This window comes from Condylura cristata, unplaced genomic scaffold (assembly GCF_000260355.1).
Source record: "Condylura cristata isolate star-nosed mole 26May11 unplaced genomic scaffold, ConCri1.0 scaffold00004, whole genome shotgun sequence".
NCBI classification, from domain to species: domain Eukaryota; kingdom Metazoa; phylum Chordata; class Mammalia; order Eulipotyphla; family Talpidae; genus Condylura; species Condylura cristata.
In genome coordinates, this window is record NW_004567105.1 from 11090926 (window position 1) to 11163014 (window position 72089).

The 72089-nt window shown below is 35.6% G+C and overlaps 2 protein-coding genes across 4 annotated transcripts in view; both read left to right on the forward strand.

Moving 5' to 3' along the window:
- NUP37 (nucleoporin 37kDa) overlaps window positions 1-13829 on the forward strand; it is a 33850-nt gene extending 20021 nt beyond the window's left edge. For both annotated transcript variants that reach the window (XM_012735051.1, XM_004675751.2), the window contains exons 6-10: window positions 6660-6750; window positions 10737-10918; window positions 11369-11419; window positions 12999-13092; window positions 13575-13829. In XM_012735051.1, the coding sequence (XP_012590505.1) occupies window positions 6660-6750; window positions 10737-10918; window positions 11369-11419; window positions 12999-13092; window positions 13575-13688 (532 nt within the window). In that variant the 3' untranslated portion in view covers window positions 13689-13829. The remainder of the gene's footprint in view (window positions 1-6659; window positions 6751-10736; window positions 10919-11368; window positions 11420-12998; window positions 13093-13574) is intronic.
- A 7784-nt stretch (window positions 13830-21613) lies between these two features.
- CCDC53 (coiled-coil domain containing 53) lies at window positions 21614-59215 on the forward strand. Of its 2 annotated transcripts, none has more exons than XM_004675752.2 (7): window positions 21614-21727; window positions 22278-22376; window positions 29144-29209; window positions 30792-30899; window positions 34562-34672; window positions 48544-48608; window positions 58976-59215. In XM_004675752.2, exons 1-7 carry the CDS (start codon window positions 21677-21679, stop codon window positions 59058-59060), a joined length of 585 nt encoding a protein of 194 aa, XP_004675809.1. In that variant the 5' UTR covers window positions 21614-21676; the 3' UTR covers window positions 59061-59215. The 2 variants fall into 2 exon arrangements, with proteins under 2 accessions (XP_004675809.1, XP_012590661.1); XM_012735207.1 differs by having other exon boundaries at window positions 21652-21727; window positions 34565-34672.
- The last annotated feature ends 12874 nt before the right edge of the window (window positions 59216-72089 follow it).

Genomic DNA, 72089 nt, shown 5'->3' on the forward strand with positions numbered 1-72089 from the left:
CCTATTCAGATGCACACATATACATCTAGAGGTATATATATAACTATGTGTATATGTGTATGTGTGTATGTGCACTTGCACAAGACAGAGCAAATATTGGTGTCATAATTATGAACCAGCATCATCAAAACTATGTTAAAATGTATTATATTTGAGAGGTAAATAAATACATACTCATTTAGAAAGATTTATTATCCCCTGCCTCCAAAAGAAGGTAAAAATGTTGAGTATTTAATGGGTTAAACTTATTATTTTAAAAACTCAGTAATACAGAACATCTCATTCCCACTCAGTGCCAAATAACAGATGTTCTTGTATATTAGAAACAGTACTGTTCTGTAAGAACAAGTCAGATCAACAAGTATTTATTAAATACATTTAGTATAGCCAACATTTAGTACTTTGGGGGATACAAAGAAATAGAAGACCTAGTACTCACTGTAACTACAAAGGATGTCAGATATAAATCCCTTTCCTCTTCCTCCCAGCAATAACCTTTTAAAATATTAGATAAAAATTTATGGTGAAGGAAAATTGGCATCCACATACCAAGGAATTCTTAGTTTAAGACTAAAATAATAGAGGCATGTAATGTGCCATTCACTCTGTCTATAAAACATGGGATATTAGTAGCTGTCATGTTCTAGTTGTCATCATTTTTTAAAAGAATGGGAGAAGGGATGGAATATAGCACATAATTTTTTTTTTTAGAGATGTAACTAAATCACTGAATAGGGAACACTAAATTACCTAAAGGTATTCACTAAGCCAGTAGTATGGATTTTGAAAACTTTTACCAGAACAAAAAGAATGTGTATCAAATATTTTCTGTGTAGCTAGTGCTGTTATTTCCATATTAGCTCTGTTAATGTTCATTTGAAAGTCTTTAAGATCCATAATTAAGATGACTTCTTCTCCTAATCTCTCCTCCCAAATGTAATCACAAAAGAGGTGAGTTATTTAAAAAGAGTACTTGAGGAAAACAGAGAAAGGGTAAAATAAGTATTATGAAAATAGGGCAATGAAACATTCTTCTGGAGGTTAATCCCCATTTAGGAGCAAATAAACCATGCCTAAGTAATTCCAGGTACAAAGTGAAATCAGGGAATTTGTATTATTCACTACAAACAAATGATTAAATAATGCCAGAAAGTTTACTACTTGTCTTCTAAAATCCCTTCCAATTTCTTATAACATTTTGAATCAAGATGAGTGATTGCCTCGTTCTAACAAGAGCTTTCAGAGTAGGATAAAGTAGCATTCAGTTTGGCTAACATACCTGCAACAAATGGAACATAAGGAATCTGTGGCTTTTAAGAACTATTCAAAAATTCCACCAAAACTTGCTGATCACACTTGGAGACCTTTTTTAATTTAATGTAGTGAAAATAGTATGCTAATGAAAGATTTTAACACAGTAAAAGTTATGAGGTGATGAAAGAATTTCCTGAAATTTTGTAAGATTGTATACTGGTACCAGCATTCCAGTATTCAATTCTTTCTTCTCTTTCATATGCTCTTGTAGAGGAATTACAAAACCAGTGCTTCATGGCATGTATTTACCACATCCGTGACTGTCACAATTTAAGCTTGCTTCATGAGACTCTCGTGTGGTTACAGTAAGCAGATTTTATGAGAATCATATCCACAAAACATTTTTCAGATTTATTTTGGAAATCCATTTCTGTAACTGATAAAGAGTAATTTCCCTCATGTATAGCATATTGTCAAATTTTAAGTTGCAAATTGTAATGAATTTTTTCTTGGAAAAAGCAAATGCTAACATATCCTAGGTAGTTTTACTGGTATACGTGTTAACATTTATGTTAGTTAAAGGAATAATCCTTTTATTCTGACTTCTTGAAGATGAAATTATTGCATCTGATCTGTTTGAAAACTACCATATGGTATTTTCTTGCAGTTGAGAGTTTAATTTTGAGGTTTATTTTTAAATATGACAAAAATTCTCACAACTACTACCCTTCAGAAATCTACTTGACTATTAATGTCAGTGTGATATTAATTCTCTAGAATGGCCTCACGTTGTTTCTCACTCTGAATGATAAACTTGTACAGTAGGGCCTCACTTAAAGTCATGGATAGGTTCTTGGAAAACTGCTACTTTAAGCAAAATGACTAGCAAAAACAAACTTTATCAAAAGAAGCTGATTTGTTCACAAAAACATCACCAAACTTCTAAATACATAAAACACTTGTAATATTAAACAATAATTTGTATTTCTAACCTGCTTATTCCAGTTCAGGGTCATAGTTGCCACAGCCTAACCAGACCTTTCAGGGAACAAGACTGTTTAGACATGGTGCAGCAGACCTCTCCAGTCTCTGCTCTGCTGCCCACTCTTGTCTCTGGTGAATCCTCTTACCACACCACTCCCACACCTCTGGCCTGCAACTCAGCTCTTGTATGTATAGACAAATAAAGTAAATCTTTAAATAGATACACAAAAAAATAAATATATACACACACACACACATGCATATCTTTAAATATATATGTGTCTTTAAATAATATATATGTTTAAAGATATGTGTGTGTGCGTGTGTATATACATATATATGTATATGTATATGTATATCTGACATGTAGTTTCTCAGATAACCAGAAAGTCAGTAAATCATTTTAAGGGAATGTCTACCTACCTTATTTTAATATACAGCATGTATATTACAAGTCCCTTCCATGCACCTGACAACACTACAGAGTATCTTCTTATTCTTATAACTAACTGCATCTTGGAATACTTTGTTCTTGTTTTCATATTTAATCAACAGTACAGCGAATCATGTGATCCAGCCATGTCTTTCAGAAAGATTGTGGTTTGTGCTTTTTATTTTAACAGAGAGGGTGAAGTGGGTACAGATGTGTCATTTAGTGTCATCCATTCCATCTTTTGTCTGTGTCATCAGAAACATTTGGAAGCAGAAATTTCCTTCTACAGTAAACTCCCTAATAGGCAATGAATAGCCAATTAGAAGTAGAGAACAAATAAAAATAACAGTATATTACCCAGGAAATTTCCATTTGTGTTCTCTACTAATTGTAATTTTAAAGACCTTTGAAAATATCTAGGTTATCCCCAACATGCCAACACCCAAATTTATGGATCTTACTAATTAAAATTAAGTGGGGCGATTACCTTTAGATAGTATATGGTAGGGATACTTAATATTCTGAAAAGCACTTGAATTGAAATAAGGCAATAAAGAAATTTAGCAACAAACTACCAAAAGTTAAATATAATTAATAATCTCAGGTTTGACTACTTCTACAGCCATATAATCTACAAGTTACACTTAGGACCCCAAAGTTGGGGAAGAAGGGACATTGTTATATTAGTCAAATTGTGTCAAAGTTGTCATTTTGCTACTCTTAATGTGATGCTATCTACACCTCAGTGCTCTTTGATTTAGTCTGTATTAATTAGTTTCATAATGTGTGCACAGATCCACTTTACCTTAAAAGCAGTTTTGAAATTTCCCTTGCAAACAAAATATACACATACATATTTCATATAGCCTCTAATAACATTCATAAATTATAACATTTTTTCACCTTCCTGAATGTTCTATTATATTTCCATGTATTTGTTTATATGTATTGAGACTATAAACTCTACAACTTTCCTCTTTCAGTGATGTATGCCTCTATAGTAACTTTTGGTAATTTTATTTATTATGAGCATTTATTAGCAAAAACAGGATAATCATTTCCAAACTTAGAATTTTTTTTCCCGTTATGATAGAAGCTCTCTTATCTATCTTACATGTAGTTTCTCAGATAACAAAAAAAATCAGTAAATTATGTTAAGGGAGTGTCTACCCACCTTATTTTAATATACAGCATGTATATGAAAATTTATCATTTGATAATTGGCCAAATTTTTTTTTTTATTTTGAGTCCATTAGTTGGTGTGGAACCTCCTTTTTATATGTACTATATCTATATACAGTGTCTACAATGAAAACTCATTTGCTAAGCAGTCTTAAACATATCTAGAATTTTACAGGTTAATGGCTTAGTATTATGTAACTGTCACATGCCTAATTTAAGTGTTATTTTTTGTGTTTAGAAACTTACCTTGTTATTGCCATCAGCTTAGTTTCATTGAAACAGCTCTTTCACATTCATATTCATTCATTGAAACAGCTCTTTCACATTCATATTCATAATAATATGTAATATTAATTATGCAATTGCACTAATATGCATGGTTTTACATCACTTACAAATAGTGATTTGCTAAGCATCAATATTTTACCCTGTCAACTACACATATACATGTGAGCCTGCCTGTCAGAAAAAAACCCTTATTCTTATCTGAATGAAAAATGTCAGACCAAGAAAATAATATGCCATAATGCCTTATAATTCCATCTTTATAGTGTTCAAACAGACAAAAAAAAGTACTAGTTAGGATAATGGTTAAAAGGCAGGATAATTTCTTTTTGTCCAAAGACAAGAAAATAGAATTGGAAAGAAGCATAAGACAAGTTTTGGAGCTCTGGAAATATTATTTCTTAATTTAAGTGCTGTTCCATCTGAGTGTTTTCTCTTTAGTCTGTATGCTAATGATAACTGTATTTTATAATGTGTGGGACAAAAAATAAACTATCAAAAAGTAAAGGGGACTTTAGCTGACAGAACTGAAATTAACAAGATGAACCAAGATAAAATACAGATAAATAAGTTGAACACCACAAAAGATTTTGAGAACTTCATATGGAATCTAGCATAAAGGGGAAAAAAGGCTTAACAACTTAAAGTGTACCATCTGTAGCTAATTTAGTTATGAGAATTCATTTTAGCCAATTTGTATTTTGCATACTTAGTACTTGGATTATGTAACCACTGAGAACTATTTAATAAGCATATAATTATAAACCATGAATCATTTTATCCTATTCCTGTAAAGTAATCTGGATCACCCTCTCATGTTTAAGCCATTTTTTTAATTTTCAGGTTCAGTTCAAAATAAAATACTGTTTAAAATTTGACTAAAGTTTGATTCAATAGACAGAAATACACTTCATTAATTCATCCATTTTTATATAATAGCCATATTTTCTACCTCTTAAGTTTCCTCCATTTAAAATATGAAAATATTCTGATAAATATTTATTCAATTCAATTGACAGCTAACAAAAATCAAATCTATATTAGAATAAGGTCAAAAGATTAGCGCCTTTTAACTTTTTTCTCATGGAACTTCTATATTTCATGACAGATTCAATAGTGTTAATAAATATATGCTAGCCCAGCACTTTATTATGTAAAGGCAATAGAGAAAAGTGAAATACTCTGTTGCCATAATTAATAATCTTATTTATTGTGGGAAATGAAACAACTTCATAAGCCATTCACACATTCATAAATGTGATTCCCCCTTTCAGTTAAATTGTAATTATCTCCCTTATATTGAAGAGAATGTTGATTTGGCATAGAACAAGTATGCTTCCTCAAATAGATAATCATTTTGAAAAACATTTGTTAGTGTATGTGCAACTATGATACTTTAAAATTGTAGCACCTGTAATCTCTGCAGGGGAAACAATATTTGAAATAATATGATTTGATACAGAATTGTTGCGTGTGGTCTTCTTTTCACATTATTTGAAATAAATTTTTGCCTGAACTTCAAAAATATATTCCTTAAGTTTGTTGAAATTATTATATGGTCCCTAATGAGATACTATAAATCCTTAAACAAAAAGTCCAAAGCATTCTAATGCATAAATTCAGTTCATAAGTACTAGAACTTCCTGAGCATTTTTGCCAACCACTCACCAGCCATGCCAACACTGCTACATTGTCTGTGTGAAATATAATAGTGGCTGAGTGTAAAAATTGAGCTGGAAAATGAACAGTCTGGATGAGAAATAGTATTTTTCACAGCAGATTACCATTACTGAGATCCCTGAGTCTTAATCTCCACCCTAAGGATGGGAAAGAAATTGAGGTGGCAAACCAAGTGAATGAGTAACTTGGTCCCTCTTACTTTGGATTTGTAAGTATTGAGGAGAGAAAGCATGGTTGAGCCATGTCCCTGTTCCATCAACACACCTTAATTTGGTAGCTATCGATCCTGGCAATCTGGAGAAAAAGAATTGGAGGAGTCTGCCAGAACAGAAAAGGGAGAAGGTAGGAAGTAGCCATGGGAGGGAAACCCCAGGCAGAACAAGTGTGGAAAATAATTTTCTCCCAAAATTCACATCACCTCATTCTAGATTCATTATGTTGTTTGAAAATGGAAGCACTGATGTTTGAGTATGTGTGTACATGTTTGTTTAAATAACTCTGGTAGAAGTTTTAATTGAAATGATTACTGAAGTAGGCATGCATCCTGATTAGTGATCTAGATTCTTCCTACAAAGTAGAGTATTTAAATTGATTACTGTGTTATATTGTTGCCATGTTAAATTAATTAGAGAGAAAATGTAACTTTCTAACAGTATGGTAAAGTTTAAATTCTTCCTATTGTACATTTTCTAAAATAATTGTATTATTTTCTTTAAAAGATAGACTTAAGGAAAAATTTCTACTATATAGCCTTTGGTTAATAGCTGTGAATAAATTCATGGAAATCTCATTTTTAGTAGTGTTATATTAAAAATATTGAATATTGTGCTCCTTGTATTAGGATTTGGAACCTGGAAGGAATGCAGACAGCTCATTTTGTTCTTCATTCCCCTGGAATGAGTGTGTGCTGGCATCCTGAGGAAACGTTCAAGGTGGTTATTTGTAATTTAGCTTTCTTTTATCAAACTGAAAAGACATGTGTTTGTAATACCTACACTCATAGAGTAGAAAATCAATGGCTTTTTGCACCTCAGAGACTCTTAATTCACACAGATGAATTTGGATTAGCCTTATAATTTGTGCCTTAAATGTTTTCTATAATTAAAGTTATTATTTGATAACCATCATCCACAAATGACATTTATTTAGAGTATACATTTCCTCATTGTTATTTCTAGAAATGATGTTCAGTCCATTCTTATAAAGCATGGCATGTACCAGTGTAGCAGTGGCATAAAGCAAATTTATCCCAGCTGCAGTAGTTTTCAAATCCTATTCTGAGTAGAGCTTACTAAAATTCTAAAAGTACACTATGTGTTATCAATTCACCTTCGTTCTTATTCTATTGAGAAGATGCCTTTGGCCAGTTTCAACTTTTGACTATCATCTTCACTCAGCTGATCACTCGTAGCTTCTAGATTTAAAGTGAGAGACGAGTGGCCTTTTTTTCACTTGACTGTGCCATACTGTTCAGAAAATGATACCAACAGACCCTATCAGGGTAACCACAAACTTTTAGTTTTAAAAAGTGTAATTAGATCAGGCTGCCTGCACCTGTTAACTTAAGCTCATCTTCTCCTATCCTTTGATCTAAATCATCAGTGTCATTCAGTTTCCACTACTCTGAGTAGTCATCAGTGTTGTTTTTAATAACCGAAGAGGCTCTTCCAGTGTTGATCTCAAGGAAGCTTGACATGCTGTTGATCATTGTGTCTTGGAGCCCTGTTCACTTCAAACCCTAACCTTTAAGGCTGCATTATCCTGGTCCTCTTGAGCATATAGCCTGCATGTTTCTTTCTCCTCTCCAGCTTTTTTTTTTTCTTACCATGTACGTGTGAATTACTAAAGCATAGTTCTTACTTACCTGTATACTTTATTGTAGTACAGGGTAAAAGAATGAATAAAGTCCATGTCTGTTAGTTACACACTTTAAAAGAAAGAAAAACAGCACAGATTTTAAATGTTGGAATTTTTTTTTTTTTTTTAAGTAGAATGATGATGTAAGTAAGGATTATATAGCTTTTATAGAGGAGGTAATCTTGAGTTGAGATGCCTTTGTAAGAGTAATCCCTGAGGGATTCCATGGAAACTTGTCTCAGACCTGTTGGGTCTTTACTTTATGCCTAGATAATCTCCCTCATTGCAGTGAATCCAAGCATAATTAGGTATTCTATAAAAATGTTAATATTGCCATGTATAAATACATTAGGTTATTTTTTTTAAAACTGTGACCCAAATAAGAAATGAGAATTTATTACAACCTCTATCCCAGATAATTTATATTTACTTCAGATCCTTTTCTTCCATGTGCTTAATTTCTTTTTTTCACTATGTATCATTAAAATTTCACTCCTATCTCCCTTTTTATAGTTGCTTGTCTCCATTACTGCAGTGTTTGCAAGTCCTGCTCTAAATCACATATAGACAGAATTTTCCAGATCTTCTAATTTTTCCTTCATTTTCACTCAAGTACATTTTTTGTCATTAAGACTCTTTCTTCACTTTTCTCTTCATAGAAGTAACTTCCCAAGTCATCGCACCTTTCTGAAGGCTGGCATGTCTCTGAAATGTTTGTTCTTTCTTGTCTGCTTTAGTTAGAATAATCTTAAAATGGCAGTTTCATCATGTCTCTACTGAACTAAAAAACCTAAAATAAAAACAGTGGCACAGATGTGTTTGTTACCTGCCTGACATTAAATCCCAGTTCCACCACTCACTGGCTGTGTGATCTCTGACAAATTTCTTAAGCTCTCTCAATCATTGCCTTCAGGTCTCCCTCTTACAAAGTGGACATTATGAAGATTAAATCAAAAGATGTTGGTAATATCCTTTAAAAAGAACCTGACACATAATAAGCAAGTGCTCAGTCAATTTTAGCTACTTGTCATTTTTTATTCTATTTTACTACTGTAACAAGCTAGTGATTCTTATTGGTCAGCCATTTCAGATCAAACTCAGAATTTTTGTTTTAGCCTTTATAAAAATGAGATCACCGAAAAAAGAGTGGTGGGCCCATGATTACTATGTTATAGAATTCTGATGAAAATAATAAGAGATATAAACTAGGTTAAAGTATCATAATCTAGAAAGCACAAAGCAAATACTAGTCTTTGACAGTTAGTAAATGCAAAAATTAGAAGACATCCTGAAACTAAGCTCATAAATCAAATAAACCACAGTTGGAGCTGGGATCTCAAGTAGCAATAACAGAAGCAAGAGCTTAGGGTATCACTAACCCAGAGATTGGAACTGAGGAAATCTCAGTGCCAGCCCTAAGAGAAAAGAGTTTAAAAGGCCACTGAATGAAATGAGGTGTAACAACAGCATTTGTTAAATGATTTCTCAGTGCCCACAATGTGCTAAGTGTTTGACTTGTATTTTCTCATTCTCATAAAACACACTGAGCTTGATAACATTCTATTCATTTTGTAAATGAGAACGCTGAAATACAAAAACATTAAGTAATTATTTGCCCAAGGTCATGCAGACACAGATTTGAACTCAATCTGATTCAAGTACTCAATGTTCTCTGCTACTTAAGATATTTCCCCAATGGAATTCAGTGCATATTACTGATTATGGTTGAGAGACATCCTAAAGGAAAAAATCTCTCATAATGTTTTTAGATCCAGCAGTTCCAAATTTAGTTAGCTTTTTTTAGCTTCTACCTGCTCTTTGTGAAACAATAAAAATCTGTTATCACAATTGAGCATAGTTTTAGAAACCATAAATACCAACAAGAAAAAATTTTTGCTAGAATTGAGTTTCAATGTGACTTCAGCCTAACCAATTATACTAAAGGAATTTAAATGCTGTGTTTGTATTAACTCATATGATCCTCCCAACAGTCCTATGAGATGGGATTAGTCCCAATTTTACTGATGAGCTCCCACTCACCGAGTAATCAGTTGTGCAAGATCATATAGTAATAGCTCCTGAAGGCAGAGCCAGGACCTAGCTATGCCGTCTCAGTATAGATGCTGTACTCTTAACCCACTGGGTTATTCAGAACTGGGTTCCAGATAGACTTGGCCCTTCCATAGTCCATAAATTACAGTTAAGATCCCCAGGAATCTAGAGTCAGGTTCAAATCTCAAATATTTTTACTAGGTCCTAGTAAGTCTTCCTTTGCCTTCCCCCTTTTCGAAGCCTTTCCCACCCCAGCTACATGAAGTGCATTATCAGAACAGTCATTTATTTGTTCATACAGAACTGAGATACAGGCCAGAGGCTCAGGGGCGGAAAGAGGCCTCACCAGAGACAGTGGGGAGCAGATCAGGCAGATCTACGAAGTACACTGCTGAGGGGAACAGTGGGCGGGCCAGGAGAGGTCTGCCACGCCATGTGGTCACCTCCAGGGCAGGTGGGAATTGAACTCATGCGGAAGTGGCCTTAGCCTCTCAGTGCTGTGCTCTAACCCGCTGCGCCACCAGGGAGGGCCCATGTAGCTGTTCTTATCCTCACAATATCCACTTTTGAAAACCATTTTCCAGTCAAGCCTCATAAACTTTTAGCCTGTGGGAACTTGGACTTACCACTGTGGAGGTAGCAATCTTGTTCCCAAACCTGACTATACTCTCAGTACCTTGCTGCCTTCAATTCTGCAAACAATTACATTGTGTAAGGATCTGTAGCATGTCACTTTTTTATTTTTGAAAAAATAAACACTTAATCCTTTCTAGACAACGCTGTCTCTTTGCAGAAAAAAATCTAGGTTCTTTTTTTCCCTAGTTTGCTGTAAGATTTTTATATTTTATAGAATTTTACATAGGCTATGCTTCAATTTTCTTTACATTAGATCTCCCATTTGTGGTATCTGCAAATGTTTTCATTTTATCCTACAACCTGAGTCATTGCCTACTTCTCAGATTTGACTGATGAATTCAGTGGTTAAATTTTTCTTTTCTCTGATTTACAGCTTATGGTTGCAGAAAAGAATGGAACAATCCGGTTTTATGATCTTTTGGCCCAACAGGCTATTTTATCTCTTGAATCAGAACAGATGCCATTAATGTCAGCACACTGGTGCTTAAAAAACACCTTCAAGGTTGGAGCTGTCGCAGGGAATGATTGGTTAATTTGGGATATTACTCGATCCAGGTACTTCGTTACTGTATTTGTCTATTACTTTCCAAAATATCACCCACTGTTCCTAAATGACCCATTGAACCATCCTGGAATTATACCTGGGCTTTACTAGAGCAAAAACAAACCTTTCCTGTAGAAAGACAAGGGTAGTTTTTATATATAATAACATAGATGGGTACCCTTACATTGACGATTCAGAGTGTAACCCAGAAAGAATACTGCAAAGGAGGATTTGATCTGAGAAATGCCTTTTTATATTAAAAGAAGAAAAATACTGACCCTGCTGAATGATGGCATTCTGTAGTGGTTGTAAGTCATATTTATGTCATTACTGTGTTCCATCTATTTTGTTAAGGTTTAAGTACAGAGATGTTTTGTCGTTTAAGGAGAAAATTCCCTTTTAAACTTTAAGTCCTTTTACTGAGTTTAACAATCAATAAAATGCAAAATATTATTTTTTAGTTACCCTCAAGATAAGAGGCCAGTCCACACAGACCGAGCCTACTTATTCAGGTAATACACCATTTTTGTTGCAGTCACAATTTGATGTTTTGGGTTTGATTTCTTAGCTCATGATGTGCCAACAACTAAAATACTTTTCCTATCCTTTCCTTTGCACTAGGTTTAGTTTACTGATTGTTGGGCTGTCTTAAATAAGTATTTGCCTTTGTCTTTTGGTCTCAGCAAGGCAGTGATTTGCTTTCCATTATTTTCTTTTAGTTAACATGAAACACAAAACATGTTACTGCTGCACCAATCCCATTCCAATAATTTGGAACATACACTTGTTTATGTTTCCTGCTGATGAAGATGTTACTGTTGGTAGGCATGTGTTTATGCATATAATTGACACTGTTTTAATGTGTTTACTTAATGCTTTAAACGAGAACATAATACATGATATATAGATCTGCAATTTTTTTCCACTTCAGTTAACATAATTGTCTTTATTGTTGTTCATTCCGTTTTTTGCAATTGTAGAATACAGTCGTTAGATGGCTTTCAGCTTCAAGTAACAAGAAAACTTACAAAAAAGACTTAAGCCAGTAGAACATTTATTATATGTCGTATTTCATTAAATTTAAAATGGTTTCAGTAAAAATATAGTAGAACATGGGGACATCATTATCTATGTACTATTAAGAAAAAAGTATACTCAACTAAATGTATGAGCTCCATAGATTACATCCTGATTTCAGAAATAAGAGCAATATACATTTAAATTCTGGCAACCATGGTACTTTAAAGGAACCTGTAGAAAGGCTATCAGGGTTGCTCAAGTACTCATCCATGTTGTCAAGAATTTAGGCCTTGCCTTCTGCCGTCCTCAGTGGCATGACTTGGGATTTGCTTCTTCATAGTCACAAGGTGACCGCCAGAGTTCCAGGCATGATAGCCTCATAGCATATTGTCCAAAGTAAAAAAGAGTTAGAAGTTGCTCTCATTGTCTTAAACCAATTGGGTCTTTTCCCTGCAGTCAGACACATTGAACCAGAATACAATAGGAAAGGGCAGAATGGTTGTTGGACAAGCACTTGTATCTGCTACACATAAAAAAAATTAACTAGAATTTAGTCATTATATTTGCCAAAGAATTTTTTCTTTTATCTCCCCACTGCACATCTTAAATTCTAATCATGTCCCTGTAGCTTCATTAGCAATTGTATTCATCAGTAAGTACATTGGATTCCAATGTCAAGGATGCCTTGAAGCTTAAACATTTAAATATCTAAATATTCTAGTGTTTGTATCATACTGAAGAACTTAAACATATGAATTTATCACTAACTTGAAGTATTTTATGTCTTTCTGATACCAGATCTGTGTCTCCTACTGCATTGTACTACCACTTTCTTTATAAAAATGCACTGTGCTGACTAACCTGGTATGACTTTGAACCTTAATAGTGGACATGAGAAGCACTTAAGAAATATAGAGTGAGAAATTATTTGCAGCCAACTTTCCTGGGATTCCCAGGACCATATTAACAAATTTGGAGTTATAAAATTATTGCTTTTGTGCAAGAAGGAATAATCTGTTTAAAAAAACTGACAGTTACTTATAAGATGATATATTTATCGTCTTTTCTTAGGTGGTCCTCAATTAATGAAAACTTGTTTGCGACTACTGGATATCCTGGCAAAATGGCAAGCCAGTTTCAGATTCATCATTTAGGACATCCTCAGGTAATATGGAGTTGTTTATGCTATATATTTTTTTTAATATGTGTTTTCTACTTTTCTAGTCAGAGCCCCCAAATTTGTAATGTCTTTTACCTGCGTGAGTTGTGAAGAAAAGGCATTTCTTCATGTGTAAAATCATCAGTGGTGTAACACTTTTTGCCTGGGCTCATATAAGAAGTATTACATTTCTTTTTTATATATATCCTCCACCATTTAAATATATATATTACTTTTGTTTGTTTGGTTGGTTGATTCACACTGCAGAAAATTTGTGTCTGGATGTCCCAGTTTAATTTATAGACTATTGTATCCATCATTCCAGCCAGTTGCAAGCAATCATGTGCATTTCACCTGTGAGGGAACTTATTTATGACAAAGCTATGTAACCAAAGATAATTTGTCAAGGCAGTTCTTATTTTTGAAATATTTTTTATTCTTTAACTGAAAATTCATTGAGCTTCTTTAACTCTTCACATACTTTATAGCCCATCCTCACTGGTTCCGTAGCTGTTGGATCTGGCCTCTCCTGGCATAGGACTCTACCACTGTGTGTAATTGGAGGTGATCACAAGCTCTTGTTTTGGGTGACTGAAATGTAAAGTAAACTCACTGTTACCTTGGATCCATAAACATATTTTTAGGACATATTTTGGACAATTTCTTATTTTTACTTATTTTTATATCAAATATACTGTAAGTTCTAGAAATGTCTGGATTGTTTTGTTAAATAAAATATTGATATCTTGAAATATTAGCTTCTGACTCTTTTCTGTATGTGTGTGTGTGTGTGTATATATATATAGAGAGAGAGAGAGAGAGAGAGAGAGTTTTGAGGGGGTGTTGTGTATTAGTCATTTTGAGGTCACAGTTCAGCTCCAGAGGGGAGATGATTAGGGAAATATTTCATCACCGACTATTCAAAGTGCATCCTACCTTCTGTTCTTTAAAAATGTACTTTTTCCTAATTCTCAACATTTATAAAAGGTGAAAAAGCTCTCCCTCAGTTAATCTGGAAGTGGTTGAATGTATATACATTTTTTTAACAATATGTATGTATGGGGCATCCTGACTTCTTCCAGAATTATAAAGGATTATCCTTCAATTCAATATAAAAAATGATTTGCAGTTTCTTAAAAATGTGACTGATTATACTACTCAACCACATTTACTATATGCATGTTCCTTTTGATTGAGCATCTCAGTACTCATAGAACTCTTAGAATCTGTATAGTATAAAGGTTATCTTAAAAATATTTTTGAGATGTTCCAAAGAAAAGGAAAAATACTGGTTGGTTTCTCTCATAGCAGGAATATAACGGAACAGGCGAGAAAATAATGATGATGAACAGCTATATACCAGAGACATTTTGTGGGGGTGGAGTGGGGAATGAGATCAGAAACAGTGGAGGGAGGGAAATGCCCTGGATTAAGGTGATGGGAAGCCCAAGAGGATTGCAACTGAGATGGAAAAATGCACAAAATGATGTAAAGATAAACTATTATATTTTAAAAAATTAACCAAAAAAAATTTTTTCTGAGTTGCTACCTAGTAGCAATAGTTTTCATCCTCTCAAATACTAAAATCATCATTGTGTGAAGCATCCATATCATATCATGACATAGAATGATGTAATTAGAAGAGTATAAGATTATGGTTCTGCATATCAGTAAGAGATGAAGTTAAATAAATCTCTACAAAGTCTCTGTTCCCATAAGTTAATACTATATCTGAAGCTGAATTTCCTCGGGGAAGATTTTAATAGAAATCATTCTCACGGAGTTACTGTAAGAATTAAATTAAGGCGAATGAAAATACCTAGTTTTTAAGTCTGCCACACAAGTCAAGGATTTGTAGGTATTTATTTAGAGATGTCTGTCTCATTTTGGAGAACTTAGAGCTTAATAATGCCAATAGATATTTTTTATTCAAGTATTCTATTCGTAAGAGGCCTTATAAGAATCTTGTAGAGTCAAGAAAACTATCTTTAAAAGGAAATGTTGGTAGTTAAAGAATTCAGTAAAATTTTATGATTAGGTAGATGTTTGCTATAAATTGGTATATTTTCATCTGGTATAAATACAGATGAAAAATTACATTAACAATTATTTTCTGGTTACATACTTAATATAGTGAAATAAAATTACCGTATAATATAATTTCCTTTATCTTTCTTATGTAGATTTTGAACTTAACAAAAAAAGGGCAAAAGGCAAGTTTGATGTGGTTACCTTCAACAACAGTCTTTGTGATGAGAGACTGTTTTATTTCTCAATGTGTGACCAGGTCAAAGAATTTCTTTTCAGGATGTATCCAAAGAAGTGAGGTCATCATCCTTTGGGTCACTATATTTGACAATTGTTTAATACTCAAAAAAGTTGACTAGGAATTCAGTGGGTTATGGTTAGGGAATGAAGATTAGAAGATATGTTGGGCTGTGATGTTGGGCTATCTAGGAAGTAGTGTCTCTGAAATATGGGTTTCCTAAAATATAAAAGTTTTCTGATGAAATTAACCAATAGCACTGCTCTCTGTCAAGGAGAAGCCAATTCATGATGACTGTATATTTTTAATTATGCCAGAGGGACAAGTGTATCCTCAACAAAAGAAAAGGGTGATTCTACTTATAAATTAATATGGTAGTTACAAGATAAGAAAATCACAAGCAATGAGTGGGAGTTCTTTACCTCTTACTTTCAGTAGTGTACATGTTATTTTGAATAAGTATTGAGAACTCTAACCTTTTCTGTCTTTAGATCTAACAGACTATGGGACTATTTCCACCTTCTACTCTATTAGGAAATTTAGTGTGTTCAGTTACTTTCTTGTAATTATTTATCCTTACGTTTAAATTAGACTGAGACAAGAGGGGATGTTTAAACTATAATTCATTGTTGGTCCTCACTTTTAATTCTTGATAAATAACATGAGATCTGGTTGTGTGGTGTGTGTGTGTACCAGCTAAGTTTTAGGTTTTTTGTGTTTGTTTATAACTATGTCTAAGAGGGTTTTTCTTCTGTTGAAATTAAGTTTTCTTCAGGATTGCTTCACTTACAAACATTGTGGGAAAACCAAAAAAAAAAGTTGTATTTATGTTCTAAAACTTGTATTTTTTAAGACTGTTGAAGGAAAAGTCAGGGTATCACAAATCTGCAAGATGTCAGAACTAAATCCTACTTTTTCAAAATGATGGAATCATAAGTCTGATTTTATTTTTATGATCTGGCTTGTACATTGTGAATATTTAGTGCCTTTCCATGCCAAAACACAAAATCGCACACCCATGTACGCCAATTTGTTTCTTACTTTGGTAATTTGTTTCTACATATTGACACTGACCTAGAAATGTTCCTGTTACTGTTTTAAATCTCATGTCAGTGGAGAAAAAATTGAAATCTGGTTTACACATTTGTGTCTGGCTTTTTGTAATTGTCCAAAATCTGACATTATCCCAGAAATGCTGATTGGGAAGTTATGAGACAGTGTTGTGCCCAACTTAACTTCTGAGGAGAAAAAAAAAGTTGTTGCTCCAGATTAGACTCTCTGTTTTTCTGCAGCTCAAATTAAACTCAGTTTAACCCAGGTTTCTACCATCCTTAGTTCTGAGTGCAAATAAAATCTGCAAAGTAAAAAAAAAAAAAATGACCATTTGGTAGTCCTTTTCTACATATTCCTCATGAGACCTGGTCAAGTCTTCAAAAGTAGCGGTCTGTTCCCTTATGTCTTCATCAAGCTGTTGGTATGTTCAGTAAAAGGAACAGGAGAGAACACTGTTTCTTTAACACCTTGCTGTTTCAAAAACATTTATTTTAGCAGGAATTGGAAAAGAATTTCAAAACAGCTAACATTTGTTTCTAATTATACATTTAAAGAAATATGCCCTTCAAACATAGGTAGAATTTCTTGTATTACTAACATGACTTTAATTTATAGAAGCTGTTTATTAACTAAACACAACAGAGTAATTAGGCTATCAGCTTTAAGGATTTCATTTCTCCAAAGGAAAGATGTATACACATTTGATGACATATTCTTTACTCCAACCTCAACAGTTTCTTTTGCATGCATGGACACAGTCTTCATGGGAAATCAAAGGTATTAAGTCACTTTCTGACCTTTTCAGCTGTTCTTTGAACTACCTTAGTAAAAACAATCACTGCCCTTATGTAGCTTCAAGTTACATTTGTCTGGAAATTTCTTTGCAATCAGTTTATTGCGATTTAACTCATTATCTTTGTTATGTAGTTGTTCGCCTTCTCAACTCATTTTTAACAGAACACTCTACCTTGGGACTTACAACACTTATATAAGCTTTTAAAATCCTTATGAACAATAATAAGTAATAGGGGAGGGAACCAGGTTTCTCAACCTTTGCAGTTTGAGTAATTCAATGTAGATTTACAGATGTATGAAATGGGCATTTCTACCAATTGCATTTGTAGTGCTGTATTGAGTTAACAAATGCCTTTCTTTTCCTTTTGTGGCAAAAGACAATAAATGCTGCTGGTATCTTTCTTTCTTATGATGGTTAAAAACAAAACTTTGATCTTGCTTATAAACACAGCTGTTGTCCCATCACTAAGCCAAAATCAGACAAGATTAGACTTTGGCCAAAATTAAGGTTACTCTTTGCAACCACCTCAAATTAAAGCTTTCTTAATACTGTTTTAGGAAGTCTCTATTGTTGAGACAGTGTATAAAATTAAAAGGCCCCAGACAACTAACCCCTAAGATAAGCCACAGGCAATTAGTGACAAGTTATACCACCATTTAAAGAAGGAGGTTATAAACAGCTAGTTCATTTAGCCTCATTTTTACTAAATTATCACTGTAAGAAAAGACTTTCTTAGTTGACAATAAGTTTAAATCAGACCAAATGTAAATTAACTATTTTTTAATAATATAGTTTATTTTTACATCATTTTATGATGCCTTTTTCCATCTCAGTTGTACTCCCTGTGGGCTCCCCATCACCAAACCACCCTGTGCCATCACCATAGTCAGTTCACTTCCCTCCCCCCCACTGTTTTTGATCCCATTCCCACTCCACCCCCATAAAATGTATCTGGTGTATAGCTGTTCATTATTATTATTATTTTCTTGCCTGGTCCTTTATACTCCTGCTCTGAGTAAAATCATCTGGTATTTTTCCTTCTCTTTCTGGCTTATCTCGCTAAGCATGATCTTTTCCAGCTCCATCCATGTTGCCGCAAAAGGCATGTGTTTCTTTTTTTTTGGTTGCTGAGTAATATTCCTTTGTGTATATGTACCACATCTTTTTAATCCATTCATCTACTTTTGGGCATTTGGGTTGTTTCCATGTCGTTCCAATTGTAAATAAAGCAGCAATAAACATGGGGGTAAAGGTGTATTTTTGAATCAGTGTTTTTGTGTCTTTTGGGTAGATACCTAGGAGTGGGATTGCTGGGTCATATGGAAGCTCCATATTACCAATTTGAGGAACCTCCAAACAGTTTTCCATAGTGGTTATACTAGGTTGCATTCCCACCAGCAGAGCAGGAGAGTTCGTTTTTCTACACATCCTCGCCAACATTTGTTGTTGCTAGTTGTTTGAAGATGTGCCATTCTCACTGGGGTGAGGTGGGATCTCATTGTGGTTTTAATTGTCATCTCCCTTATTACGATTGATGAACATTTTTTCATATGCTTGTTGGCCATCTGCATTTCCTCTTTGGAGAAGTGTCTTTTTAGCTCTTCTGCCTATTTTTTGATGGAGTTGTTTATTTTTGAGTTTCATCAGTTCTTTGTATATCTTTGTGATCAATCCTTTATTGCTAGTTTTGTATGAGAAATTTTTTTCCCAATTAGTGACTGTCTGTTTGTTTTTTGTAATGTCTCTTTTGCTGTACAGGAGCTCTTTAACTTAATGTAGTCCCATCTATTTATCTTTTCCTTCACTATCTTGGGTGCTGTATCATCAAAGATGTTACTGAAGTGTCTTGTAGTGTTTCACCCATCTTCTCTTCCAGGTATTTTATGGTTTCCATTCTTATGTCTAGGTCTTTAATCCACTTCTAGTTGATTTTTGTGTATGGTGTGAGGTAGTGATCTAGTTTCATTTTTTTGCATGTAGCTTCTCAGTTTTCCCATCACCATTTGTTGAACAAGTAAGTTAACTTTTTAAAGAACATTTTGCATTAATGTTTATTTGGTTAATTACTGATTCTCCCACTAATACTAATAAAAATAAAGTGCTTCTCACAGGTAGACATATTTTATTGTAATTATTATATAACTCATTTTGGTTTCCAGTCTACTGAAAATATTTTTTTTAAGTCTTAGACTCTGAAGTTTTAAATACTTTGCCAAATGTTCTGGATAGCTGATTCTCTGAGAGTCGGATACCAGTTCCTCAAGCTATGTTATGAGCGGCTAATAGTGTCTTTCTACCCAAATTTCCTGTACCAAGTGTAGCATCTCTGGAAATATCCCTTTGGTTGAAATCCATAAAGCTCCAGTAAGTTTTCCCTGGAACTTGTTTTTGAGCAATTACAGGACCTAGTCATATATAAGTGACATATATATCTCACCCCACCTTGGGGTGAGATAAGCTACAGAATCATTAAGTCACAGATACATTAAACCTCTGGCCATGGCAGTTACGGAATTCTGTTGGTGTTTTTAACCTATTTGTTCTCCCCATAATTCTACTTTGCTGCCACAGTTGCTAAAATGTGTTGACATATGTACATAATCTCTCCAAAACCATAGTCATTGCTTCACAACCTATTAGTGACAACAATAATAGGAAATTCTGCAAGCACTTTTCAATATTCATGTTATCAAAATCCTTTTTCCTTTGAAGCTGTTGTCTCTCAGGGTCCTAAGAAAATACTGACAGTCCCAAAATCAGTTCTAGCAGATGTTGAATCCAAGTGGCCAGTTAGCTGCCTCTTCTTCCCACAAACACCACTAACTGTAAAAGGAATAAGCCTGCAAATGAACCTTTACCGCTCATTCAAAGAGAGTGACTTTTGAAGATCTCATTCAGAAGTCTTGAGAGGATTAAAATTTCACAGATATATCAAGGTAAGCCTGTCTTCTTGATAACTGTTATGTGACCCAAGGTTCAGCTATGGAATTCAGATGAAAAGCAGAATCCTTTAACCATTTCTTTCTTTGTGATATGCAAGAGATAAGATGTTTAATAAGTAGACTAATAGCCTGGAGAATAAAAGGGAGCAAAATACTATCTTTGAATGAAAATGTGGAAATTTAAGATGGACTTTCCATTAGAAATCACCCATTTGCATTTAACATGCCTGTTTTAATTCTCAACAATTTTTGTTCAGCATATATGAACTATCCAACCACAATCATCTGGGGTTCCTCAAAAAAAAATTATTAAAAAGGTCTCATACAGAAATTATTGTAGGCCACTTTCCTAGGGTGAATGGCTCACACTTTCTGGATCAGCAATTTTTAAGGGGCAATACAGAAAGTTCTAATATGACCATTTTGTACTCTAGAAAAAGCTACAGGAAGAAATGTTGACGTTGAACTTCCAGAGTAGTGTTAAGAGATTTTATGTGGTTCAAAATAACATGTCAGCATTAGGAAATTCAGGTACTGAGTCACTGAAACAGCCAGAGGAAGTTAATTAGAGGCAGCTGATAATAGCTTCTTTCACTACTTTAAAAAATAATAAATGGAAAGGAGCATTCTACAGAGAAGTTTTAGTGAATTCATGTACTTTCATGCTATAAAAATGATAATAGTTTCACCCCTAAATCTCTGCCCAGCTAACTCTAATATAGTTCCTGCTTAAAAGCTAACTTCTCTGATTTTCTCAGAGGATTTAGAGGCAACTTTTATCTCTGGCACATTGCAGCTTGTGTGGATGTGTCTACCCTGAGCTATAACCTCCTGGAAGGTGGACTCTGTTCTCTGCTACTGGACATCTTGTTGGGCCCATGGCAGAGAGCTGCAACTCTTGATGATTTGTATACTGCAGTCACAAACTGAACCAAGTTCTTCAAATCCCAATGCAAAGTTCTTTCTGTGTTTCTGTGGTGCCTTTTTCTTTATCTAGTGGGTATCATCTCCAGTGGTTGTTTTTTTTGTTTGTTTGTTTGTTTTTGTTTTTTTGCCTCTTCTGTAGCACTTGACATTTTATTTCATGTTTTAAAGTCCTTTGGAAACAAATTCTCCCTCTCCAGAGGCAAATGGCTTAGCGGAACTCAATCATCATAGTCCTCACAGGATCTAGCCGACCATCTGGACCTTAGGATACAACGTAAACTTTTTGATTAACAAATGATTTAGGAATGAGATACGGGGTGGGCATTAGAAGGGATGACCTTAAACGGTCGCAATTGTTTACTCTTTATTTGTTAAGATAGGATCAATAGAACCACCGCTTTACTCCAGCCGCTATACCCGGGAAGGACGTCACAATTCGGAACTCGAACTACCAATCCCAGAATGCCGTGCGACGGGGACGTAGACTTCCGCCAGGAAGGGGCTAGGGGCGGGGACTTGGGGAGGCGTTTCAACACTATTACCGGGTTGGGCGGACCCCAAGGGGAGGGCTTGTGGGTGAGTCTGGGTTCCCCGCCCGCTGAGGACATGGATGAGGACGGGCTTCCTCTCATGGGGTCAGGCATAGACCTGACCAAGGTTTGTAAAAGACCGAACAGAACTTCCGGCGAGCTGGGAGGAGGATGGGGAAGGGATGCTGGGCTCCCAGGGCGACCCCCGTCTCCAAGTCCACCCTGACCCTGGCTGGGGCCTCCGTAGTGTCGGCTTTGGCAGGCAGAGGCCCACAATGGAGTTTTAAGGGGGCGCCTCCCAAGATGTTGAAGGGGTTAGTGTGCCTCTCCCAATCTCTGCTCCCCATGTCACGAGTCTGGGCTAGAGGGTGGCCCGCCGGCCAAGCGGCCAGTCACTTCTTCCGCCTGCAAGTTTTTTGTGTGCTTTTTGTGGTTGTTGCTTTTAGCTGCAAAATCCATACTTATAAATCCAGAGTCCACTCTCAAAAACTTTTCCGCAGCTTCTGTCGTTCTGGGACACCCCACCCTCACGGTGAGGAAAACAAGTTAATTACTATACACAGTATTTCAAGAAACTCATATTACACAGCAAAACACCCCTTTAATACTGACATCAAAGGATCTTCATGGTGTACGATCCTCCTGGTTCAAATCATCTTTGTTTTTACATAACACAGGTGCCAGCTATTCAACAGAAAAGAACGGTGGCATTTCTAAACCAATTTGTGGTGCACACTGTACAGTTCCTCAACCGCTTTTCTACAGTTTGTGAGGAGGTAGGTCCTATAATACTGGTTTAATGAGCAATTTAGAAATCCCCTTGCACTTCAGAAGGTGGCAGATGAGCACAACCTGAATCAAGGCCTTAGGTAAAATATGCAGATATCATAATCACATGTCACCCAATTGTTTTGTTAAATTTTAAATCTTCACTGATTCTGCTGCCCGCAATCCTAGTACTTCTAATGGTGTCTGTGAAATACTGTTGTCCAGTAAGGCTTATTGTGATTAACGAGAAAAAAAGGAACTCCAGAATTTCAGTTGAAAACATTTTACTTTGTAACTATGTTTCTCTTATCCCAAAGGTTTACATTGTTAAGTACACATTGTTTCACGTTATATTAAAATTATTATACTTGACTTGTGAAGGATTAAGTATCCAGTTATGGATGAGTTACTAGACCCAGGGATCCCTGCCTTTTTTTTTTTTTTTTAAGGCAGAAAAAGAGAATTAGGTGGAAACTGGGAAACATGGCTTGAAAATGAGTATAAGAAAGACTTCACCTTGTACCACTGCTGGGGTATACATACAATGGACAGACTAAAAGGCAATAAGCCGAGGAGTTAGTCCTTCACGTTTTATATTACAGTAGGAAAAGTACCTAGAGAGAAACTATTCCAGGCTTGTTAGCAGAGAGGAGCAACTGCCTGAGGAGTAGAGTGCTGTTTACTGCTTAACTGTTTACTGATGAGCAGATCAAGTATAATAATTGTTTTTCTCACCCACTTACTGCTGATGAATTCTCAGAACCTCTTGACTCCATCTTTTCCCCTCTTCTTTCCCTCTCAACTTTCCCCCTAATTGTTCTGACTGCATCACTACTAGGTCCCTATTGTTATTCTTGAAGAGAAAGGTGGGGGACCAGAAACCCGTGAAGTTGGAAGATTGTGTATTAAATTTTTCTCCTTAATAGGAATCTGTTTTGACCATAATTCACTGGTTGCAAATAGTATTTTATTGGATATTAATGTCAGTTGTAGCCTTTTCGCTTGGTCTCAGTGGTATATTAAGTGATTCACATACATTTAATTTTCACAGTCCAGGCTTTTGAAGACAGTCTAGCTATCTCTCTTTTACATACATACAATAACTGAAATGCAGAGAAGTTTAAATCATTGGCTTAGTAATTCATTTATCCAGTATATACTGAGTGTATAATATTTAAGCTGCAGTCACTGCTCTAACTTTTTCATACACAACTAAAAGTAACAGCTGGGATTCCAACTCTGATTTGTTAACTGAAAGTGGGAAAATGTCTCACTGCACTTTATGATCTGAAAACTATTTCTGTCATTTACAACTGAGACATTGCAGTGTCTTTTTTTTTTTTTTTTTTAAGATTTATTTGATGGTGCAGGATCTGTGAGAGGATTCACAAGAAACAGAGCCAGGGGCAGAACAGGCAGATGGACAAAGTACACTGCTGAGGGGAGCAGTGGGCAAAACAGGAGAGGTCTTCTGTGCCATATGGGTCACCTCACTGAGGGGATCGAACTCACTGAGGTGGCTATTGCCAGCTTCGCAGTGCTGTGCATTGACCCGTTGTGCCACTAGGGAGGGCCCTTTTTTTTTTTTTTTTAAGATTTATGAATTTATGCATGCAAGAACTGGGGTGTAAGCCAGAGGTGTGGGGGCAGGGAGTAAGAGGTGAGAGGACTCACCAGCAACAGAGTGGGGCACACAGAACAAGCAGATCTACTGAAATACACTGCTGAGGGGAGCAGCAGGCAAGACAGGAGAGGTCTTGGAGGCTTCCTTGTGGATCAGCTCCCTGGTTGCGATCCAGTTCATGCTGCAGTGGCTGATGATAGCTTGAGAGCGCTGTGACTTAACCCCTGGGCCACCAAGGAGGCCCAGCAATGACTTATTTATAGCTATTGCAAGATTTTTTTTAGATTAGGATTCTCTTTTTTGCTAAGCATGTGCATTTGATGTAATATTTTTGTTTTGATATGAAAAATTTCAGGGATCTAATTTACGTACATGGACATAAGATGTCATTTTCTCCCCATGAAGGTCAGTGTGGTTTCTGAAATGGGTTGTAATTTATTAATAACACCTCATACATCTGTAATCCTTATTTGGTTAAAGCTTTAAATGAGAACCAAAACGATGTTTTCCTAAAAAAAAAAAAAGAGCCTCTGCTGTTATTTCTTGACCTGGAAGTGAATTAGAGGGGAAAACAAATCTATTTTTTGGGGTTTTGTTTTATGTATGTTTGTTTTTCATAATCCTCGTTTTAACTGAATCCAAACTGTAATGACTTCAGTCCCAACTAAATCCGGAAATGCATTTGAAACAAATTGCTGACACTCTTCATCACTAATAGTGCCTTCAGAGTTCTCTAATAAAAAACTGCAAGTGTATTCTGTGAAGAATTTCACTTTTTAAAAACTGTTTTTTGGATAATAGGTTACTTTTTAACTCTTCTAGTAACTGGAACCAGGACTAGATAAAAGAAAGTAGATGAATTGGACCAAAATTATAAAGTACTAGGAGCACTTCTTCCTTTCCTTCACAAGTCCTTAGTAAGCATTTGTATTATGGCCTTGCTCAGCAAAATCTTAGATGATCCAGTGGGAATGCAAATTTAAAAGGAAGTGGGTAGAGGGACCACAGTGCAAGTTCTATGCATATAACAGATAAATTGAGTTGTAGTTTTATCTTATAGTGAAACTTAACACCAGGGGTATTCTGTAAACAGGGCTATCAGAAGTGTTGTTTTTACTTTGACTTGTAAGTAGCTAAATTTTAACTGGGTTAATTTTTTTTAACATTCTAAACTATTTCTTTTTTTATTCCTAAAATCTTGTGTTGTTGTTGTTGTTTTTTTTTTAAAGATTTATTTATTTATTCATATAGAACTGGGGTACAGGCCAGAGGTACAGGGGCAGTGAGAGGACTCACCAGAGACAGAGTAGGGAGAGAACAGGCAGATCGAAGAAGTACACTGCTGAGGGGAGCAGCGGGAAGGTCAGGAGAGGTCTGCTGCTCTATGTGGGTCACCTCCCTGGCAGGATCAAACTCCCACTGAAGCGGCTGTGGCTAGCTTTCAGTACTGCGTCCTACCACTTTGTGCCACTAAAATCTTTAAATATAGAAAAAATGCCGCTTATTTATGTTCTCCATTCAATTTTTAAGTCCACTATTGGACTTAAACTGCAACCAGGTAATGTGTTGCTTAAAACCCTATTTATTGCTGTAACTTTTACAATAGCGCTTGCAGTTTTTATGATTGCCAGGCTTAAATGTCAGGTGAAGTTTAATAAAACCATTGATTGTTTCCCTTTCTGGCTTCAAGGGAATACAAAACCCAATGTGATATAGCAGGAGCACCATTATTTTAAAATACAGTTACTCTTAGAGAATTGGATATACAAACTATTTCATGTACAACCTTGAAAAACCACAATATTTTATTTTTGTTTCCATGTTTTACCATTAACTCCACCTTTCTTCCTTTTGTCTTCACTTGCACTTTGATAAAACTCACTACGTTGGACATAGGTGAGTGATGAACCAATATATTTTCAGCTTATCTGACAAATTACAGATACCTTATCAATGTGCCTATTGTCCCAAACCAAATTTTTCAGGTTTGTTTTAAGTCCTTATAGAGGATGGTTAAGTGTATGTGAGAGACTACTACCTTTCCACTGCCTCTCTGCCAAAACTTTCAGCGGAAGGGACAGTTATTCATGTAACTTTATCCATAGTCATAATTTAGAACAGTAGTTCTCAAACCAGGGGACATTTGGCAATGTATAGAGAGATTTTTTTAGTTGACTCAAGTGGGGAGTACTAGTCCTATTTAGTGTGTAGAAGTCAGCGTCTGTTCTGCATTCTATATAGAATAGACTCAAAAACATTTATTGTTCTAAGTTATCATTGTAAAGCAGGTCTTAATTGTGCCATAGACTTTTTGGCATTCTAGTGAAACAAATGTGTTTTTAACTGCATAAAATGCATAGAATTAAAGGAAACTAACTAAATGCTTTAGGAAAACTGAAAATTTCGATACAAGAGTATGTCCTTTATCAAAACTTTGTTAGATGACACAGGTAACACATGTAGTATTTTAGGATAATAAAAACCAACTCCAGAAAAGACAATACTTCCATGGATACTAAAAGTTATTCACAATAAAAATCTTCCCTAGCCCAGAGGAAAACTGTTGATCAGATTTTGAAACAAACAAAAAAAATTATAATTACTCTGATCTTAGAATACATCAACTTGAGCAGAAAAACCTTTTTATCTGCCACTTACCTTAAATTGTACGTATTCTTTGTGAATTTAATAAATGAAAATCAGGTTTTTGAACCCATGACTTGGTTACCAGTAGAAGTAGCAAGTCTTTATTATTAAATTACAATTGTTTTAGATTTCATTATGCTTTGTATTAATTGAAATATCAAGGCTATTCAAATAAATTATCATAAGTTAAAATATATTGATGTTTATGTCAGTATCCTTCCTGTCTTGCATGAATAAATTACTCATGTAATCTTTAAAAGACATTTCATGTTAGTGAAGCTTTGATTGCAGTAGATGAGATGGTTAAAATTAGTGCCAGAGCAAAAGATTGACATATCAAACTAATCAGATCCAGAGAGAACGAATAACTGCTCTAGGAAGCATAACTTATTTCCTCTAAGCCTCTTTAATCTTCCCTCTCAACAAGTAGTTTTCCAAATAAACATTTTCATCTTTAATCCCTTATTTACTAAGATTTGTACTTTGGTACTTGGCCTATCCTGTATGAATCATTGAGGCCCCATTTAAGGACAATTTAGTCTTATGATCTAACCATGTAAACATTTTAATACCAATTTTTAAAATAATTCCAGATAAACAGCATCTATTTTAGGAAATTTGATCAGAAAAATTGGATTCCTAGTATTTTAGAATAGTATCTTAGTGAGAAATGGATTATCATTTAATCCCTTTGAATAGCAAAAATTTTATCTATGTAATACCTGAGAATTTTCGGTCACTTAAAAAAAAATTAACAAGCATAATTTTGTAGAACACTTTTACGTTCAGAGCAAAATTGGGCAGAAAGCTCAGAGTTTCCCTAACTCCCCACCTTTCCTGCTGTGGTATCTTTGTTACAATTGATATGCTGCATTGGCACACATCATCATAACCAAGAGTCCCTGGCATCATGTTTTAACAATGTAAAATTCTTTCAGAACAATATAGAATCACTTCAAAAATAGTATCTGGGGTTAGAGTTCTTTGAGTTCATATTATTTTATTCGTATGAAGACTCAGTTTTCTCATCTTTAAAAATAGTGTAATAATAGTTCCTACCTCATAGATTTGATGTGGTATTTCAGTTAATATGTTGCATATACAGTGTAGCATAGTAAAATAAATGCTCAGCTTTATGATAAAATGTACTTTTATATAAGTATATTAAAACAAGTTAATTTTTAATTTGCCTTTCTGTTTCTTTTTCCATGTTCACTTAATCAAACCAGTGTATCCCTTTTTTAAATTAAGTTAGGAATTATTCACTTAAAATTAATTTTCTGTAGGGTTTCTGCAATTTAGCTTCTTTGGTGAGTTGAAAGACTGATTATATTTAATAAAATTTAATTTCCATATTCAGAAAACTACTATAATTTGGAGAGGAATTCATCCCTGTTTTTATAAACCTATATTTACATTTACATAAAAGCTTTATGTGCACAAATCCTAAAAGTCAAGGTTAAGCTTAGCTTTGTGTGCCATTAAATACTTTATTTCAAAATCTTTGAAATATTAAGTTACGCTATTATGTTGCCCATCTTAAAAATAAGTGTCTTGTGAAGAAGTGCTAATTACTCTGCAGTGGCTCAGTTTTTTCCCTCCAAATCTGGGCAGAACAACAGTTTCTTGACTTGTGAAAAATTCTGCTTGTGAGTTATTCAGCATTGTGATAATATCCCAGCAAGCAGAGTACTGCAATTCTGCCGCTAGTAAACTGCTCTCAGATTCTGGCTCAGAGAGTAATATTGGTTAGAGTTAGAGAGTTTCAAACAAGTGTTCTCATAGACCGTACTTTATAATGTTACTTATCTCTGTGTGTATATATATATGGATAACTCAATTCTGTAGAATAACTAGAGCATAGCAAACTCTTGGTGGTTCTGGTTTATCTTGGATTTTGATAGGTTGGTTCCTTCTGCTTTTTAAATACTCTTAACTTTTTCCCTATGTTTTATTTCTTGTCAACATGAACTACTTTTCATCTAATTTCATCTCTTTTTACTTCTCATGCTTGAAAACTTTGAATTTGGACTAATTGTGTTCAAGTCATTTATAAAATGATCCTGTTCCAGGCAGTCTGGGATGACTTTTATTATTGTTTTCTACAAAGAATTACTTATTCATCAACAAACAATTAAGTTCCATTAAGTATTAAGTACTGTTCTGGGCACTGCAGATATGGCAACTCTGGGAAAAGTTTACATTTCTTGTTCCTATGATTGATTATGGCTCTAACAATAAATTTGATGAGGCTGGAAATGTAACTTATCTATAGATATAATTTGTCCAATTGATACATAAGACAATAGTGATACAAAAATAATCACAAAGCAGCCAAGTGAAGGCAATAACATACCTTAGTTCCTATTCTTAGTCCTTAAATAAGGGAATAATATATTAGAAAATTACAAATATTCAAACCACTTCTTATTTTCAAATCTGTCCTTTGTTATCCTTGTTAGCTGATTGTTTTAATCATCATTTGTTTTAATCTTTCTTTTCCAGAAACTAGCAGAACTTTCTCTTCGTATCCAACAAATTGAAACAACTCTCAATATTTTAGATGCAAAGGTTTGTATTTAGAATAATTTATAGTGCAGACTTTGTTTTACATTTATCAACTTTCTCAGCCATACTTAACTTTGTAGGAATAAAATCATTTTAGCTTTCCCACCCATGAAGGGGGTACAGTGCTTTTTTAAAAATTCATTACCATTACAGAGGACATAATGTTCATTATAACTGTTAAGTAAGTCTATTTAATGCCTATGAATTTAATTTGTTTCACTGTACTAGTCAGAAGCATAATGTGACATGTTAAAATATTGAACTACTATAGACTTTACTTCATTTGATGAAAATTTCATAATTATCTTGATAACATAGTAAAGAATTATGTAACACTTTAGATGTCTCCAGAGAAAAATTTGGAGAAAATGTTGACTATTTTTCATTTGCAAATATTTTAAATGCTAATGAAGAAATACCAGTTGTGATGTCAGAAATTACAAATGATAACTAGGAAAAATAGAAAGGTATTTTATTTGAAAGCTTGCAGATCTGTATATTTGCTACTTGTAAAATAATGGAAACACTTTTTTTTTACTATGTTTATATCAAAAATACTATGAGGAAGTAACATAAATGTCTAGCCTCAGAAAGTTTATACCTCTTCTTGTAGACCTGAGTCACTATAATTCTTGCAGAATATTTCTCAAACTTAGCAATTTTAGGGTCCTGGCTTTGAACATTTTCAGAATAACCCATAGAAGCCATACTCACTTGAAACTATTTGGGCCATAGCCACTGTGCTAAGTACTGTATTCACTCAACAGTTCTCAGTGAGTATCTCTGCCTCAGCTGTTATTATCATTGGTTTTTTTCATTATTTTTTGTTATGAGCATTTCTTATTTTAATGTCTAGGTAATCCAAGGTCACAAATTAAGTTACAATATGAACAAGTTTACTTTAAATTACTTCCATGGCCATAGAGTTAATCCCCAATGTTAGCCAAACATTCAACAAATATGTATCATTGATGTCAGAATGAAATCAGAAAGGAAGGTTTGCATGGTTCTTGCAAATCTATCCTGAAATTCTTAGCCACTAGCAATATGCCCATTTTTTTATGTATTAAAATAAAACATTTTAGTAACAGTGATATATATTAAAAAAAAAAAAAGGAATGGGCTAGATATACGAAGTTGTAAAGAAGCTTTGTTATTTCTCAGATAATTCAAAATATGCTATAAAGCATATTTTTTTTACAAAGAATTTTTAATATCCTGCTTTACAGGTAAGAAAACTAAAAGGCTTGGGGAGATTTATATAAATTCACATAGTTCATAACTTTAACCTGCAGAACTGACTCTGAAGCTTATCCTTTACATTAGGATCCTTATCTTTTAAAAATTTCTGGGCAAAGAATGGGTGTAGGCTAACTTAATAAGTTCTTCAAAAAATACTTTATTTATACATGCCTGTCACTTTGAATAGTTTATGGCATGGAGAATTCCAAATTATAAAGGTGAAATGTTATAAACCTATTTCTACAGACTTTATTAAAGCTATTTAAAATACACCTGGAAACTTGTCATGTTTAAGCAACTAATACTATCTTCATATGCCAAAATTAACACTTTCTTTTCTTAGTTGTCATCTATTCCAGGCCTTGATGATGTCACATTTGAAGTATCTCCTATAAGTGCCCCCAGTATGGCAAATGATTCACATTCTGAAACCTCATTAGAGCAATCACAGGTAAGTATTTAAGTTCCAAGAAATGAGTAAATCTTGTTTGGACAAATAGATTAAGCAGCAGATTTGAAGAAAAAAGTTAAATAAAAATGTAAAACTTTGAATAATAATATTTTAAAAACTTAACATAGAAAATGAGGTTTGAAAAAAAATGTTGCTTGTTTGATATTTTTTGAGAAACTTTTTGAAGTTAATATTTTCTTTGTTATAAAAAGGGAAATTGTCCTACATGGCAGTAAGAAAAATCTTTGAGCATAATTATTTTCTTCAAGTGACTATGGAAATTTTTATAAACTCTTACGAGAAATTTACTTTTTAAAGTTTTACTATGAAAACCTCAAACTACACCAAAATAAAATAGTACACTAAATATTCCAATGCCTGAATTTACTAGTTAAGATTCTGTTGCAATTTCATTAACTATCTTTTTGTCACATACCGAAGTGAATGACGGAGCCTCATTTCATTTCACCCCTGTTATTCCTTGAGCTTTCTGAAAAAAGATTCACATTTTCTTGTACAGCCACAATGCCTGTATCACATACAGTAAATTAATACTGATTCCCTCAATCTTCTAACCTCATGTTACTCAAAATAGGCTCCAGGAGCCAGCAACATGGGCATCACCTGTGGCTTGTTAGAAATGAAGACTCAGGCTCTGCTCCAGAGCTATTGAGTCAGAATGTGCAATTTACCAAGATCCAAAGGTGATTTCTAGGCTCTTAAAATTTGAAAGATACTAATCTAAGAATTCTAGTTGCCTAAAAAATATGTTTTGGGAGTTGATTTGTTCAAGTCAGCATCCTAATAAAGGCTACACTTTCCATTTGGCTTTATTTGGTTCTTATGTCTTAATATTCACTTATACTCTTTATAAATTAAATTTAAATTTTCTATTTTATTTTTAAAAGTCTTCCTTATTTGAGAAAAGTCTCTTTTGTTCCTCAATAAGTTAAAATTCAGAATAAAATAATTATTAAAATGGTTGTCTACCAGACAATACTGAACAAGTAGACTCCCTGTCTGTATGGAACCTGCATTTCTACCTGGAGGACTTTACACAGGATATTTTTTAGATCCTGACCATGGTGGTGATGATGATGGTGATGGTGCTGATGATATGTCTAAAACCTACAGGGTTCCTATTTTGTGCAAGGCATTTAAGTGCTTTTCATAAGTTGACTCATTTAATCCTCATATGGGCCTATGAAATAAATACTACATTATCAACTCCACTTTACATTTTATCAGATGAGGTACATACAAGTTTTAATATCTTGTGGAAAGTAAGACAACATTCTGAGAGCTGGAATTTTAACACAGGTCATCTGAAGCCAAGAATCGTGGCTGTTACTACTCTCCACTGTCTTATGCACCTGTGTCAAATTTATTAAGCATATTGAACTGGTATGGGGCAATGCATTATGGGAGGAGCTGTATATTTAAATAGCATGTGTTTGGAGATTGAATTAGATGACCATTGACTAAACAACAAGATATTAGAAAACAATTTTCACTAATATAGCAAGTTCCATTCTGATGATGACTGGGATGAATATACAGAAAAACATCCAAATGTAATAGAAGAGTTGAACTTTATAAATTTCAGTTCAATACGGACCACCCCTTTTCTGAAGCAATTATGTGTAAGAAATATTAAAGTGTTCCACTCTACTAGTTATGAATCAATGTATACTAGCTGCAGTATTTCTTTGGACTTTTAAAGTACTACCAGTCTAGCTGAATATTGATTTTATTTTGTTAAATGTGTATAGTTGTGTTACTTCTGCCTATTTAGAGTTTCAAGAAGTTAATTAAGAATAATCATAGCTAAATTTTCTAAAATTCAGAATGACCTGCTATATATGTCACTATCTTTTGTTTAAAATTGTACATTAATTCATTTGGAGAATTTTTGAAATTTCATCTTTCTGAATTAAAAAAATTGTGGGTAAAGTGTGATAATTAGTTAAAAATTAATGTTCTTAATATTCAAATTATCTTATTTCTTCTCTATTGTTGCTGTTATATTTTGTGTAAATGTTTTGAAATGGACTTAAGTGTTGCTCAACACAGAATTTGCATTGACTTACAATCAACTTATCAGATAAAGGATAATCATATCCTTTTTAAAAATCATCTGTTCATTGTAGTCTCTAATATATAGATGAGTCAAAGACCCAGGTTTGCATATTGACTTTTCTGCAATTTTTATTTTGTGGCTTAGATCTTATCATTACTCACAGTAGAACAATAGTGAGTAATCTGCAGATTAAGATTAATTTGAGAATACAATGAAAGCCATTTGAGAAATATGATAGAGAATTCAAATAGCAAAAATGTGTAAGACCTAACATAATTAAACCTTGTTGAGGTCTTCATCACTATGCAAAAATTAATGGCTGTCTTTGAGTTACATTGGACCTGTATGTAATTATCATTTGCTTGATTGTGTTATTGTATGAGTTTACTATACATATATTTTTTTAATATATGCTTGGGTCTTTCTTGAATTTTTTTATTTAAGTATTTTGGACTTTTTGTATTTTACAGATGAATATATGTATGTTTACTCCCTTTTGTAGCTTAAGAGTGTCTTATATAATCCTAGGAAACCAAAAGGATTTTTGGATGCTTTATTTGCTTCAGAGTTTTAAAAGGTTTAATTTACGTTTGAATTATCTGAGGAAAACCCTTAACATATAATTCACATTTATATTTTTTAAAATATGAATATTTAAAGATTTTTCTTGATTTTATCTATAGTACAGCATAGAATATAGACATCCAACTGATGTCATTCTGTTAAGGAAATTCCTCTTAAATGCTAGTATACAGATAATGAATGAGAATTCACACACAAAAAAAGCCCTCCAAAAGATCAGGTTCATAGAAAAATCAAGAACTGTATACAGACAGTCTTAGCTTTGCACTTTAGAATAAGAATTCCCAAACAGACAAGTTTTAGTTAACATGTGACTACCATGCAGAATGAGAACTCCATGTGGAATCAGAACTATATATATGATAAAGCCTTTTTTTTCTAGGTATTCTTTTTTATATGTAATATTTAACATTTAATCTTACTCTACAGAAAATGTTACCAATAATGGTACAAACAGTAATGAAATATATAAAAGCACATAATTTTCTGTGAGAAATAGGCTTCTCTTCCAGTTTCTTCGGACATTGCTTTCTAAGATGTTAGAATAATAATATCCACTTAAAATAAGACTATTTGATAAGAAAGTCACAGTTGTATAGATGGTGTAAACCTAGAAAATTAATTCACAATTAATTGGAATTGAGCAATTGACAAACTAAGTAATTTTATAAGTACTGTTAAAAGTTCTAATATAACATGTCTACCTATAATTCATATTTTATATTAATACTCTGGAGATAAGTAAAGCAAAATCGTAATATTTTTAATGCTATGAATAGATTGCATTTTTAAAGGAACAATATATAGTGATACTGTTAAGTGTAGCCTTTAAGTATTTGTAAATATATATCCCATAATTAAATTATTGGTATTTAAATTTAGAATATTCTTTTTTCTGTATTTACTGCTTTAGAATTATAAAAAGAAACATCCCTTTTAAGTAACATGATAGACCCCTTTTGTGAATTGTCTAAAGATTTACACATAATACTCTCTACAGCAGAACAGTTTACAAGACCATGGACTACAGGAAAGTGAAGTAACAGCAGAAAATATCTTAACTGTAGCCAAGGATCCAAGATATGCCAGATATCTCAAAATGGTTCAAGTGGTAAGCTAATTTGGTCTGTCTTCTCTGTCTAGCAGCCATTTGAAATTCTTAACCCTGGAGATTTCTTTGTTATTTTTTCAATCTGCGAAAACTGCTAGAGTGACCAAGTTTTCTACTTTTCATTCCCATGTTTAATTAATACCCTGATTTAAAAAAAAAAAAAACAGAAGTCAAATATTTCTAATTAAAATTTATCTCTCAGACTTCACACTAACATGCCTTTAATGTAGATTTACACAAAAGTTTTTTGCTTTACACAGTCATCATTGCAAATATCAAAAATGAAATATGCTAAATCATATGGCTTTAGTTTAATTCTCATATGCTAGCACAAATAGTGATTTTTTTTTGGTGTATTTTAATTTTGAATTTCATCTGTCAATAATTAGGTTCATAGAAAATAGCATAAGTTTCTTAGCCATGTAAGGCAATGCTTTTAGAACTGTATGACTTCAGAATTCATATTTTTTCTAAGAAATAATTGCATGCTATAATACCAGAAGTATTTTCAGTTGCCTATAACATCAGAAGTTGATTTCTTTTCATTCCAATAGGAAGTCCTGTTGCAGTGATTGAAGAAACTAGCTGCCTATCATTTCATCCAAAAATTAATGTTCTTGTGCAGTTTTATCAGGCAGAAAATGTACTAATATTAAAGAAGAACCATTAAGGTTTGCTGCCCCTAGCATTATTTAATCACGGAAATAATTTTAAAACCAGGACTGCCTGGCAATCAGAAAGAGTGGATTGGCTCAGTTAGAAACTACTGTGGTAACAATGAAGACAAAGAAAGTACTTTTTTTAGCTGTCAGAGAAGTGTATTTGTCACTTTCAAAATTAAAATTCTTCATTTACAGTCAAAGCCCTGGGCTCTAGGTTTTAGGCAAAATTAAACCAGACTTTGAGATGAAAATATATAAAGTATTTTAATTAGTAAAAATAAATTAAAGCTAGTTTGAATATGAATTATAATCAATATGTTTTTAAAACTAGAACCCAGGAAAATTTAAACTAAGCTTAATATATATAGACTATCAAATGTGTATGTTTCAAACAAAAGTTTCAGAATGACTTTAGAAGGTTTGTTTATGTTAATTTTTTTCTGCCTGACTTACATAATATTAGAAAGTAGGAAAATTAACTTGGTAATACCTCTAAGGATGCCCTGAAATATTAGAAAAAAGACATCTTAGGATAACTTATTACATTCTTGATACATTATCTCTAATTTTCTAACTCAGCGCAAGTGTCTTCCCTGGTGGCACAAGGGGGTAAGTGTCACACAATGATGGGGCAGGCAGTCACTGCAGCATGAGTTCAGTCCCCAGCAAGGGAGCTGCACCACGTGGTGCAGCAGGTCTCTCCTGTCTCACCCACTGCTCCCACACCTCTGGCCTTTGCTACCCAGTTCTTCTATACAGAAATAAATAAATAAAAATAAAACCTCCATTTGGCCAGGTGACCAAAAATTATGCTACATCTGATAATACAAACTATTTCCTTTTAGCCTCACTTAGGATTCCTTTACCAAACTCAAGAATATCCATATATATATATATATATGGTTATGTAGATTTCTAGGTGGTTTCTGTTGTAAAACATCCCTTTCAGATCAGTTTCCATTCATGGTTCCATCCCAACAGTGTTAGTAATCTTCAAGTTTTACTGTTTTGAAATTTCAGGGTGGTTCTGTGCAGATATACTTACAAGTGTATGGATACATTCACATGTGCACACACTGTTTTTTGATGATTGGATTTAATCTCCATTGGTTTATATTTCTCTTCTTAATAATTACCTTCCAGTTCTTCCATTGTCCTTTTTTTGCCAGCATGTCATTCTTACTCATAGGCTTGTAGTTTTTTTTGTTTGTTTAAAGATTTATTTATTTTTGTATACATAACTGGGGTATAGGCCAGAGGTGCAGGGGCTACAAGAATTCACCAGAGACAGAGTGGAGCAGAACAGGCAAATAGATGAAGTACACTGCTAAAGGGAGCAGCAAGCAAGACAGGAGAGGTCTGCTGTGCCATGTGGGTCACCTCCGGGGCCAGGGATTGAACTGGCACTGAAGCAGCAGCAGCCAACTTGCAATACTGCATCCTAACCAATTGTGCCACCAAGGAGGGCCAGGCCCTCCTTTTTTTAAAAAAAAATTATTTTTTTTTTAAACCCTTTGATCAGGCATATGGACCTGTGCGTGTGTGCATGGTATGGAACTGGGGTATACACCAGAAGTGTAGGGAGAGGTGGTGAGAGGATTGACCAGAGAAGAGTGGGGAGCGGAGCAAGCAGATCTACTGAAATACACTGCTGAGGGACGCAGTGTGTGAAACAGGAAAGGTCTGCTGCGCCATGTGAATCAGCTTGTTGGCTGGGGATTGAATATAGGCCATAGAGGTAATAGCTCTAGACTTCACCCCTAGGCCACCAGGGACACACCCCAAGTGAACCTTTCTAAGAATAACTTTTTGGTGCTGATGGCCCACTTGGAATTTTGCCATATGTACAATTATTCTAGTGTCATCATAGTTATCACTTAAAAAACTTCTTTGGGGTCCTCCCTGGTGGCGCAGCAGGTTAGGACACAGCACTGTAAGCCAGCTCAGCTGCTTCAGTGCGAGTTCAATCCCCGGCCCCGGAGGTGACCACATGGTGCCACAGACCTCTCCTGACCCGCCCACTGCTCCCCTCAGCAGTGTACTTCCCCAGTCTGCCTGTTCTGCTCCCCACTCTGTCTCTTGTGAAGCACCACCCCTGCTCCTCTGGCTTGTGCCCCAGTTCTGTCTGAATAAGATAAAGAAATCTCCTTAGTGGTGCAACAGTTTAAAACACAGCACTGTGATGCTAGCCGTAGCCTCTTCAGCTTGAGTTCCATCCCTGGCCAGAGAGCTGAGCCACATGGCAAGCAGACCTCTGCTCCTTTCGCAGTGTACTTCATCCATCTGCCTGTTCTGCTCCCACTCTGTCTCTGGTGAATTCTGAAACCACCCCTGCACCTCTGGCCTGTACCCCAGTTCTATATGCATAAATAAACCTTAAAAAAAGACCAAACCTATAGTCTTAAAAAAACCTGTTCTTCATCAACATCTGTATAGTTAATTGTGTTTCCCATACATATCTTTATAAAACTAGAACTTTAAATAGAAGAATAGATGACATACCACATGCTTTAGAAAATGCCTGGGGGTAGTTGAGGTGGTGGGGGGAGAGGGGCCTTCCTGGTGGCACAAGGGGTTAAGACATAGCACTATGAAGCTATCCACAGCCTCTGCAGCACAAGTTCTATCCCTGGCCAGGGAGCTGACCCACATGGTGCAGTAGCTCTCTCCTGTCTCTCCCACTACGCTCCCCTCAACACTGTATTAAGGTGGATCTGGCTGTTATGCTCCCCACTCTCTCTAGTGAATCCAGAAACCCATCCCTCACTCCCCACACCTCTGGCCTGAATCCCAGCTCTTGTATGCATAAATAAATAAATATATCTTTTAAAAAAAAAAGCCTCACAGAAGTGAGAAGTCATTAGAGAAATCCTTCAATTTCCATCTTTTCTATGGGAAGAATCTAGATAGTTTGGTATGTCTTTACACCAGGATGGTGAAATGCCTTCCTATTTTCTGTTAGTCTTCATTCTGCTAAGGTAGTTCAGTTTCTTGAGTAACTAAGAATAGTTTTCAAAGGCATAAAGATAGAAAAACAAAATTGACTACTTCCTGTGAAGAATCTCATCCCAGCTAAATAGAGGGTAGCTTCTGAGGAATTACTTCATCAGTACTGGAAAGTATTTCCTTTTCCCAAAATTGTAGATTTTCACTAAAATATCCATTTTTCTCAACTTCAGAGGATGACTAAGGTGTCTCATGTTTACCCACTATTCAAAATTTCATTTTATTTATTAATGTAGAGAACGACCAGCAATATTCATCAAATGAGCCCTTTGTTAGTACTTTAAGTAATTTGTCATCCATTGTACACATTGTTGCATGTTATTAAAGCTGTTTTAGAATCCTATATTCCATAATTAGGGAAGTGTATTAACAAAAAGAAGACTGTATGATCTCAAAAATTGCTTTTTCTAAAAGATGACTAAACTTACAACAGTATAAAATCCTTCTTAAGATCTCCAAATAACCATTTCTGTACCCTTAAAAGGGAATTAACAGTACCAGAAGTTCTCTCACCTCCTAAAGATAAGATTTTTCTTTCAATTGCCTTTAGATTTTTTTTTTATTTAATAATATGAGTGACTGTTCCATATGCTGTGACTCCTGCCTACAGTATAATCACACTTATGTGGAGTGTCTTGTCTTTTCCAAAGCATATTATTGTATGTAGCTTCCTAATACTTACTGGATCTTCAACCCTCTCATAATCTCACAATCTTTTCTCCCTAAGTATTGTTTAGAACCGTTTTATTTTCTCAGTAAAATTGAGAGTACACAAGTGTTTCTCAAACCCTTACAGCTTCTTCAGTAGTATAAAAGCCTTTAATTTGGTTACTACTCATGTAGTGGGTCCAGCAGATTATATATGCAGATTTTTTATCTTCCTGAATATCTAGATAAACTATAATTTTTATTTTCCCCAATAGCCTTCATGAAAATTTCTTCTTCTGAGTCCTGTCTCCTAGTGCATACTGCTTTTGTATTTGCCCTTCCTCGCTTATCACATACCTTGAAATCTATCCTAAAGTCAGGGTAATTAGAACTGCTTCAATAATATAAAATCCTTTGAACTGAAGCAGACAAAATCTTTCAAGTGTCACAAGTACCACTTTGAAGAGAAATAAGCTTGTTAGTTTCTATATTATTTTCTGTCATTCCTGGATACGACCCTCTGTAAAATAGAAGAATGATTATAGTTCTAGAAAATTAGTTGATCCTCTGTGTGACAGTTGAGTGCCTAGCCGGAGTACACCCAGATCTTTACTCTGTACTTCTGGGATGCAACACAGTACAGTTGCTTAGCTTTGTCATACATTCTTGTGACCTTGTTCAGGTCATGTCACCACTTGAGTCCTCGTTTTTCCTGAGTTTTGAAGTTCTCATTATATTTATGATCTATTAATTGATCCCCAAATTTGGATCTCATTCTTAATGAATGTTCCTGGAACACCTGCTGGCATTTTCTAACTTTTTTCCCTTTTTAAGCAAGTTTTATACAAGGTTTTTCAGTGAGTAATACTGTTGTGTTCCAAATGTGGCAGATAATTGATTCTGATTTAATGTTTGTTGTCATAATAGTGTAGCACAAGCCTTTACTAAATTACATATTGCTTTTATAACTTAACTGGAATTGTGTACATAGATCACTTTTCCAACAATTCTCCCCCTTTTATTGGCAGAATTTGGTGACTCCTCTGCCAGTAATAAATTGTGCATTGGGAAAGTCCGACTTCCACATTAAGAAGCTAATGACTTGTATTTTTTGAAACCATATTTGCCAAAACAGTCTCTTTGGACATTTAGACATTTTTAAAGCTCTATTTTCTTTGGCTGACTTAAGATGCGAATTGAATAATCTTCTTGGTTCTGGTGGTTCTGATGCATCTGTTGCCAACAGTGGATGTTGGCCTGGGGAAATGTGACTTCCATTACCTAAGGATAAAGATCTCCACCTGATTATTAAAGATGTTCATTAAGAATTTATACACCTTGTACGCAGTAAGACCAATCAATCATGAGTAAAATGCTTTTTAGATGAGGTGCAGTTTTTAAGTAATTAATGGCAATAAAATCATGTTTGGCATATGACCCCAGTGTGACTTTCCATGATTTAGAAAATTCCAGCATAGGTTCCTCATCACTGGTCAACAGTGTAGGCAAAAGATGGTTCATATGATGCTGGTTCACATGTACCGGACTGGAAGACATTGGTAAGAGTTCAGTGTAATAACTATGTTATTTTATTCATTACATTTTTAAAGATCTTTTTAGGTATTATAATAGTAGTATGTGTCCTGCTTCCTTTATAATACCTAAAGTTTACTAATCAATATCAAGGTATTTTTAAGTACATAAAAGTTTAAGGGAGATAACTTCTGTGGTGTTTTAACCTTTCACTGTTCATTGAAGGTAAAAGATGCATGTATAAGGATTGATTTCCCACATATATGAGTGTGGGTAAAGCTGCAAATGAATATTTGTATGTTTAATCAATTACAGAATTTAGCCAACTGCAAAAAAATCAAAGGACAAACTCTCTGTGGCCATACCAGAATGTGCCCAATCTCATCTGAGAGAGGAAAATACTTTATCTTTCCCATCAACTAAATGGTCAGCCAGGTCCATTTGACTAAAACTAAAAGAAAGGAGCAAAACGTAAAAGAATGGTTGATCTTAGAGTAGTAACTGAGTCATAATATATGGAACTCAAGTGACCATAGTTAGCTTCCTTCCTCCACATTTTATCTCCTATCAAATGAGTAGAGATACCCCTTAAAGTAGAAAGCAACAACAGCCACTAATTTGTAGCTCTGAAGTATTACCTATCTTTGTTATGGCCTCAGTCTCTGGACAATCAAGAAGCAGTTCAGTTTTGTTGTATTTTTGTCAAAAGCTACCAAAAGTACTTATTTTCTGCTCAAGTCAGTAAACTAGCCTCTAAGGAAAACTTGTATGAAGAATTCTTATGCCAGCTTTACAAATAATGATTTTTTAACCTTGTGGCTGCTTTCTGAACTCTTCCCAAATAGCCTTGAAAGTGTAGGGAGCTCAGAACTAGTCATACTCTGTACACATTTAAAGTTTTGCTTTTAAATAATGTATTTGCTCTTCTTTGTTTATTTTTTACTATATTGATCTCTATAAAGACTTTTTTGTTAGAGCACACTAAATGATATTGCTAAAAAGCAAGATTTAAACTTCTTGCTTTTTCCTGATAGAGTTGAAACACTGGAAGAAATACTTAGTGTGGGCTACTGCTAAATTGGAAGTTGTACATCACCTACCTTGATTCCTATATATTCCTCCTGTTTTCTTGGTTAATAACTACTGTGGGCATAATCATACAGCTCAGAATATTTTAGTGCTGATGTCACATATTTTTCATTATGTCTGTCCTTGGATGACATGTACTTGCCATGAAAGTGTTCATTTGTGAATAATTCATTTTCAGGAACAGTTGTTTAACCATAACTTTTTAGCTATGGTGCTTTTATTGTCTGGAAAATCTGTTTTGATCAGTAATCCTCAGGAGGTTTTAGAAATATCAGCCACGTTAAAGAATAACTACATCATTGATGGCAATCTCCTTAGAATTGTAGGTTATTTGACTACTGTAAACTTGAGTTCTTGCCCCAAAAGTAATTAATTGTTAATTAATAGGGGGAAAGATAAAGCCAAGAGGGGCAAATGAACTATATTAAGGAAATGGCTCACCTCAAGTGGGAGAAAAGCATCATGTAAGTTTTAGAAACCATCAATTTGAAGAAAGCATTTTAGCACCAGATTCTGACAAGGATCTCAGATAGTATAAGCTTTCATAATGGGGTGGACAGCCCTGGTGCAGAAGATAATTTGTCTTGCACAGATGTAAGATGCGATAATATACATCACTTATAAGTTAATTGTTTGGGAAGGAGTATTTTATAACTTGGAGAAAAAGCTAATATATTATGTTTTTAAAGGAAATAAAGTAGATTTCAAAATATTGACTTTTACTCAGACAAGTGAAAAATGATGTATTTCTATAGTTGAAGATATCTATGTATTTTGTATTTATCTTAATAACTGCAATTAAAAATATCTCCAGACATAACTACAAAACATCGTAGTTTTTCATAATATAATATAGCATCCCAACTTTTCCTTTCTTAACCCAAGTTCACAAATGAATTTTATTCACTTCATTGGTTAGACCATGTACTGATAACAGATTCAGGGACTTCATTGTGGTCTATATCCACGTGGAATGCCTAGTCGTGGCCATCTCTCTTTACATGGTATAGTTGGCTCTTGTAGCTTATTGAATGAGAAACTCCTAATATACCAGTTCAAACTCATTACCACTATTGGTTTGAAAGTGAATATTCTGTAATTGTAATCTGCAGAATTATCTTCACAGCTAAGATTTCTGTTCTCCATAACTTATTTGAAGATACTTCTTTAAATTCTCTTGAATAGGTACATATTAGTAATATATTTTCAAAAGCTCAACAGGAGGCCATCTGAACTTATTACATAACTATGCTTTTCATTTAAGTAATGAATTCCAAAATGATTTACTATAAAAATTATTTTAATTAAAAGTTTTTATTTCTAGAAAATAAAAGCATAATTTAGAAAATTCTAATCAATACATTTCAAAGAACAAATACTATTTTAGTGAAATAAAGTATAGCAAAGCAGCAGCATAGCTAAAGTATTCACAATGAGGTCCAGCATTAAAGTTCATCAAAATGAGTTTTTAAATTTTAGATATTGTTTTGCATTATCATAAAGGGAGGAAAATGAGTCTTCCACAACACCAAATTATTCTTTATGATCAACAAATACTTGATAAGCTACAAATTGCTAGAAACTTCCCCACATTTGTTTGGTCTTTAACACCTAATACCTATCACTGTAAAAGAATATCCAGAGGGAAAAATCAACCCCGTTGTAACTCCATTATGAATTATAACAATGGATATCTAGCTTTTTTAAATGATTTTCAAAGGTTTTTCATGATAGACATAACCAAGCCTTAGTTCCCATTCCTAAAAGTCATGGGCAGAACTGCTAATGGAAGCTACTTTGTATTTAAAAAAAAAAAAGTAATCACTGTCTGGCCAACTTCCTGATCACAACTATTGTCTTGTTTGTGCATTTCTTCACGTGATTTGCGCCATCATTTGTTTTTAAATATTGCATGGGCTGTCAGTGAAAAATATTTTGTCACTATGAAACTGTTATCTTGAGAAAATCCTTGAAAAAGGAATGATTGAATGTTAGCAACATAGAACCCACTGTGTATAGGGCTATTAAAATCTGTGGGGCACTTTGTTGTCCACATATTTAGGTTCAAATTAATAACTTTTGGTGAGACAACAGTGCTAGAATGAGTATCTTACATAGATTAGTTTATCTGATGGTTTTATCCTGATAAGTACCCTACTAATATATTTCATAAATTGCAGTGTAGGTATTTTAAAGGTAGCATTATTGAAAAGCAGAAGACAGAGAAATGGTTGTATCCATTTCACTAAGTTAAAATTTAAAAAGAGCCTGAGTAGAGGGCTGGTTGCCTTTCTTTTTCTAGCTCAAAGCTTCATTTATTTCCTCTCCCTGGAAATAATAATAATGATAATAATAACTATTCACCTATTAACTCAATAGATCTTTTTCTTTATTGTTGATCTAAGAAAAAAACAGCTTCATATTTTCCATCTCTTCTGATTGTTGTGACTCAAGCTTTGTAAACTGAGAGGAAAGACTCTAAAATATAAGGAGCACTTTTGTTATTTTATAAAAGAAAGTCATTTATCTTTATTAAAGTGAATAAGATGGTTTTCTCTCCTAATCTAAAACCTTAGAAAACTTGCAACATGCTTTGTAAAGAAATTTTACTAGCTTGACTCTCATAGTACAATAACAAATGTAAATATTGGCAATCCTGTTACCCTCCAAAAAGTTTTTGTGATAGAAGAAACTAGTCTTTAACTATTAGTGTTGCCATCATAATTTCATTACTGTGGCTTCTTTACACACTTTCTCCAGTGACGCAAATACAGACGTGATTTTTTGGAACCTCACACTTATGGCTGCCTTCTCTCTTCTTCATTACTTATGTTGGACAAACTGCCATTCCCGCTTGCCAAAAATAATCCCACAGTCAGTAGACTTCAGTTTTGAGGTCTCTCATGTCCTCCTTAGACCACCAGTAGCTTTCTCTCTTAGAGATCAAAAATTGGACATTTCTTTTTGATATTTAACAAACCAGGCTGTGTTCCTTAAACCCTAAGGAAGAATATAGCAAAAAAAAATATTCTAAGCACCATCATTGGAAACATAGCAGCAAATACCCTTGAAATGAAATCTTTTGGAGCACAGAGGAAATTATTTTTGCATTAACCTTTATGAGATTTTTGTATTAAGGTGACGATAGTAGTAAAGTTCTCAAATAGGGTATGAGATTATATTATATATTTTATTATAATATAATTTTGTTAATATCTAACTATTTTCGAGAAACTAAGAGTAAAGTATGGAACTTATAAATTCAGGTTTCTGTTATTCTTAAATTATAACCAAATCCATGAAACTAATGTTAAACTAGGGAGTTTATCTAATTCCATCAACTTCTCTGTCCCCCACTCCTCCCTTCCCACACACTGCTTCCTCTCACCTCCACACCCCACCCCACATGTACTTTCCTTCCTATATTTTAGGAAACATTTTTGTCACCCTCATTTCTCCTCCCTTCTGTTTTCTCCACTTTGTAACTTATTTCAACTTATTTGTATAACCTTTCCAATGTTACCTGTGGATTATGCTAAGGTATAATAAATAAACAGCATAGTTGAGTTTGTTGAAAGACCTCATACCATCAAGTCATAGTTAATGGAAGCAGAGTTCTGTTCTTTTTCCTATTCCTTCTTAGTACTTCATTGGTTTTTGTTTTGTTTGTTTGGTTTTGTTTTTAGGAAATGTTTAAAGTTCCTAAATTTTCCCTATTACACTAGTTAAATGGCATTGAATTGTCAAGTAAAATTCCTAATCTTGTCATTCAAGTAGTTAGCTTTCCTCCTTTACTATTAAAATCAAATAATTTTATTATTAAATAATTAAGTAAATTTTATTTTAAAAGCATTCTCTCAAGTCTCAGTTCCAGTTAGTGTATTTTGAAAGAGTTACTGCTCTTATTTTGCTTGCTTTCTTCTAAATCTGAGTCTGTTCACATTGCATACCCCTACGCAAGTTAACTGCTCCCCCCACCGTGTTTATTATTAAATTTAATAAATTAGAAAAAGTTCTGAAGTTTTATTTTCTACCTTCTTTGTCTTTCAAACCTATCATATTTACCTTTTGAGAATGCCTTAAAGATTGTGTCATGAAATAATATTGCTGTCAGGAGTGTGGTTTTGAAGAAAGTTCTGTAATAGTGCTATTAATTTTCATCCATCTACTATTTAGGATGCATATAACTATATGAGTCTCTCCTTATTTTTTCTTTGTAATAAGTGGAAGTATTTTCTTTCTTTTTGGGGGGGGAGGTTCTCATATCTCCATAAGTACACATTTAACTCATCTTCCAGACTCGAAAATTCCCATACCTATTCCCACTCTTTCCCTATCTTCTCCTTCTCTCCTCCCCCTTCCCTCTATTAAAAAGGATATTTTTCAGAGTCTAAGAATCATTTGTGCTTTGTCAGTTTGGGTTTTGTTTTGATTTGGTTTGGTTATTTATATACCACAAATAATTGAAACCATCCAGCATCAATCTTTCACTTTCTAACTTTTTCACTAACATAATCACTTCCAGGCCCATCCATTTTTATCTGAAAAGGTACAATTTCATCTTTTTAAATAACTGAGTAGTATTCCATTGAGTGTATATCGCAGATTTATTATGAATGGGCTAGGTTGCTTTACAACTTAGCTGTTGTGAATAATGCTGCTGTGATCATCGGAGTGCGTAAATCTCTTCACATTAGTGTTTTCACTGAATCTTTGGATAAATATCTAGCAGTGCTATTGCTGATCATATGGTATTTCCATTTTTATCTTGTTCTGGTATCTCCATTCTGTTTGCCATAGGCACTGCATCAAATTACATTCTCACCAACAGTGGATGAGTATTTTCATTACATCCTCACCAACATTTGTTGTTTGTTACTTGTTATTCTTTAAGTACCTGAATCTTAACAGGTTACATTTTGCTGTTTTTAATACATTTAATAGTTATAATAATAAATATGTAAATGGGCTTATAAATGACTATCTAGTTTGCTACTTCTCCTGAGACAGTGTCTTCCAGGGAATCTATAAATGTTAAATAAAAGTCTTTCACAACCTCTTTCAATCTTGCGAACTGCAGAGAATGTAAATCTTTTCTCCTCCATAGTCAAAAGATAATGGTAAGGTATATTAGGACATTTTCTATAACTGGAAATTTTTCAAGGTAAAAATTAAAAATTGTATTTTCTGACTAAAAGATAAGGATTACAGATAATGATGGTCTGAATTTAATTTGGCAAGATCATTTCTATGAAACATACATGGTCATTAACTTTAAAAACTTTATATTGGGTTTATAACACACATGCTTGCCTGGACTTAATGGCAGGTTTTATGGTATGAAATGTAAAGTAAAATCAACTTTATGGGAGAGGGAGATTTCTGGGCAAGTATTTATTTGCTTTTGAAAAGTAGGTTTGAGATAAACTTATGTATGAACGATTATTAGTCATATTTTACGTCTCTGTGATTTTCACATTAAATAAACTACTATCCCATCTTCAAGACTCACCTCAGTGAATCCTTTGCTGATTCTCAACTATGTCTGCTTTCCTTGGATGTACAGTTGCCTGTTATGCAGGACGTTCCTAAGTTTCACAACTGTATTGTGATCATCTGTTTTAACATCTGTTAAACTGTACCCCTGAGGGCAGAGGCTGATTAATTTTTTTCAGTGTAAAGCATTCCACAATAGGAAGTGTTGTATTGTGAGTTCAGAATTTTACTGCTAGCCACAGTATATTCACTCTTAACCATCCTGTGAGATCCAGAGGCTAGGTACTCATTTTAGGGACATTTGCAAGGAAAAGAAGTTGGTGCCTAGAAACTTCCAATTAGGGCTCTGACCTGGAACACACGGGTATCTGAAGGACCTTTTCTATGCCATAACTTCAAACTGAATGCTACAACTGGCTAGTGACATGGGAGACCAACAGAAGATTGTACATCAGCAATAGATTGAGCTTTTTCAACCATGTCTCAGCTTATCCCTCCTCTCACATGCAATGAAGGATGGAGGGAAGAGCACCCCATCTGTGTGTACAACCTTTTAAAATACAGTGACACTTATTTTGAAGGTTAGCTAAGCAAGGTCTTCCAACTTAATGTCTCAGGTTAGTTGTTTCCTTTTCTTTTGGGATGGTGTGAAGGAGTTGGCAAAAAGACTTGGTTACATCTTAGAGTTTTGTGAGCTTTCAACAAATGTTTATCCATCAAATTAATTTCCTTTTCAAGTAAATTTATACTTATTATTTTGAGTTATATACTATATAGTCCTTTTTATGCTCTTTTGATATTACTCCTAACTTTGAGATTCACATGTTTTCATGTTTCTGCAACTTAAAAATTTCTAGAATTATCATTTGTATTATTGTAGGGGAGATATATAGAGTAGTCTCAAGAGAGTTCTTGAATCCTGTTTGAACTTAGTGCCTCAAGTGTTCAAATGGAATTAGACCACTCACATATAAAAAACATTAACGTATCCATACTAAACAGTAGAAACTCTGAAATCTTTATTTGAAAAGACACTCCTGTTGCTAAACATTTGTTATTATATCATTCCAGCTGGGCTTTAAACATTTCAGTTATCAACTTGATTATTATTCTAGTGATACAGAAGAGTGAAAATATGACATCTGACTTCTACACAATAGAATTAGTAATGTATATGCGCAGGTGATTTAATTTGGGTTTATGGAATAGTGGATGGCACTGATTCCTTTAAGTTAGTTTTTTAAAAAAAAAAGTCTTATTCAGAAAGCTATACCCATACTAATGTGAAAGCATAACTAAGAGCTATTTCAGATAATGAGGCATCTAAAGGTCTTACTTTATATGGAATATGTAGAGACATATAAAGGAGTCATTTTTTTATAATATAAATAAAGGAGTCATTTTTAATGATTGCATTGTCTTGTGCCCTTTATTTAGGGTGTTCCAGTGATGGCAATAAGAAACAAAATGATTTTGGAAGGACTCAACCCAGATCTTCTTGAGTAAGTAATTCTTCTGATATAATCATGTTGACTTTATCAGTTATAATAAAAATATTTTATTCCTCTATACAGTGTTTTATGGTTGAGGAAATCATCTTAAAAGAGCATCTCTCTGTTACAAAAATGAAAAATCTATCCTAAGCTACTAAACTAGCATTAGCACATTTTTAGAGTGGTTTCAGTAGATCAGGGATGAATCTAGGTATCCAAAAGAGGTAGGTTGGATGGCAATTTGTTCCTGGTATTAGAATCAAAAGAGGTGCTATGATTCCCCCTCCCCCCATGTTTCCTCTTTTTAAAATTATTTTTCTGTTTTTTAAAATTATATGCTACTTTTTCATTTAAGATCTTAGTATGTAGGAAATAAATTCTACTGTCATCTAAATTGAGTCATATTAGAAAATAAATAGCATAAAGCAATTCTAATTCCACATTAATGGTTATTATGAAACCAGATAATGGATTATGTACATTTTTAAAAGTTATTTTTGGGTAATGCTGAAAAATTGCTGCTTAGGAATTTTTTTTAAAGATTTATTTATGCATACAGAACTGAGGCACAGGCCAGAGGTGTTGGGCGGCTGAGAGGATTCACCAAAGACCAAATGGGGAACAGAACAGGCAGATCAACTGAAATACACTGCTCAGGGGAGCAGCAGGCCAGTCAGGAGAGGTCTGCCGCACCATGTCGGTCACCTCCCTAGCGAGGCATCGAACTTGTGCTGCAATGGCTTCAGAGAGCTTCATAGTGCTGTACTTTAAACAGTTGTGCCACCAGGGAGAGCCCAAGGAATTTTTTATTCCATCCAAGCAGACCTGGCTCCATAGTTCATCCTAGATAAAATATATCTTTTTTTAAAAAAAAAAAAAAGATGTTTTCATTTTTTTTTTAAGACTTATTTATTTATGCATACAGAACTGAGATACAGGCCAGAGATGCAGAAGCGGCAAGAGGATTCACCAGAGACAGAGTGGGGAGCAGAACAGGCAGATCTATGAAGTACACTGCTGAGGGGAGCAGCATGCAAGACAGGAGAGGTCTGCCGTACCATGTGGATCACCTCCAGGACTGGGGATCCAATTCACACAGAAGCGAACTGTGGCTAGCTGGCAGTGTTGTGCTTTAAGCCGTTGTGCCACTAGAGAGGGCCCAGATAAAATATATCTTAATGGGTTACTCAGAACTAGTTTCTTTTGCAAGTATCTAGATAGTCATAAAGAATCCTTCCAGGTGGGTTTTTGGTTCACCCAATGTAGCCGTCTCTGTTAGCCAGCATTTATATTATACTAACAGTATACTTTGAATTTTTCCTGATTCTCAGTTTGAGAAAGCATGTGTTTTAGAGGCAAAATACAACAAACCAACCTTTTTCTTACAATTTATCTTCCAAAATATAAAATTTAAGAATACTTTAAAATCTTTAAGAACAGATTTCTAATAGTATATATCTAAGTAGAAAACAATTCAGATAAAAATTATATGGGTTGGTAATTTGAACTAAGCATCTCCAGGATATTTGCATTTGTTCTGGAAATTGTATCTGACACATGTTATAAGCAGACTGATTATGACATATTTATTAATGTGGAGTATACAAATTTAATCCATTTGGTGGTCATTGGGATATATGCTATAAATATATTCAACATTACCCATATCCTCTTTTTTTTTGTTTCTGGAAATACATAGTAGACCTCCTATAATAGCAGTTTAAATGATCTTTAAAATGGTGATTTTTTTTTCCTAGAAAAAAATGTAGTAGATGGAAAAGTAGTAGTCCTATAAGCAATCATCTGCTGGATATTCAGCACCTTTGCCCCTATTGGCTCCACTTCATGCCCTGCCCCTTCTAAATCTATTTCATAATCCTTTGCTTCAGTCAGCTACCTGTACACTAGCAACTTGAAGGTCCTTGCTTTCAGATCTCTTCCCTACCCCCTACTATGTCACTATGATTTTCTAATTTTGATTATTCTCACTTCTTATTACATGCTTCCACATCCATTGCTATATAATTCAGGTCCTCTATACTTCTCACCTGAATTACTATAATCACTTCTGACTGGTTTCTGTTCACTTTCAAACTTTTGCTAAAGCCAGAGTGAATCTCTTCATACTTCACTTTTGCCTCAGATCTTTCTGTGACTTTGTGCCTTCAAAAAGTAGTCCAACATCTTAAATTGCATATATATGGTTTTATCATCAACCCAGATTCTCTCTAGTTTCATGTCTTGCCACTTTTCCTGCATACTTGCCTCATGCAGTTGTAGAAACTACTTGCAGTTCTCCAAATGTATTGTTTTCTTATTCCCTCTGGTTTCCTTGAATATTTTCTTTGGTTTCTGTGGAACTTCCTCCATCACCCCGCTATTGATCTGGCTAATTTCATGTTCTTCAAGGCTCCATTTAAATAACTACCACCTTAAAAAAAAATCAGTGGATGACTAACAGGAGAACCCTGAGCACTTCCCAACACTTCTAGATACATCTTACTTAGTTAACTTTACAGTCATGCCAGTGTCTGTAAATGTGGAGAAACATTCAGTTGCAAGCTGGTGCCAAGAATTCCAGTAACAATTAACATTGTCTTACAGAAAAGCTGTTCTCAGCCATAACCTGAAACCTGAATTCTGATCCATTACTCAATAAGTACATGCCATTGGTCACACAGGGTATTCGTTAGAGCAGGAGTGACTCATAGCACCTATTCCCACCACTAGTAAACCAGCTCCAAGAGTTTTAGCTAGGTCTGGTATAATCAGCTGCCTTCACTGATGGTCCTGGGTCATTGGGAATCATGCTTACATAAAAGTTAAGGATCTGTGTGTTGGGAGAAAAAATTTACATCATGAAGTAAAGAAAAAGTGCTACCCAAGGAAAAGAGTGTACTTTTATTGAAAATCTCAGCCAAGAGCTTTTAGTAGTTTTCCCTTTGAAATATAAATACAGTTTAAAAATAGCACTAGGGATGGAGCTTCCCTACGACCCAGCAATCCCACAGCAATCTACCTACTGGTAGATCCCACTAGGTATCTACCCAAAAGACACAAAAGCACTGATTGAAAAAGATACCTGTACCCCCATGTTTATTACTGCTTTATTTACAATTGGAAAAACATGGAAGCAGCCCAAATGCCCAAAAGTAGATGACTGGATAAATAGCACTAGGGGGCCCTCCCTGGTGGCACAGAGAGTTAAAGCACAGCACTAAGAAGCTAAAGCCACTTCCGCAAGAGTTCGATCCCTGCCTGCCCTGGAGGTGACCCACATGGCACAGCAGGCCTCTCCTGGCCCGCCCGCTGCTCCCCTCAGCAGTGTACTTTGATGATCTGCCTGATCTTCTCCCCACTGGTGAATCCTCTCACCATCCTTGCACCTCTGGCCTGTACCCCAGTTCTGTATGCACAAATAAATAAATCTTTAAAGTCAGAATCATAATTGTTAGAAGAAATAGTCTAGATCTCTGTATACTGAGCACAGAACAAAACTGAAGTTGATATAGAAATAAAGAAATAAATACTGATTAGAAAAAAACATTAGTTAATCATCTTATTTGTATAAAAATTTGGAAGCTGAGAGTACAGAATTGTAAGCTAAAACAGTTTGCAGGATAAGAGAAAAAATCCTGGCTATTTTGCTAGAAAATTTATTATTGTTAAATTAGGGAAAATATATAAAACTGAAAAATGTCCCATAACTATCAAATAAATAGTATTTGTTGCTACCAAATGATTATTTAACTGTTTTTAATATCTGAGTTTTTTAATATGGCAATATTACTTCTGTAACCAAAAATTAGTCCTAGCTAGTTTGTAAAAATAAGTTTCCAGTGCCACTGAAATAAAAAGATACATGAAAGAGTACCTTTGTCACTCATACTGGGAAATAATAAAGGCATAAAAATGAAAAATTTAAAGGTTAATCCATTTTAATTTTGCATCCAAAAATATAGAACAGGTAAGCTTACCTTATAAATTCTTTCTGTTAGTGACTAGATTTTACTATTAAAAGAAAAAAGAATAAAAGTTTCTCCTCATCCTGTTCTGTATTACATTTGTGTTCCAGAACTAAGGTTACCATTATTATCTAATGATTACCACTTTCACTACTCCAGGATACATACACTAGTCTCTGACTTACCATTGACACGCTAGGAAATTCATGGTAGTTGTAGCTCATGTTAAGAGATGGTCTTCTTACTCTGGTTCACATTCTTAGTATCTCATTATATGACCCTGGATTAAGTATCTCATCTCTCTGTTTATCAGTTTCATCATCAGTAAAATGGAGGGGGAAGGAAACAGTTGACCATAGAGTTGTTCACACTAAGTAATAGAGTGATATTAGTGCATATTTAGCATAGCTGGACAAACAGTAAATGTCCATATGTTAGGTTGTGATTTACAAATGTATCAATGGAAAAATGTAGCAAGTTCAAATGATTGGATTCACCATTCTTTTGTATCATGACTTGTAATTGCCTATATACCATTGTGCTTTCAACAGACATACTTAACTTATACAAAATATTTACATTTGTAAAAACAGATCACTGAAAATGAAATTCAACTGGTAATACGCTTATTCTAAGTGGGAGAGAGCAGTCTACAGCAGATAGATTGTGCTAAGGGACGCATGTAATTGTTCTCAAGTTACTTTGAGCAGGCTTTGAACAGAACCAGCTTAGTTGGCTTTGTCCTCCAGATTCCTCTTCAAAAGCCCTTCATACTTTTATACTCTCCTTCCAGACCATAGAATGATCACTCCTAATGATTTCCAGAAATAAAAGCACCTTAGCCTACGTATCACTGAGACCAGAGAAAATTCACTAGTGTTAACTAAAAGGATCCTAGACAGCAAGAAACCTTTGTGTTACTTATATTTGTGATATGTCCAGTAGATTTCTCTGCCCACTAAGCAAATTATGTGCCGCCAATCTTTGTCTGCTTCCTGCTACACGACAGAGTAGACTGAATATTGGATTTCAGCTGGTTGAGAACAGAATAGACTTCAGTTCCCCAACAAGACAATTCCAAACATGTGCTTTTCTTGGTCCCAGTTTTTTCCTTTTTTTATGTTGAGTGGAATCTCCATTCATTGTAAGTGCCCATTTAACCATTGGGTTCCCCTGGAGAGAGAGATCCACTCAACTGCAGGGCACATAACTGGAAAGTATAGGTCAGGAAAAAGTGTCCAGATACAGTGTCTACTGTTGGAGAAATAGATCACAAGAGTAGGAAGAGGAAAAAAGTATTAAAGAGGTGGTGATAAAAAGCAGCTGTGGATTGCCAATGGCTAGCAGGTAGGAGAGAGGGGAGCAGCTGGGGAAGGAAGTGAAGGACTCCACACTCAACAGTAAGAGCCTCTTACCTGTGACAGCTGCCTCTTGGTCTGTCTGACAGTAAGCATTAAATTGTATGCCTGTTGCAGGAATCTACTTACCAACAAAGGACAGGCTCTGCCTGTCTTGATGGACATTCATAGAAGAAAGACCAAAGTGTATGTAGTTGTAGTGCATGTAATGCTGAAATATTCTTACTAGCTATTATGATTTGCATGATAACTACCATACTCTCTCCACAACCTTCTACATAGCACTATGTTTACTAACAATGTTCTTGGCACTTAATCCTACTTTAAATTAAGAGGTTTTAAGTTTAAAGAAACTGAAAAATGTTTTTTAATTGGTTATCTATATAAATAAACGTTTTTCCAGAGAATGTTTGTATGGTTTTGTGTCCTAAAAGTGATTGTGGTTTTAAACACAAATATTAATCTCTCTTTAATGAAAACAAATTAAGCCAATGATATTTGTATTTTAGGACTCCTTTCATGTTTAGGACTGCAGAAACCAAATCAAACTAACTTAAGCAAAAGAAAAGTAATTCACACGCATAGGTGAGAATCAAAATCAGAGGCAGAGTGCCATGAGTGCTGGCTAGCTTGCTGGATAGGAATCCTTTCCCCTCACCTCATTCCACCTTTACTCCGTGGCATAAAACTTACTTTTTTCCTACTGATGATCTTCCTCCTAGAAACTAAGTAATTGGAGGCTTCTCAGTTTTGCCAATTGAGTGTAAAGAGTCCCTTCTTCTCCATAACCTATACTTCATGTCTCCATAACCTATACTTCATATCTTATCATTGGCCCTGCCTAAATTCTCACCCCACCCTTGAACTGACCTCTCTCCACAAGGGAAGATTCCGGTGAATGGTCAGATTTAGGTCATGTGGCTGAAACACAAAAAGGCACATAGAAAGGATGAGGACAGCCGAGATGTGGTTGACAACCACATTTAATTCACATAAATGGGAGAAAGATGGGTTTCAAAAATATGTTCAGCATCTGGTACGGTAAAAAGTATGATATGTACCCGCTTGTCCTTCTCCTAGGTTTTGACTGTCTTAGTTGAGCTTAACCCAGTAAATTCTTTGAAACAACTACTTCTTAAGAGGACTTAGACTTAGCAAAATAAGTTTAAACTTTTCTAAAAATTGGTTTTTTTATTAAAAATATTACTGGTGGCACAGTGGGTTAGGATGCAACAGCACTGCAAGTGAGCTGCAGCCACTTCATTGTGAGTTCGATCCCCCAGAGGTGACCCACATGGCGCAGCAGACCTCTCCTAACCTGCCCACTGCTCCCCTCAGCAGTGTATTTCATTGATCTGCCTGTTCTGCTCCCCACTCTGTCTCTCGTGAATCCTCTTACTGCCCCTGCACCTCTGGCTTGCACCCCAGTTCTGTATGAATAAATATAATCATTAAAGGAAAAATATTATTGATACTTTGTCTAAGATTATAGTTACTAAGTTAGTGCTTTTTTTGTAACCATTAAGATTGAGATTTTTAATGCATATCCATGATACAGCCTGAATATACTTTTGACTTTGTACATTTTGATACTTATTAGTGATTCACATACATATTTAAAATACTAAAAGACTTTACAGTTCTTATTTCTAGTTTACCGAGTAAGGTATGTTAAGTAGTTGTAAGGAGATGGAGGAACGGTGGAATGAGGAGCTATTGTTTAATGGGTGCAGAGTTTCATTTTTGAAAATGAGTTCTGGAGATGGATGGTTATTATGGTATCACAGTGTGAATGTACGTAGCACTCTTGAATTGTATGCTTAAAAATGTCTGGGTGGTAAATTTTACATTTTTTGTATTTTACCACCAAAAAAAAAAGATTAAAGACCAATAATGACAAGTGTTGGTGAGGATATGTGGAAATGGAATGCTCATACATTGTTCATATGAGTGTTAAAATGGTGTCTAGTTATGAAGGCAGGATGGTAACTCTTCAAAGAATTAAGCATAGAATTACCATATGACCTAGCAATTCCCTATGTGCTCAAGAAAATTGAAAACATATGTTCAATCACTTGAACACAGATGTACAATCACTTGAACACAGATGTTCTTAGTAGCATTGTTCATAATAATCAAGAAAAGTAGAAACAACCTAAATTTTTATCAACTGATGGATGGAGAAGCAAAAACTGATATATCTTTACCATGAAACAGTATAAAAAGTACTGATAAATTCTACAAAATGAATGAACCTTGAAAACATTGTGTTCAGTAAAAGAAGCCAGACACAAAAGCTGAATATCTACAGCTGTATTTTGATGAAAGGTCCTCAATTCACAAATCATAGACACAGAAAATTAGATTAGTCATGGCCAGAGGCTACAGAAAAAGCAAATGGAGAATATCTGTTACTGACTTTCTTTTGTGGGTCATGAAAATTCTGTAGTTAGATAGTGGTAATGTTTGTCCATGATAAATATAGTAAAAACCACTAATTTATATACTTTAAAATGGTGAGTTTTACATGTGAATTAGATGTCAATTAAAAAATAAATGAGGCCCTCCCTGGTGGCACAGTGGGTTAAAGCACAGCACTGAGAATCTAAAGCCGCTTCCACATGAGTTCGATTCCCGCCTGCCCCGGAGGTGACCACATGGCGCGGCAGACCTCTCCTGACCCGCCCACTGCTCCCCTCAGCAGTGTACTTTGTCGATCTGCCTGTTCTGCTCCCCACTCTGTCTCTGGTGAAGCCTCTCACCGCCCCTGAGCCTCTGGCCTGTACCCCAGTTCTGTATGCACAAATAAATAAAAATCTTAAAAATAAATGAATGAATACTTAAGAACTCTAAGTTTAGTTGAACAATTTCAGAGAAAACTTGACATTTCTTATAACCTCTCCCTACCATCACCTGTTGCTCCTAACCAACAGGGTGATCTCATTACTGTTTCACCTCAATAGACTGTATTCCATAGCTACCAAGTGAGTTAGTTTTCAAATGCTGTACTATACCCACTTATTCTCTTAACTTAAAACAATCTTATTTCCCCTTATTCATACCTTTTCTGTTTCTGGCAAACACCAATTCATACCCCAATACCCTTCCCCAGAATCTCCATCTCTGGAGTCTTCTCTCACTAACCCTAATAGAGTGAACTACTTTTCACACAAGCATGGTTAGTATAACTATACTTTCTATATATTGTCCCATATAACACTTTACTTGCATTTCTATGTCCACCACTAAAATATTACCTTCTTCAGAGCAGGCACTATTTGCTAACCATCTCTGAATCTCTAACACCTAGTATAGTTTCTGACAAATATTAACACATGATGATGATGATGATAATGACAGCAACAAGTAAAATTTTTAGTATGCTTACTTTGTGCCAGGTGTTAACCAATGTACTTTACACTTAGTAATTCACTTTAATCATTGCAACAGTCCAGACAGTCACTGGGTATAGAGAGGTTAAATATCTTCCCATTTGAACCCAAATAGACTGGGTTATACACATTAATTCTAGAGTTTCATTACCTTCCAGATATCAGCTGCATTTACCCCTGAGTAACATTTTAAGGAAGCTGTGTATATTGTTTTATTTGTTTGAGTTGCCATAGATACTAATATAATTTCGATGTGGCATTCAAATAATTCCCTCTGGGTTTTTTTTTTTTTTTTCCTTTTTAACATGGTAAAGACCGCAAGAAATCAGTGATACCACCTAGATAAATTTACTGGGGAAAATGTGCCTAATATTCAGGTCCTGTGCTTCTGGGCTTCTTGCTTCATGAAAAGCAATGAAGAGTATGGTCCCATGTTAGTGTTTTAAGCAGATGGAGCATCAGTCAAAACTTAGAAATGTTGTAATTAGCTGTCAGGCTTTACTGTTGGAACTACATGTGACTTCCTCAGGCATAACCTAAAATAGTGGGTTTACATTGGACAGCTAGGGAGAATGCCTGCATTTCTTTCTGTCCTGTAGCATGCCAGATATGATATTAAAGAACATAAGCCAAAATTCAAGTCATAATTTTTAATAACTAAAAGTAAAGAGTACACTATATAGTTTCCTATTTTAGTAATTGTATTTGTGGCAAAGGAGATTTTTATTGTGGGTGTTCTAAATCTTTAGATAAGAATCAAGTTGTCTGAGGGAGAAATAAGTCTGGTATTTCTTAACTAGTTAGACATAGCAGCTATATTCGTCCTTCCTTTGTAGTTTTCCCAAAAGGATACTTGACTGGCTTAATTTACTTTCATGATTAGAGTAGAGGTAGAGTCACACTGCTACCATATTGATTAAATGATTTGCTCACAAACACTATTGAGCTTATCTAGTTGGTGGTTTTAACCTCACTGCTAAAATTTCATTTTGGTTTACGGTAGCATATCCATGCAGAGTTGGAGTTTAATAACCGGTCTCAGATTTAGGAAATCTTCGAGGCACTGTGTTTACCAATTCATGCCTTTTTTATTCATTTTCTAAAGACAAACACATAAATGAAAACTCTCAGCAAATAAAAAATTTCTTAAGTCTCTCCTCCCTCACAAAGTTTCCATGTTGTCTATATTTCTTAATATCCATTCTTGAACACTCTTCCATTTATAAAATTCTGCAGTTTTCCTGAACAGAAAGATTTTCCTTTCTTTCCACTGCTGGTTTTCCCTTTTCTGTACCTCATGTACACTTGGAAGCTGCAAGGATTTAGCACTGGTCATGCCAACCTCTCCAAATCGCATCTCTGTCTATAGTTGGGTCTCCATGGTAATGAGAAGCAGAAAATGCTGAAGTAGCACTCTCTGTGAGGACTGGCAAGAGAAAACAGGGCCGTGGCCTCCACAGGAATAGCACTTAATCCCCCTGGTGCTGGAGAAGCCAGAGAAGCACGCTGTGGTGGAGCCCTGCAGACTCTCAGTTGAGGAGGCAGGCTTGGCAGATTTACTAGCAGCAATATTCTAGGATGAACCCGACTTACAGTTAGTTGGTGCTTTTTTTTCAACTGGAAAAGCCTTAAAAGTTTTTTTTTTTTTTCTTCATTTCCAGGAGGCCAGATGCTCCAGTGCCAGATGGTGAAGGTGAAAAAAATACAGAAGAAAGTTCAGAAAGTGAATCTTCTTTTAGTGACTAGGCTTAATTTTGATAAGGTTCACATAAACATTTGTTGGTATACAGTTACATTCTATAAGAGAGCCTCAGCTGAACTCTTAGTCATAAAAGAATCAAATGGCCATATGTTCACCACCAAGCTTCCCCGATGATAAAAATAAAACATTTATAACCTCACAGTATGTCTTATTTCCAAAATAAAGGACCCTGAGCAGGACAGTAGAATAGTCTGAATAAAGTGCAGTGGGTACTACAAATACAAATATTGCAAGGATATAATGGAAATTTGGATTGAAGTTATGTCTGCTTGATGATCAAAAACAGTCCAGAAAAAGTGAACCTAAGTGAATTTTCCAATTTTGTGTATATTTTAGCATGAAAATTATTTACATTTGTATCAGAGTTGTTAAAGAAATTTCTAGCAGAAAGTAATACTAAGTTGAAATTTCCTGTGACTTGAGAGCTAGTCACATCAGATATATTATGAATATCGTCCTCATTGGTAATGTTTAGAAATACATATTTAAAAAATAAATATATGTAGCCATTAGTTCATATATTGTCAAGGTCAGGTACTCGTATCAGCTAATAATTTAATTGAAGTTAAGTTCAGTGTTTTTCAAAGTGAGCAAAGTGTCATTTTCAGCAATGCTAGTGCCCAAATGTGAAAAATGTACTTCACATTTAAATTGTTCTTCGATAGAACAGCGACTATGTCTCGGTCTTTCTAGTGCATTGAAATTGTAACATTTCTCAGTGTTTCCTGCAGAGTCTTTCAGCGCATCTTCTTTGTCTGATCCAGAGCCTGGCTCCGGTTTGCAAGTCAGTTGTGGTCACGTGCTCTAAAAAGTACCCAGATGCCATATATGCTGTAACACTGCTTTGTTATAATCGAGTCCTTCACAAAACAAGCCTGGTTTCCGTACTTTGTGAAGAACTTAAATTCCCACAGTTGAATCCTGTACGACTGCCACATCATTGCCAAGGTGTCTTCAGTAGTGTTCACTTTTACCTTCTTTGTGGTAAAAGCAGAGGCACTGACATGAAAGCAGATGTCACTCAGAGTTGGATTTGAGAGCATCTTATGAAGTATCAAAAAACAGTACGTGTGAAAGGGATAGAATTGGATCCTGTCTCAGAGATGTTACTTTTTGTTGTCTAGACCTGATGGAAAGAAACAGGACCAGAAGCCAGAAGATAGGGGTAACAGATCGCAAGAGAAATGGTATGTTTGAAGTAAGAGCCTGGCTACAGAAGCAGAGGAGACCCATTTGAGAAATGCCTAAGAGAAAATAAGTTTTCCTTTTCAGTCTTTTAGTCTTTGCGTTTCATTTAGGAGTTTCCACTGTGGTCTTCAGATTCACTCAGCTGTTCTTCTTGCCTGTCTAATCTGCTAATGCAAATCACATTCGGTTCACTTTTCAATTATAGAACTTTGACTTGAATCTATTTGGATTGCTTCTATTTCTCTTAGTCTTATTCATGCTTTCTTCTCACTCTTCAAACATACGGTATATATTTATAAAAGCTCTTTTATTGTCTTTGTCTACTAATTCCATCTAAGTCATTCCTGAGTCTGTTTGAATTAATTTGCTCTTCATCTTGGATCTGTGTTTTCTTAGATACATACCTGATAATTTTAAATGTAATATTAGTCATTCTAAATTGAGCATTTTGGGTGTATTAGATATGTTTGTAATCCTTTAAGTGTTTTGGGGCTTTGCAGTAGGATGCAGTTAAATTACTTGGAAACAGTTTTCGAGGGAAAGAACAGTTTTTCCTCTATGTCTAATGTGACCCTACTATTGAGATAGTATCCCCCTAAGGCTCTATTCCCTTCTGTATGTATGAGGGAATCTTTCTACTTTGCCTAATGGCTTTACCTGTTCCTTTCCAGTGGCTTCTTTTCAAATCTTGGTACTGATTGTTACTCAGCTGAAGATTCCAGGAGCTCTCTATGGATGTGCAGCTCTCTTTCCTTGAAACTTTCTTCTCCCCAGTTCTGTGGCCCATAAAGTTCATCTGCCATAGTATCTCTGCACTTTGAACTGTACAGAGAATCAGGGAGATCATCAAATTCTGCTGGTCCTCTTCCTTGAACAGTGACCTGGAAACTCATCAAACAGTAAGTTGGGGCATCACCAGGCTCATCTTGGTCATGCACTCACTCCACCCTACCCCACACCCTTTTTTGCCCCAGATATCTCTGTTCTACAGATTGATTTCCAATGTCTGAAAATTAACCTCAATTTTGACAAAGACTTAGTTGCTTAGTGAGGGAAGGTAATATGCTCCCAGTTAGTCCATCATGGTCATAAGTGGAAGTTCAGCTTTAGACTTTTACATTTAGTTAGAATGTGAGTTCCTTCAAATGAAGCTAGAGTCTGGAACAGAGCCTGACACAGAATAGATGTTCAGTAAGTATTTTCTGAATGAATGAGGCCCTGTGTGCTTCCAGCGTTGTCTTCACTGAATTTGTTTCCTTTAAATTCTAATCACTTTACTGATATGCCAAAAACATTATCAACTCACTTTGCTGAAATATTGGCTACCCTCTTCTGTACCCATCTTGGTGTGGTTAACTTTCATCCACATCATTTCTAAGGTGTTTGGGGGTGAGGAGATCCTGAGCAATGAGCTGCCTAAATTGTAGGTGCCTTTAGTTGACTGAATCAACTAATGAGTTCTTGAGCAGAATCTCTAATCAGCTGTTTGCCCATCAAATGCTGATCTAACCCAGTGGCCCAATTCTCCTTAGAGGAAATGCTTCATATGCCTCCTTTGCCAAAATAATTTAGCCTGGCCCTGGTTCAGCTCTGTAATTCGTTAGTTGAAGACTAGAAAGTGCTAAAAAATGGCTAATATTGGCACATGGGCTCTGTCACTTGCAGGCTACAAGGCAGAGTGCTAAAAAAAAAAAATCACAAGTGAAATCATGTAATCAAATTCTCTTTTAGAAGGATATATTAACTTCAGCTCAAATTTGTTAATAGGTGTATTAACACATCATGGGCTTTTGGGCTTCCTCCATCACCCCTATGGTCAGTATTCTTGCATCTCTAATAGCACATTTGCTCTTTTGAAAATAGAATGACATGACAAAAGTGGAACTACATCTGTCACTCCAGCTGTAAGGGGGGAAAATACTCTTCTATTTTAAAAAATGTAGAAATAGATGGAAACACTTTTTTTTTTTTAAATTTATTTATTTATGCATTACAGAAGTGCGGGGTTGGCGAGAGGATTCACCAGAGACAGTGGAGAGTCAGCCAGAGACAGGCTGACTGATGAAGGAGGGAGCAGCAGGCGGGTCAGGAGAGGTCTGCCGCACCACGTGGGTCAGCTCCTGGGCAGGCAGGGATTGAACTCATGTGGAAGTGGCTTAAGCTTCTTAGTGCTGCACTTTAACCCACTGCGCAACTAGGGAGGGCTCGGAAACGCTTTTTGAAGTGAAAAAATTTGTTTAGGTAACATGGTCTCCCCCAAATTAAAATAGAATCCATAACTATGTCAACTATCATGCTGCTTTTAAGGGAGCTTTTGCTAATTTTCTGCCCTTTTTTACTTTAGGAGAATGAATCTGGATTGTTAGGCCCTACAAGAAATTGGCATCATCTGAGCAACTTTACTGACATTTCCCCCAGATTCCTAGATAAGCACAGGAGAAAGGTAAATTTGAAAAGGGTGTTAGATATTTCCTTTCAAATTTTGATGGAATCAAGAGCTCACTTTAGAGTCAAAGTTAAGACCAAAAATACCCACTTTCTGATTTTTCTGGGGCATGTCAATATTTGAAAATACCCTCCATGTGGCTCACGTGCCGAAGTGTCAATGCACCGGCCCGTGACATGCATTTCTAAAAGCACCGGCCCGTGACATGCATTTCTAAAAGAGAGCTTTACCATCTTTCTTTTAGATCACTAAAACTGAATGGTAAAGAAAGGAAGCTCTTAAAGTTTCCTTGCCTTAGTAAAACAATTCACTTGTTTTAAACATTAGGGAATGCACTCTCCCCAAACAGGCCAATAAAGCAATGACAGTAGAAGTAAAACAAAGCCCTGTAAAGTTAATTTACTAAACAGAAATTTAGTTTGATTTTATGGATGATGAAGTACTGAAACACTTTGACCACAGAACTTCTAAGGTGCAGAAGGGGATGGGACATGGGGATGGAAGGGTTGGGTTTAATTTATTTCTCCCTCCTTTTATTTGCACTAATAATTTGAGGGCAGAGTTTTTCAACGTTGGCTATAATTATTAGGCCAAAAGATGTTAGTCGACATAAGGTTGCAACATTCGGTCTGCAGGAAAAACAGGACAAATCAAAGTCAAAATAAGTTTCTCCTCCTGGAGCTATTAGATGAGCGGGAACAGTTTGTTCACTAATTGCACAGATGAAGTCATTTTTGTTGTACTGATATTAAAGGCTTGACATGGGAATCTCAGTTCCATCTTGCTCTGCTCTATAACATCGGTGACAGGTATTTAAGAACTGCCTGTTCTGTCCAAAAGGTTCACTGTCTGCGAGACTATCACCGCCTATTGACACAGTTGAACTGCTTGAAGCGCAGCAGACACATGGTGTGGTGGGTGTGCAACTCAGGTTGTAATTCTCCCCTTTGGATTTTGAGTCATCATTTAACTTCTGAATTGTGTGTGTGTGTGCTCACTTATACTTCAAAGACAGTGAACAAGGCTTTGCTTTTTTTTTTCTTCAAGAGGCCACTTTTGTTTAAAAACAAACTTACTTGCTTCCTAAATGCAAAAAAGCCTTGCAAAACATAGTAAAATACTTTACATGGTGTCTCAGATCCTAGCCTAAGTTTATTTTCACTGTATAATCAGTTCCATTTGGTGGAGAATCCTTCAGGCTATTTCTCATTCTGTTAAATGCTAACACATACCAAATTTGTAGAATCAGAGGGGGTGGTTGGTGTGAAGCAGGAAGGTTCTGCAAAATTAGGGCAAATTAAGCTAAAGGTCAGTATTATGATCAAACGTTACAATTTCCACTAGTCCCCAAGGAAAAAAAAAAATTGGAAGCCCTGCTGTCAAATCCAGGGATGCCCTTTCTGAACAGTTACTTGCTGTTCACCAATGTGAAAGCAAAATGATCCTTCAAGCACTCTGGTTTTTGAGAATTTGTGATTGTTATTTGATGTTCTAGTAGAGATATTGGCTCCAAGCTCTTTGTGGGAGAGAGTAGTATTTTGCAATCACCTCTTCTTTAGAAAGGCTGAGCCTATTTAAACATGTCAGGCTACAACTTGTGCTAAAGTGAAGGTTATAATGAGACCTTTGCCCCATTGCATCTTTTTTACCTCTTAATGGCCCCAAATTGTAAGTTTGTGTCAATTTTTTTGTCTAAATAACTTTTGTGATATGCAAACTGTACAGAACACCATAGCCATTAAAAAAGCCTGTGGTGGCACTAATCTTCATGGAAACACTGAAAGGCAGAAAAACAATTCAGGACAGTAGACAAGAATGCATTAACATGTTTATTATTTTTATTTCTTCTTAATGTACAAATTGTCAACTTCCCTACAAAGAAAAAAGGTCAGAGAAATCAGAGGAGATAGAACTGTCTGACTGCACAGGAAACAACACTGAAACTTCTATAGTAGTCATGTCCAGCAGAACAGTAACAGCAGTGATAGAAATTGCTTTCAGGTTTCTAGTAGCCATAACTGAAATGTATAAGTTTATTTCAATAATACCTTTGATTTGACTCCAGAGGGTCAATATTATCATTTCAGCTGAGACCCAATATAAAAGCATTAATGAGGTACTTTACATTTTTTTCTCATAAAGTCTCTAAAATCTGGTATGTATTTTACAGCCACACAAAATCTGCATTTGGACTGTGTGGTGTTTTAGATACTCACTGGTCACCAGTGGCTAATGGTGGCCGTGTCGGACAGAGCAGTTCTGCAGGGTAAAACATGTCCATTGCATTTAAAAGAAAATCTCCTTTGATGAGAAACTGTTGCAGTTTTCCCGTTGGATTTTTTAGAAGTGATGTAGCCCATCCCCACCCCAACCCCCAACCCTGATATGTTCCTGTCTAAAATAATTGTGCTTCAAGAAACTTAATACCCCACAGAATCAGGCCTCCCCAAGACCCAGTGATATTGCTCCCCTTTGTTTTTTGTACTAACATTGTGCCCCAGACCAAAAATGAATCTTGATCTGGCTACAGTATGAATCTTCTAGAACCTCCCATTTTTTCAGGGTCCCTGATCCAATAATGTATAGCTAAACCTGATTAGGACTCCAAAAGAAGGCTCATCCAACCTTGCTGGACCAAAACTGCAGTTCTGCTGAACACAGCAACCAGCACACAGTGAGTGCTTGAAACAGGCTAAGCACTGGTTCATCATTTTATTTACTCAAGTCCTCATTTGCTCAGATCCTTATTTGCTTTCAGTAGCACCTGAGTGACATCTTCAGCTGTGCCTTTTTCCCAGTTTTCAAGTTATCTTCCATAGATTGACCAGAGCTTACTTAAACCTATCTGATTTTCTCTTCCCCAATGAATCTCTGCACTTTCTTCCACTTCCAATAAAGTGCATACTTTCCACTGCAATATATGAGACCCATCCCAGCTGGCTCAGTCTGTCTCCCATACTACCTCTGTCAAGTGCCCTAGGAAAATGGCCTCTCTCCACTACTCTCTCCACATGTGCTCCAGCCAGGTGGCTTCCCACAGCCCTAGCCATGCCATGTCATTCTTTCATGCCAGTGTTGCGCACACAGCTTCCCAGTGCACTTTTCCCTTCTGCTTACCTGTCAAAATCCTACTCATCCATCCGCTTGAATCCTAGTATCCCAGCTTTGCTACTTACTCCATGCTAATCTGAAAACTTCTATTTTTCACAATAGCGGTCAAGACCCATCTTCTGTTTAGGGGAAGTTTTCTCAGTTTGTTTTCTTGCTCCTGATTCAGAGAGAACCCATTATTGATCCATGAACAAGTTAAATATTGCTCAAACTTTGCACAGCGTTAAAGTCTCGCTTTATAAAGCATAATCTCTCAGGCAAAAACAAGTACAAGCGCCTTTTAGTTTTTTTGGAAGGTCCACTTGAAAGCTATTTGAAGAGAAGAACAATTTTTAATATAATTATGTCAAGAAGAAGCTAAAAATAAGACGCAGAAATTTCAACGCCTTTTTGTGGCACGAGTTACAAAAGCACTCCTTGTGTGAGTATTTCTTACCTCTTAGTATATTTTCAGGGGAGTTTCCCATTTGTGCTTTTTACAGCAAAGCTATCAACAATTTGCACTCACACCTCAGCTTATCCCCAGTCTAACTCATCACCGTCTCTAAACCTGTTCTGGATTCTGATTCTGGACAGAGCATCCCTTGGAGTTACATCCAATGTGTCCTTTTCAATCACTCCTGACAAGTCAGTTGCTGACTCTTCTTATGCTACTCTGCAGCATCTGTCAATCTTTGCTGCGCTGCTAGTCCCACTGCCAACATCCCAGATGAAGCTCATGTTGCCTCCTCTCTAGCCCCCTCTTCCACTCCAATCCTGTTTCCCTTATATTTCAATATCTACCAAGATTTGTAAAGCTCAGCCCCAGGCTTGTCCCCACCCAGCTCAAAAAAATAAATGCATCCATCCCCATCAGCTAGTTCAAGTTCAAATTCTAGCCTGACAAACAAGGCCCACCCACACTCTGACCCCAACAGAACGTTTATAGTGTGATCTTCTACTCCCCTACATGTGATCCAGCAAAAACGTCCTCAGTCCCCTCCCAAATACACCCTGCCCATTCCCGCATCTGGACTTTGCCTGCTACATTCTTGTCTCTTTTTGCTTTTCTAACTTCTTGCTGATTGAAATACAGCCTCATCCTCTCATTCCCATTCAATACAACAACTTTTCCATGAAGTCTTCTGAATTTTCCAGAAAGAAATAATGTTTGGGTCCTGTAAGCCTTGAATTTCTGTTATGATTTTTACTACCATCTGTTGTAAGTTTGAATGTGCATGTATGTCAATGTTATTTCTGCTCAAATTAGAAAGTTCTCCTTATTGATTTAACAAGTTTTACTGAGTACCTCGCATGTGCTCTTCCCTACAGAAAACAGTGAGCTGGCCAGCATGGTGTCCATTTTAGAGGTTTCATCCTACAGTGCCTGGCCTGTATCTTCCTCTTTGTGGGTGCTCAGTCATGACCATCAAATGTCACATGACTGAATTCCTACTATATCTGAAACATATTTTTCAGGGAATTCTCTTTTCAGAGCCAAAAAGAAAATAAAAAAGAATAGGAAGGGCCCTCCCTGGTGGCGCAGCGGGTTAAAGCACAGCACTGAGAATCTAAAGCCGCTTCCGCATGAGTTCGATTCCCGTCTGCCCCGGAGGTGACCACATGGCGCGGCAGACCTCTCCTGACCCGCCCGCTGCTCCCCTCAGCAGTGTACTTCGTCCATCTGCCTGTTCTGCTCCCCTCTCTGTCTCTGGTGAATCCTCTCACCCTCTGCATCTTTGGCCTGTACCCCAGTTCTGTATGAATAAATAAATAAATCTTTAAAAAAAAAAAAAGAATAGGAAGTAAATTTAAAAGGATTCAGAGCAGGTGAATTAATATTCACGACATACATGCTTTTATCTCTTGTACACTCTAGCCATGAGACTCTGGCAAACCCACACGGAGTCCTGGCTCTCAGTTTACACACATCTCTAACCAGACTCATTATGACAGTAACCACAGTAAGCTCGAGCATTTGATTTCCAAACTCGTTTCAGATGAAACGAGCAAATTAGAAGCAGGGAGTCGAGATGGCACAGTCAGTCGCAGGCCAGAGTGAGACTGAAAGTCCAGCAGCAAGGGAGGACCCAGAAAAGCTAAAAAACAAAATAACAATAAAAACACAGCAATCTGCAGCCATTTAGAATGAGGACAAATGGTTCTGCATACCTTGGAAGGGCCTGAGGGCTTCTCAGTGATATCGCACCCTACCGCTTTTAATGACACCCTCAAGTCTCCAAGCTGGGTTCTGTTTACAGTGCACCCTATTAGAAGGCAGGGCAGATAAGTATATTGGGAAGGTTTCCACCCAAGATCATTAAAATCCTTGGTGTCTAAAAGGATAAATCTTCATCCATCTGTTAAACTCACTTGTCCAGAACGGCCCTCTCCGACCCCCACCCACAGGTCTGGAGCCAGGTTTTATTGTTATTTCCTTGCATTACTTGGTTCATTCTCCTCAGAACATTTGTTGGCTCTCAGCATCTAGTTCAATTTTCATTTGGTCAGTTTTATTCACATTTTATTTGCACGACCCTCTGAAAAGGGCTAATAGAGGACACAAAAGATTTGAAAAATCTGGAACATGGGCTTGTCTCAGAGGTGTTCATAGACTAGGTGAGGAGATAAAATTTAACATCCTGGAGCCAACAGGACATAAGAGTGAGATGAAGAGTAGACAGTGAAGCAAACTTTGCAATAAAGGAGTCACTGGGAAAGGATTGGGGTTAACCACCCAAGATTTCTCAGGGAACGCCCCTGAGCCAGAAGTGGAAGGTTCAGGGAGAGCATTTTGGGTAAAGAAAAGCACAAACAGAAATGCATACCAGAGGCCAGAAAGAGCACTGGTATACAGGCAATAGTGAGGAGCCAGCCTGGCAGACAAGGCTGAGGGCCCTGCTTGGGGATAATAAAAGATAAGTTTGAAGCATTTTCACAGCTTTGTAGAAATCTCTGTGACCTTTCTAAGGTCATGCCTTCATCTCCTCAGGCTGCTGTAATGAAATACCACAGGCTGGGTGTTTAAGACACAGACATTTACACTCACAGCTCTAAAGGATGGGAAGCTCAAGGTCAGGATCGCAGGTTTGTGGTGGGCGTTCTCTTCTCTTGCCTTTGTCCTGACATGGTGGAGACAGATAACAAGCTCTCTCGGGCCCTCCCTGGTGGCACAACAGGTTAAAGCACAGCACTGTAAAGCTGTCGCAGCCACTGCAGCTAGAGTTTGATCCCCGGCCAGGAAGGTGACCCACGTGGCGCAGCAGACCTCTCCTGACCCACCCGCTGCTCCCCTTAGCAGTGTATTTCAGTACATCTGTTCTATTCCCCACTCTGTCTCTGGTGAATTCTCTCATTCCTGCTCCTGTGACCTGAATCCCAGTTCTGCATGTATAAATAAATAGATCTTCAAAAAAAGAAAAGTTCTCTGGTCCTCACTGAACATCCCTTCCATCATAAAGGTCCCACCTTATTAGTTCCTAAAGGCATCCTCACCCAACACAATCCTATTGATTGGTGCTTCAACTATATGAATTACCGGCAGGGGACTCAATCAGTTCGTAACAGGTCAGATGAAGATAAATCCCTGCATCATTTAAAAATCAAGATCAAGCATGGCGCACAGCTTGACACTGGTTTTAATACGTCATACTAATGAGTCTATGGGACAACTAACGGCAGAGTACAGGGCTGACTTAATTTACCTTCTCTACGTTCATCTAATTAATAAAACTACAGGAAAAGTGACGTTCTCTTGGGCTTGGAATCCCAGGAGGATCCTACTTCTAGAAGGTCATCTAGTGCTGTGAAAGTCTGTAGCTGTGGCAATAGGTACCAGGGCATGAACACAAGCAACCAACTTACTTTGTGTAGCTGGGTCACTGGTAAAAACTGGAGATTTTTCAGCCTGTTGAAATAAAGTTCTAGTACTTATGTCTTTCCAATTCTTACTAAACTGTAAACTCTGCAAGGATGGGGAGGAATGTGTCGTCTAGTCCCTGTGTGTCGTCTGGCACCTGCCACAGAAATAGGGTTTGTGTTAAACGAACAGCAAACATACACGTTTGAATGCCAGACAATTTCATTTACTAACATTTGACTAAAGTAAAAGTCTTATTTCTCAAAACAAACTTCACCTACATTGGCTGAGATTCTTAGGACTGGTGGATCATGCCTTTACAACAAATTAAAAGCAAACCACAAAATCAGAGGTTTTCAAGTATTTTTTCTCAGACGTGTCTGTTGTAAATCCAACCCACGTACCCCGCTGAATTGGCTGCTCTGTGTAATTGAGAGCCAACTTCAACGTTCGCATGACAATGAAAATCTCCAGCAAAATATATTAATATGTTGCCTCGGCAGAACACCAGATCTCTTCATAACAAAATATGGAGAGAAAGGATATTAGTCTCCAAAGACTTGAGTTTGATTTTGAAAGTCAACTGATGTTGTTCTTAAAAAGATCATTTCTAGGACACATAGTGTAGAACTCCCAAGCAACTTAAATGAAAAATAATCCAAATGTCAGGAAATCAGACAAACATTCCATCTGGTATTTAGTTGAAAGTTCTTAAGGATCAAGTATTTTAGGGCCCACCTGAGAAATTCGCCCACCAGAAAACTCCTAACCTAGACATCTTTCATATGTACTTTGCCAGACATATATTTGAAAGAGAAGACTGCTGTATGCAACCAGATGGATCTAATAACCATGATGGTTATCTATTAATCACACACCAGGTGTCTGTCCGGCTCTGTGTCAGGATCCATAAAGATTTGCCTAAATCTTTACAAAGCCCCTACTGAGCAGATGAGGAAACGAACACTTGAAAAATAAGTAAATTACCCCCAAATCAACAATTTTGTTGATGGGAAAGGCAAATTTGGCACCCAAGTATTATGCTCTAGCAATTGTCATTGACCAGGCCGCTTTATACTTCTATTTCTCAAGATGGTCTCAAACTGATGGCAGCAGCAGCAGCATCAGGACTTGCTAGAAATCAGTCCCAGCCCCACCCATACCAACCAAATCAGCATCTCTGATGCTGCAGGTTGTGGGACTTAGGGACCTGTTTTAACCAAGTCTTCAGGATATTCTAATGCACATTAAAGTCTGAAAAGTAGATTGCTCTTCTACTCTATTTCTCCAAACGTTTGTAAATATGTATGATTCACTTTGCTGTTGAGGGTTCTTAATAAATCTAATTTTAAAAATCACATCCAATTCTTTGCTTGTGTTGTGTGAACAAGTCTCTATATCAGCAGTCATAGTTACCACAAAAAAAATATGAAAAATATATCAAATCAGCACCAAGGAAATGACCAACAGTATTATTCTCCTTCAAAAATATGAATAAAGGCAATAGCATTCAGAATTCTTTCAAGACCTGACTACACATACTGATTTGGGATTAAAACAGTAATCATTTACCCCATTTTAAACCTTAAATAAAATGGAGTTTTAATATAAGCCCAGAAAATAGGTATCTAGCCAAAACGGCAAGTGTACGCCATTCAGTGCGCTGTGACAAAAATGGAAGACCATTTCTGAACATGGCCATCAGAATCCCAATCTGCTATGAATGGTTATTTTTGCCAAATCATGAAATGTATTGACATTAATGCTGAGCTGTCTTTGGCATGTTCGACCTTTAGATTTTCTAAGCAAAGTTCCTGGAAGTCATTCAAATATTTGTAATGGTGGAATGGGTAAACTGGAGACTTTCTCTTTTAAAAAATTTTTGCTCCAAACTCCTCGATGAGAAAATACTTGGAATAAAGCTCAATAGATTTATATACAGACTTATATGGCTGAAATTGAATTTGTTTCCCTGGGAATTTAAGAATCTTTTTAATAGTTGAGAACTAGTGTACAGCTGCAAGAGGTTGGCTTCATTTAGAGCCAATATTTATGCTTTCTTGATAGAACAAATGAGAGCTCTCGCTCTGTTTTCTATCTTACTTATGTTGAAAGCCTGGCAACACTGGAATATAATATTGCTTCTTCAAAATGTTTCTGAATTGCTGTTCACTGTTTTGTATTTCATCTCAAAGCTGCTTTATTTATAATATTATTAAACCTCAAAGAAACCCATATGGTGGAAGAAAATGGAGAAATTTCATTTTACTGTTTTATTCTTCTTTAATAGAATTTATGTGAAACTGAAATTTGTTCAAATACGCTTTTTATTCTCAAGGAGTGTGTCCATACCCTGCAATGGAATGGCTTAAGCTGATGGGCAAATTATATTACATAATAAATTGAATGGCTGACATATAACTGTAGAAA

Bases quoted from the DNA above. Each gene is read 5' to 3' on its own strand.
- CCDC53 (XM_004675752.2), top strand. From the start codon at position 21,677: ATGGATGAGGACGGGCTTCCTCTCATGGGGTCAGGCATAGACCTGACC. The intron at 21,728-22,277 runs GTTTGTAAAAGA...TACATAACACAG, and splicing joins CAGGCATAGACCTGACCAAG to GTGCCAGCTATTCAACAGAA. The intron at 48,609-58,975 runs GTAAGTAATTCT...CTTCATTTCCAG, and splicing joins CTCAACCCAGATCTTCTTGA to GAGGCCAGATGCTCCAGTGC.